Below are 72089 nucleotides of genomic sequence, written 5' to 3'. Positions count from 1 at the left end.
TACATTAGAAAAATTGAAGTACTGTGCATTTAGATACATACACTCAGCGGCGCATGAACGTCTCAAGCACCTCCCCTCCTTGAACACCGAAAGACTTTGCGAACCGCACATATATGCATAGGAACAATTATCGTAACAGCTTTCTAAATGAAATGTGCTTTTACAACTTATGTTCAAGGATGTCCTTCTTTTTCGAAAAAGAAAAGAACACAAATGCACACATGGGCTACTCCGATCTATTTAGCGATTCTTGAAGAAAATGTGATTAACGATAGAAAGGGAGAGGTTTCACACAAGCTGTCAATAATTCTGCGCGGATATAAGGTATCTTGTCTACAACAGACACTCGATGCCGGTTTAATAAGAACGCTTCCCTAACAAATAAAATGTGTTTCTGAGATGCAGCGATAAACTCAACGGCACGAGAAGCTTGATTTTATTCAAATAGCATATAGGCTCCTTAAAAGTGCGTCTATCGGCGTCTGTCTTTTAAACGTTGTCAACTTAAAGTTGCCAAAGCATAGCATACGTCACCCTATTTTAGTGGTCTAATTATCAAAGGACATAGAATTGAAATCCAAAACTTCAATCGACGACTCCATTCTTAGGAATTGGCCAGAAATATACAAAATAGAGCAGTTTCGCATTATTTTTCATAGGGGAATGTCTATTTGGTTGTTTTCTAATGAAAATATGTGCCTACACAAATCAGGTAGCCGTCCTAGAAATAAGCAAGAATTTAAGCCCCCGGCCAGGCCGAAACCATCAAGGAAACCACGGTAAGTGTCCGTCTCTCCAACTCCGTGTCCTGAAATATCCGTATCCAACAACTTTTTTTGGTCAATGCAGATGCCTGTCGTATTTCTTGATTGCATTTTATCACCGTAACAATCACAGTCGTACTTTGTGCTATACAAACAGATGCAGGTGTATTTGCCACGATTCATACCATACTCTCTTAGGCCACCCAATTGAAAACCATCGACTTCCGGTGCATTCGAGAGTGATATCAATGGGTTTTGCCAAATTGAATCGGACTACGGGCATTAGTGTTAGCAGGGAGTCGTTGGGACTCCAGTGAGGTCACTGGAAAATGCTGCTTCACACAGAAATAGGCGCTGGTTTCACATTGCAAGGACAGCTGGCAGGCGCTGGTATGGCCTGAAAACCTGATGGTTATTAGAGGAATTCGCTGGCGTGTACTAGAACCTGCGCTGGCACGTTATTTCCGAGCTAGATGCAGTATGTAAGGAGCTGGAGTCTTTGTATAATAAACGCTTGATTTAATTTCATCAGAAGATACTAACTTACTCTTCTAAAGAACCGTACTTGTTGAGATAACAAATATCACCTCCGTTTCGTACCTAGGAAGAAATGTGCGTAAGCTGCTCCGCTACATTTAAGCATGCCTATGTGGCACTGAATATCACTTTTGTTTCTCGCATTTTTCTTTTGTGTGCGTTATTAGCCATGTTATTCAACGAAAACTTGCAAACGCTGATATTACCTTCTTAAATAGTTTTTTATCGAGGATTTAACGTCGACGAATGATTACTGACGAGCAGCAGCGCGGATTTACATTTGGTGCACGTTTACCGCATTTCTTAGGTCAGTGACACTTCCGCACCCTGTTGCGGTAATGATTCTATCGTAGTGTTTGAGGAATTTGAGGCAATTGCGCGACAGATCACTGCAAGTTGTTGTAATGATGTGCAGTCGACACGAAATAACTGAACCCTTCAGTTTTTTTTTTTTAATGCGTTCGAATGGCCTGATCAAGCCTGCCGCTGATTTATCGCACCGGCAACTGAGCCTAGAGAATTGCTGCGCTTCCACTTGCCGTGGTGTACCAAAAATAAGTAGTTAAAAGTTACTGACATTAAAATTCACCAACTTTAGCCTCCGCCATGCGCACGGCCCGAGATCGTTCACTTCCGCCAATGATCTGGCGGTTTAGTCTGTGTACACGAAACACGAAAGGGAAATTGAATCTAGAGTTAAACTTTGATGTCGGTGATCTTAAATAAATATTTAATTTTGTGTCTGTTGTGTCTGTACAAGAACCGGTGAGCACGGATGCGACGTGTAGTAAGCGTACGTTTATGGGCTGTCGCAGAACGCTGGCCAGCCGCACACTACCACTTCACTGAATGAGATATGGGACTAAATGGACGTGTATATTATTATGCATTGTTGAACTAAGATGATGTTTATTAACTAAGACGTACTGATTTACCTTATGCTAAGCGGACAAGAAGTTGTGGGTTTATCATTCGATAGAGCAGTTTGCCAGTGCTACATATAAAGCACGGCCGCTGTACTGGCATCGGCGCTTTCATGAGAAAACAGTACAGTACGTGAGCACTCACTATGCTGTATTCGTCGAATGCTAATTTATTGAACATAAATGTTCTATGCATCTTGATGAGTGCGTAAAGCAAGCAACGCTGTAAAAATTTGCAGTAACAGCCCGTACGGCATCTGGGGTCGGTGGTTCATTTGATAGGTTCTTGAAGTTTAAAATGCCAATCGCGTAAAGCCGGAACCGCATGGCGCGACTTCAGCCGCGATTGACACGCGGATAGTGGCACGCGCGCGCCATTCTGACGCTTGCCCAGCACGATCCATCAAGAAATCGCGCCGCAGCGTGCTGCTACTCTGAGTAGAAAAAAACGCCGCGCGTGGCGCGTCGCGTGCGCGTCCGCCAATCAGAGTTCAGAGTGCAGTCACGTTACATTTTGGTTTTTGGTTTTGCCACCAGATGGCCCTGCTCTCCGCGCATCTCGGCGGAACCTCTTTGGTGGAACTTTTTTTTTTCTCGGCAGAACTGGCACGCACGTCGAAGGAAACACGTGCTGCACGTGTTCATTCGCGCATCGTGTTAACCCAAAATGGACAAAGCAACCTTCAACGAGGCCCCAAATAGTAGCAATCGCCTCCTCTGCTCGGTAGTAAGCGGCCACCACACCATTTCCTACGTGTAGTTGTAAACAAGCAGCGGCCGCTCAGCATGCGGTAGGTACATAGTCGCAGTTTCGCACACAATCTTGATGAAACTTTATAAGTAAACTTTGGAAGAAATGTTGCTGTCTAAGTACATGAATATTATTTGTATTGTAGTGTTCTGTAAATTTAAGGGCATATTATATATGCGCTAACAGATACAATTAATGTCGTTGGGAGTTGTGTTGTTTGGCAACCCGCAAAACACAGCGCGAAAGCACCGCTCCATTTTTTCGCGCGGGTGCTCGCGCGTCGGTGGCAACGCAGGCGTTCGCCGCGCATCGCGTTTTTCGCTCGCGAGAAACGCGCCATGCGGTTCCAGCTTACGAAAACGAATGTTCTGCCATCTGATGACATAAATTTTGATACCGTCAGCATAATTTTGTGTCTTATAGAGGCGTAAGTTTTCTTTAAATCATGAATGTGCATCTACCTTGTCTCCGCGCGACTTGTAAACACTAACCAAAACTATCTCTGTCTGCTGACCTGGTGAATTGACTGCATTTCACCACGTTCACGTATAACGTAACGGTACAAGCTGCAGGATTTGCACTGTTCACGCATAGATATTCAGAAACTGCACAGCGTGTTTGCAATCAGTGTAAGAAAGGTCCAGCCAAGCCAACTTTTCTCGAAGAGTCCGTGATGGCCCCCTCGGGTTGTCGTGTTTTTTTCTTAGAAAAATTGTAAGCTGTTTCATATTCCTGTGGGATACAATGTATCCCTTTTTTACATACAAATATTCAAGTAAGACTTCGTAGGACTTCACCTTGTTTCGTTGTGGACCCTAATCACATGAGTTCGGCTGTATGATTATTAAAAAAAAACTAGTGGGTGTATGCAATTTTTCGCCGGCACGTTTGTTACGTAGATATTTAGCAGGAGTCAAATGGAAACAGTTACATAAAGACTTTGTTGACCTTGTTTTACCACTTTTATTCTACAGTCGCTTATATCTTTGTTGGCCTGGTCAAAAATCTGTAGGCAAGCGTTAAACTAATGGCTGTATCAACTGGCTCCAAGTTACAGTTCTTCAAGCTTAAAACAGATACACACGCAAGGAAAACATGGATGGAAGAAAGGCGAATATTGATACGGTGGGGATCGCACTGCTTAAAACGTCCAAAACATGAAACCATAGAGGACATTTTCTTGGGTTGCTAGGAAAGAGTGTTCTAATGGGACATTCCTCAGAGAAATCGGAAGAAAAAGAGAACTGTCTCTAGATGCCTGCGGGATCACGTCCTTAAAGGTTATGATCATGATGACGGTGCGCCTTACTATGCTGTAATGTTGTTTGGTTTTCATAGCATGTGGCAAAATATATGGCTTTTTGTGACACCAGCATGAATATAGAGCCCATTCGAAGGGATGTTTGCCAAATGATCATAAATTATCTTGAAGAGTCTAAACTAAGAGGCCCAATTGCCGAGTCACTCGAAGGGCTTCAGCCACTTTAGTGCATTAAATAGTTTTAGTCCTAGGTTAGCATGAATTAGGTTGACACATTTATTACTGTGACCTTTCGGTGTCTCTATCTGGCTCGGTGCATATGCTACTTTGACGGGGGACCTATTAATGCCGGCAATATATAGAAACAAAATTACGTAATGGTACAGTAATGTTTTATTACATACTTTTCCGATATATATTGAAATGAAGGGGTATATCTGGATTTCTTTATTTAAGAAGTTATATACTGTAGCCCCGCACCAGGTTTTTGTCTCTCTATAGCTGATTTCCTTCCATTATTAAGTGCCAGCAAGTAGACAGCGCTAGTCTAGCAGTCCAGTATCCAGCTTGACACATGAGCCCATAATGTGGCATGGCACTGCATACGGGGTCACAGTGGCACTTTACATTACAATAAGGTAAAGAATAAACAGTAAGTGCTCGGTAAGGTACCTGAATTGTAGATCAAAGAGAGAGGCCTTCGTCCTGCAGTGGGCATAAATATAGGCTGATAACGATGATGATGGGGCGAGTGGAGGTGCTTCGTAGGTGTCCAGGACTCCCGGTCTGTACATTCGATGCACAGAAATGTAAAAATCTTTTTCCTGCTTCAGTTCTTACCAGCAATTTCATCGGTGACTTTCTGGATAGAAGGGAGTAGCTGCAAAAAAATTTCAGATCCCACCTTTTTCTGACAAAAATTAAGAAGAGCTTGCTACTGGTATTCCATTTACGGAGTTGCCAAATATTTAGTTGTGAATAATTGATCGTTGGATTACCAAAATACAGGACCAACAACAAAGGGGCTGTTCCGTTCAGGTGATTTCCGTTTACCAAGATTCCACGGAACAGTTAAGCAAATCAGAGGAAGCTCATGAGAATATGAAGATAAAATGATAGATTTGTGTTCAACAAAGGACCCACGCGTCAGCCTTGTTTGAAACCTAAATGATGTTAACCAGGCCGCTAATTCAAGTAGCTGCAATAAGAATGATAATTAACAGTACACCAATGGTTTAAGACTGTCATGGACGATTACGTGCGCGCGTGCGAGTCATCTTACTTAACTATGCGAACACGCATAAGGTTCCCCGCGTCTATGCTTTATAAGCATGCCTGGGTTGTGACGCTGTAACGTACGCGTGTGTTGCCCTGAGTGAAAGCAGCTACACACCTTATGGTAGATGAAGGAGCAGTAGTGCAGGATTTTAATATTTGCTGGGCAAAAAGTGTAATGCTGATTTCTACTGAGCACTCCCAGATTAATGTAGTGTTTGCTTGTCTTCTTAGGTACTTATGAGGCTAAAGTTTAGCGTGAAATGGAATAATGAAAACATTTCAGCCGATATGAGAACATGTAAAGTCACTGTAGTCGATTGCAAGTTGATGTGTAAAAGATACTGTAGCAGACATGAGCATTCCTTTTTGTCAAGTGGATCTCTCCCAATGGGGCAAAATGTTTTGTTTTTGTTAAGCAATTCCTATTAACGCTTCTTCTGTTTATGTAAAAGAGCGCCCAGAACGCATGAAGGGTTACGTTTCGCGGAGTGCACGACAGTTGATAATGCTACATCATGTTGTCTTTCAGGTAAAGGAATATTAAACCGAAGATGCGGACATAAACCACCAAACAGGAGCTGCCCAGGCACTCCAGCATTAAAGATGTGGTTTTTTGATGAGAACACCGGAAGATGCCGACGTCACAATGTTGGAAATTGCAAGCTGAGAACAACTGGCTTTTTGTTATGTGGACAATGTGCCCGTAAATGTATGGGTAAGCAACCTCTCATATTCAGTGGCGGGCAATGGGGATGTATAAACACAACCTCAATATAGCGTTTGTAAGGAATATTACAAGTCAATATATTACTTCCGTATTGAAACTTTGTAACTGACATACGTTCCCTCAGTGCACATGTCATACTCATTTTACGCGCAAGTAGCACGCCTTTTAATTACAATGCTTAAGCTAGACAGATGTTTGTGGTTTACTTGTCATTTTCTTTAGGCTATATGTTACTAAAATTATTCAATAATACTTATTTCTTATGCCCGATTTGTGTACATTTATCATTTCATGAGTGCAATTTCGCAGTACAGCTTTCCTTCCCATATATTTTAGGTTGTGTGTTCACACCTTCATAGATGGAAGAATTTTACTTCGTGTCAAAGTGGAATAAATAGTCCCGGCGTGCCAACTCTGCCGAAGTAGGCTTGCACTCGATTTTAGGCACACAGATGTCCTAAAGCTACTTTTTTTTTACTTTTCGCCTGTTGTCTATGCCATCACTGACTGGAATGGAGCGAACATTCTTTCATTTCTTCACTAATTCATTTATTCGTTGTACTTGCGGCGTATAATAAACGAGACTAGGTCACAAACTAACTCTATTTCTTTATGGTATATACCTAGGCGCAGCAGACCACGTAGCAGAAAGCTTAGCCGTTGTCGTCAATTACGCCGTCAGCGCTGTCGCATTTTCTACGAAGAAATTGTGAAATGTTCTCAGTTGTGCGAGATCCTAGCTATCCGGGGGTAGTAATTTAACTATCCTTCTTCCTTGTGTGGCCTCCATGTCGAGAAACTGTACGGCATTGTGCTGCAGATGTTTCAATGTGCTGACTTCAAGGGCTGTAAGTTGCTTGTTCCTATATATGTGCAGTACCAGCATGAACAGTCAGCAAGAAAGTTAAACTAAATATTTAAACACCTCAGGGCACCGTCAGAGGCCGGAATTTCATGTAACTAGGCAAGCTCCTTCAGGCACTACTTTATTTAAGTTGTTAAACTATGAACCTCAGGCTCAAAATACTGTTTGCCACAGTGATATAAAATCTAGCAGGCTTCGGTAAACATAAGTAAAATCATCACTTTGCTGCCTTTAATGCACCCAAAAATGTCCCTGTCAAGTTTGGCTGAAAATAGGTTCTGAGAATGGGAGCAATGAACTTGCCACTGCACTCCCGCCCTCGAAATATCGATCTTCCTATTCATTTAAACGTGCCTTGACCAGACTTCAAGATATTCATGATTTAAAAAGCATGTCGCACAATATTAAATACAACACCATGGGCGAAAAATTGTAACTGCTCTTCACTGCTGGTCACTAACTTGATCAGTGCCTGTCAACAATTTTACGCATAAAGTTAGGTCGGTATATCTGTCTTGGTTTTTATGTGCGCTGTGTTATATCCAATGTGAATCATTGCCAACTCGTCAAGGTCGTATTTTGATTGCGGTTTGCTTGTTAGTGTCTCTGAGCAGTGTTAAAAATCGTCCAAATATTTCATAACTTTTGCTCACCGTATTTAGTTACACATGTGGAAGTGAATAATGAGCGTGTTTAAAAGCTTCTACAAGGCAGAGATACGCATTCCACTGAATGATCGGAATTGTATTTGACAACTCGTGTAAGATGTCCCGGCTTTGAAAAATCCCCACAGCGTGCGGACGGCGAGGTCGCAAGGTCACAAGAAATGGCACAACACTAGCTCTGTAATTTGCGTATAATGGGTAGTGCAGCAAATCTACCTTGCCTGGGCCCCAAGTGCTGCTTAGTAATAAACGATCCCTTAGCCACTTCTGACATTTATATACCACTCAAACGAACGCGCGCATTGCTCGGAGAATTCTGTGACCATCATTTCTGGCGAATAAGGCAGCGCGTAGTGCTGCCTTATTAGAGGTAAAAGCTGTCCATTGGTTGGTCGTCGAGGAAAGACAGTGCCAATAGGACAAGAGCCGACTGTGTGTTCCTAGAATAGAGGGGGGGGGGGAGGACTCACAACAGGTGCACATTGTAGGCAAGTACACATCCACCACTATGTGAATAATTTTAACCTCAACGTGGTTTCAGGGCCCATTCAGTGCTACTTACTAATAAGTAATACGTTTTGGAACACACCAGGTCTGAAGAATGAGCTCATAGACGATAACACAATGGAAGGGATGGACGGGAAGGTATACTTGATCCACATTGCAGCACGATTGGGTATCGACCACCCTTCCAGGTCGAAAACATATAGTCGAAATATATACAGGGTGTCCGAGCTATCACGCAGCACGATTTTAAAAAAGAGGAACAACGTTACGCGAAGCAAACCTAGTGCGTGTTGTTTCCATTACAGTGGAGTAGCCGCCAGTAATTTTTGTTACCCACGTATAATTAGCTAATTGTAATTAATTATCTAACTTGAGAGGTACTGTCCCAATTGTCAAAGTCTCTATGAGCAAATTGTAATACCCCCTAGAGGGGTCTTTAAGGAAATAAAGTGAAGTGAAGTGAAGTGAAGTAGAGCAGCATGAAAAACTCCGAATACAGCTTTCTGTTGCTCAGTACGTGCTACATAAAAGTGTTTTTCCGAGCGCAAAAGAAGCCCGCGAATACACGCAAAGTGCCTCGAGCGACCAGTCGCGCGGCAATTCTGCGTTTATTCGCGGGCTCCTTTCACACTCAGAAAAACACATTTATGTAGCATGTATTGAGCAACAGAAAGCTGTATCGGGAGTTTTTCGTGTTGCTCTACAATTTTCTCATTGACACTTTGTTAATTAGAACAGTACTTCTCGAGTTAGATAATTAATTACAAGTGGCTAATTAAATCTCAGTAACGAAAAAATTACTGGCGGCTGCTCCATTGCAGTGGAAACAATACGCACTAGGTTTGCTTCGCATAACGCTGTTCCTCTTTTTTTTAATTATGCTACCTGATAGCAGGGACACCCTGTAAAGTCTGGGTCCTCAATAGATCCGTATTCCTTTCCGGATTCTGACAAAGAATGAAGTAATAGTTGTGTGCGTTGTTTAGTGTGTATATAGCGTCATAGTATATAGCTATCTTCCTTGTGTATATGCAGGGTGTATCCGCTATGATGCACGAAGTTTTTGGAATACTCAGAATATAGTCTGCCCAAACGACACCATGTGCATGTTTTTTAGAAGGTTGCTCAGAAACAGCCAGTAACTTCAGTTTCCGACCTCTAATTCCCTCTATAAAAAGCAAATATAAAATTTTATTTCAAGTTCTAACTGTGAATATGTCAATTAGGCGGTTGTCGAGAATTGTATGAAAACTCTAAAGGAGGTGTTTTCCAGCATGGTACACATCGCTGCTTTTTTTCCCCCTGCAAATATAGAAATCTCACGAAATATGAAAAATAACACGTGACTCTGCACTGGTGCGCGTTTCTGAGCAGCTTCATAAAAAAATCCAATTGGGAAATTGAGCGGTTCATCTGTTACGAAGTCATGCGGCAGCGAAAGCCGTACACGTGTTCATTCCGCAATCCGCAAAAAAGCTACCGTTCATTATTGTATATCAAGATTGAAATTTCGATGCCAGAATGCCGAGCCTGGTATCAACAGCTGGCTGTCCCACTGGCAATGCCTGATGGAGCTGCTATTCGGTATGCACTTGTACCCGAGGTATGCAGTCACGTGGTATTATCATAATTGAGGGGTTCAATGTTTGAAGTTTGAAGTTTATTCTGGTCTGGAATTTGCCGGAATAACTAAACACGCAATATGTGTCTTTGAGGAAAATACAAATTTTGACGTGTTGCACGGTTGTCTATAACTACGAAATTTACATCTTCACAAATAGGGCATTAAATGTTAGCTAATTGCTTTTAAGCTAACATTTGTTCTAAAAATTGATGTCGGTTTCTCAACAAGGTTCCTGGTAACAAACGCTTAGTCTTATTTACGTAAACAGATTCGTGTTTTTTTTTCAAGACCCGGTGCAATATAGGTGGGCCCCCCTGTATATATTTATTTAGAATAAAATAAATTATTCTCCTTAGCACAGGCGCCATGCCCATTCTCAGTCGTTGTTTTGGTGGCGTTATTTTCTTGAATATAGTATGCCTACAAGGCCGAATATATCTCATTCTCACGCTTATGTTGATGGTAAGTGTACGCACAGGCTGGACGGTGTTAACAAACCTAGATTATGGTGGCGTCGCGATCTACATGATGATCATTTCATGGTTTTAATGTTGAGCCTCCTCTTTTTTCTAATAAAGTTATGTTCTTCTCTACTAGGTGTTAAATTTGGAGACATGAGGAAGCTCATGAGGATCTGTGGTGCTATACTCTGATTATGGATGTAAGGACATCAGAGAATCACAGTGATGCTGCACCCAGCCTATTATTGCCGATTTCTCGCAAGCACAAATTTGAATAATAAAGAGTAATTTGTGGTATGACGGAACTGCCATGTGCGAATAAACAACACTTTGGCCTGTTTATTATCATTATTCTTCATTTCGGGTAATAAAGTGTTTAGTGTGCCTTACTTGCTGGAACACAAGGCGATATTAAAAAATGAATTGCCTATTATTAGGCAATCTAGGAAACAGAGTAAACTCTGGCTCCTGAATACCGCCAAAAATGCCTGGAGATGTTATGGAAAATGAGTCTCCAAATATTTAGTTTTGGGATAGTATTTGGGTTACTCTTCAAGCAAGCCATTAATTTTACTGGAGCGTTTGCTAATAGCGGTGTTGCCCATAACTAAGAAATTTACGTAAATATTTCCTGTTTTAATTTTATACTAAAGAGCTGTATTAGCATCCTATTGGATTTGATATAAACGCATGGGGAACTCCCGGTGCATCAAACTAGTATTTGCTTCGTCGACTGATTCTAGCCTCTGTAAAAGTGAGGTACGTGATACACCACGTCCGACAAATCAACTCCCTTCCTTATATTGGTCGCTTCTTTCAGCCAGCATTTAGGGAAAAAATTGATTACCCCGGGATGCTAGGTGTCGAGGGCCACATAAAAGCAATATCCTGCCAGGAAGAGGTCTGCAGTTAAAAATTGTACGCTGTTCTTTTTAAACAGCCACACGGAAAGCTGAATCTCGGTTTTCGCACCTTGCGCGAATGCAGTGTGGAAAGATGTATCAATTGTTGGTGTATTCACATGCAAATGTCAGCTACTTTTCGCAGAACGCGCATCTGTGCTTAGCAGCTTTCTTTATGCCTCTAAAGTAGTTTACAGAGTTCACTTGAACTGATAAGTGAGCAGTTATAATAATAGTAAAATAATATATATTATTAAATAGTATTATTATTATCAGCATAGACGGCGATGTCATCAGAATTAGCAATTTATTTCATTGATTCTCGTAATTCATAACTGCACTGCATGAATGCATAGGGTAGCGAGTTTGGAAAATGTTGAAAAGAGGCGGGGATGAACGTGAATAAAATTTCCGCGAGTGTGATGAGAAGTTGAAAAATTTCACACCATAGTATTTTCATTCACTTGCCGGCCACTTAGTAGGCCCTCAGAATGACGTAAATCTATTGAAATATGTGCAGCATTTTATGCAGCAAAAGCTTTTAGCTCCCGTTGTCGGCTACGTTCAAGTGACCTTGAGCGGAAAACCAGAGCCGTTATCCGGGTGCTCAAACGAGAATATCCGAGCTTCGTTGCGAGAACAAAACGAGATCATCCGGGCAACCTGTAAAAGTATAAGCAAATGTGGTTTCTGGCCCCCAACCCTTTGTACAGTACCACATTACATACATTTATTACTGCCCGAACAAGTTACAAAAGATATTGCTTCCGAGTTCTCCCTAATGTTCGTTCATAACCTCACTCAAGGTGTAACTTATAGTGCGCTGAAGTTTTATTGCCATTTCCAATAGCGATGTTCATAATCCAGATAGAGAGCACCACACACTTATTTGTCATCTTTTGGTACTGAGACAGGATTGCCTGTGCTCTTTTCAACGCCAGCGGTCTGTGAAATGCGCTATGGCCTCTAAGATTTGCGCGCCGGCTGGTTAGCCGGCGCACGGAAATCTCGAAGGTCACGGTTCCGTGGCGTGGATTTTGCGTCGCCTCGAAAGCTGGCGCCACGCTGCGTGACGCCTCCTTTAGGCGCAAAATTCTGTCTTTTATATCCACAGGCGACTATAATTCAAGATGTAAATATTGCGACACAGATCCATCCGATCAGCAGCATATTCTATGGGGTTGTAGGAATAATCCACCCCCCGAGAAATCTGCTACGGCAAGCTCCCTCACAAGAGGCTTGGGACTCCGTACTAAAATGTATTAACCCTCAATCCCAAGCCACGCTGGATGGACTGGGTGCCAAAGATGGCGGCCAGCTGGACGCCATCCTAGCCCCCTCCACCGGATTTCGGCTCTCACCTCCCCTCCCCTCGTCTTCAATAAGGTTTATTTCCTCCTTCCAGGTGCTTCTTCTGGCTGGGCTGTGCGCTTTGTCTCCCTGGTGACTTTCGCTGCTTGCTATGCCACCTTCAGCCGCTGTTCTTTGCAGGGCAACGTCCATGCGGACCAGCACACAGTCTGGCGTGCCGCGGTGTGGTCCGTTGTGGTGGGGTGGGTTGTGCCGTTGCGAAGATGCACTACACCCATTTTAAGATTGCGGCCAGTATCATTTCCAACCAATCTGCTCTGCCGGTAGCTATTTCTTGCTTACATCTACTAATCGAATATACTAGTGCAAAAGCATTCCGTCGGGGAGTGCCCCAGCTACGTCACGCGAAAAGTGCAATACCATGTATTTGCACAGAAATGCGTAGTTTGCGAAGTTAGGAAATTTAGTCGTTATAATTGTGTAAATGTAGATTATCAGTAGCTTTATCAGCAATAAGGATCAATTTAAACAAAAAATGAATACAAAGATAATACAATTGAGATACACATAAAGCTCCATAGAAATTGCGCGGGGAAGCTTATAGTAGTAGTAATTGGCCCAATCCCAACTGACATTTGGGATTGGAGCGAATTTGAAGTTAGGGGGTGGGAATGGGAAAACTGCAATTTGGGCACATCCTACCTAAATTTGGGGGTGGGTAAAGCTGAAGTTTGGCCATAGGTAAACCTAAATTTGGTCGGGAGCCAACTTCAAATTTTGCATTGGGCAGACTGAAATTTGTGGATGTTCCGATTTGAAGTCTGCATGCATGCTAACCTAAATTTAGGGGTGCCCCAACTGAATTTCTAGGGTGGGCCAACTTCACATTGGGGGTGGGCCAACATGAAATTCGGGGTTGGCAGAACTGAAATGTTGGGTTGGGCCAACTTGAAATTGGGAGGTGGGCCTACCAAAATTTTGTGGCGGGCCAACTTGAGGTTTGGGTGTGGGCCAACTTGAGATTTCTTGGCTGGCCCAATGTCCAATTGAACACTGCTGAGCATCCCTCGAGTGATGAACTCCTCGCGGGCAAGCGAGCGCGTTGAGACGCTTGGCGCATTTTCATTGGGCCTTACCCAGACGCGGTTAGAATGCAGGCGAGAGCTTGCGCAAACAAGGAGCGCGCGCATAACACAGGCTTACCAGAGCAACAGTGATGGTGACATGGTATCGCGGCGATGCACTCTGCCCTCACGGAACACCTCACGCACTGCTGCGGCAGCTGGTCCCTTTCGCTCGCTCTGCTACGTCGAGGCGTGCTCTTGCCCGGCGTTCCGGCTCGATTGCTACGATCGCTGTGAAGGGGTCGGATGCAGCAAGAAAATATAAGAATTGTGTACAAAAGCCCAAACATTTTTTGTCACCGCAAAGGCCATTGCTAGACGCGCATAAGCTAGGAGAAGCAACTAATCGAAAATAAGCAGAATTGAAATCACAGCTGAGCCCTACAACGCTTACGCATAATTAGACGCTTCTCAGAATTTCTCTAGCTTTTATAGGAGATAGGCGACCGTTTCTCAAGATCTCTTGCAAGAGCTCATTGCATGACGCTTTGCGTGAGCAGCGACAACAAAGTCACGTAACAAATAATTCATAGACCTTACGGGAATAGAGAAAACATATCCTGAAGCATATTTTCCAAGAATTGTTGTAGGCCGCTTCCCATGAGCGATGACAAAAGAGGAACCTGTTGCTCTGGAGAAATATCGTATTTTTGTGCAAGGTGTATAGCATGACTCACCGCTGTGGAACAGTGCATGTGTGTTTGTTTCATGTAATCTTGTTCATTTGCACCCGCTTTTGCCATACACCATTATATGATTCATAAAATGGTGCAGGCTGGCAAGGCTATATCTTCTTTCGAAAAAAAAAACTCTAGTCGGAAGCTAACAGCACAATATCTATATATATAAGCGCATCAGCTACCATCATGACGGCTATTACTGCGAGTAGCGTAGTACAGTAGCTCTCCCCTATACCTGAACAATTAAACTAACCGGCAATTATGCGGTGTGATGCTCAATGAGAGTCAATGATAATGCTCAACCCTCTCAGGAATTATGAACAATGACGCACAACGCCTCATGCAAACACGTCTTCCTGTATGTTCTCTGGACTGCGCAGACAAACAGTAGTGGCGCATGCAAGGTAATGTTTAACATCAACTCTCCACTCTCGTATTGCACTAAACGCTCAAGTAATTACACATTCACCACCAACGTCACCGCTAATTATCGTCATTCAAAGCAAACAGCATGCAAAGTTTCGCTTACATCGATACTCACAGTGCGTGGGATCCGCAGATTTTTACTATTGGGGAAACGCTCAAGAGGCGCAGTGGCGCGGACTGTCCACGGTTTTCAGGTGTTTGATTGCAACCCCAGCAGCCTGATAACATTAGAACTCTGTCTGCCCATAAGCTTAGGTAGTGTTCGTGGTAGTTAAATGTACTAAATGCATTTTTATCTACCTTGCGAGCTGTACCGGATTCATAAGTATGCGTTGTTCGTCCAGCAGAATAAACTCGAACTTCCCCTGTCACCATTCAGATTTTATGACAATGCGATATCTAATAATGGTCAAAAAGGTCATGATTTAGAGATAGAACTAATCCTGCATCAGCTCCCCAGTGGTTTAATAGACCCTAACAGTTGCGACCTCTGACCTCGGCCGTTAAAGTTTTAGAAAAGGGACGGTCTCGTTTGATTCGAAGTTCCGAAAAACATCTGGCCAAATTGTAGCTGTTATAGGGGATGGTTCTTACCACCCTTTTTGTTTTTATCATTCAAGGACCATAACCATAGCTGGAAGGGTTCATTGAAACATCAAAATTACAAAGTGACCAAGTCACTGTCAGAAATATATAGTAATTTAAATTGTTCTATCATAACTAGCAAAACATACCACCACAATTAAATAAATAGAGAAAAACAAAGCGAATAAAAAAACTGCAGAGTAACTGCTGGAAATTGCGAAGCAAAAGAGAATGAATGAAATTAGTACGACCGAGTAGTAAAAAAAAAGGAAAAATGTTATTGGTGAATTTGCAATACTGAATGAGATACGACATTAAGTGAGCAATACTTCAAGAATAGCATAGCAAAATGTTATCTTCGTTGCAGCAACGCTTATTCCACAATTCTGCTCACTACATTTTGCCGTCTAAAATTGCTCTATTGAGTTGTACACATAGCGTACTTTTCTGTACTTCATTTATTATTTCTACCCTTGTAATGTAGTTTTTGCAGTGTGCTGTTTGTAGTAAGTCCGCTCATTCCTACTATGCGCTGCTGGTCTTCAAAGAAGTTTTCTGACGTAGACTTTGTGCGAAAACCAAGAAAACATCCTAGTGCCCCATTAAATGCAGGACCCTACAGCGGACATCTAGCAAAGCATTGTTTGAAAAATTGATAGACGATGCTTTGAGCCATAAAACATTATTCTATCGTGATGCTGCTTTCGAAAACATGCGCAGGTATTTCTGCGAACAAGACCAACTGTAGCTGCTTGATACAATCGTAAAAGTTATACATAGAAACGGACAGGAAGCACAATCGGACACATCAAAGGGATGCAGGAAAAAGCTGTACCCTTCCAACGCGCATTTTGGCATTTATGGAAACCAAGCTATAGTTTTTCGGAGTGTAATAAATGCCGTTTAACCAACGGCATTGTGTAAATTTGTGTTTAGTTTACTGATACTCAACGCTATTATCTAGCAAGGTTTGTACGTGTTAACACCAGAAAAGTCATAACAAAGGCAACCGTAAGGGACACATGCAATTTTTATGTAACGAACAGAACTATGCTTAAATAGAAACTAACAAGCCGGTAGATGCACATTGGTACGTGTTTGTGTTGGGATGTCAAGAAGTCACATGTGGTATATGAAGCCTGGAAGAATGGCCATGACAGTTTGTGCCCTGGAAGAACTCATATCAAGTGGCAATTTGGGATTTTGTACCTCTTGTGTCTAAGTCTCGCTCACACGTTATGGGAATTAGGCAAAAATAGGCAAACAGCCAGTCAAAAAGATTTTGGGGTTTTACGTGCCAAAACCACGATCTGATTATGCGGCACGCCGTAGTGGGGGACTCCGGAAATTTGGACCATCTGGGATTATTTAACATGCACCTAAATCTAAGTCAACGGGTGTTTTCGAACTTCGCCGCCATCGAAATGCGTCCGCCGTGGCCGGGATTCGATCCCGCGACTTCGTGCTTAGCAGCCCAACACCATAGCCACTAAGCAACCACCACGCCAAGAAAACAGCCAGTCGCATATACAGAATTAATATTTGGAACACAATAAACTGATCCAAGGAATCTATGAATACAAATGTGCTGTCCTAAGTAGGTCGGTGTTCTTTATTGAGGCCTTCAATAAAGGTGCACCGCAGTTCTGAGAGTTAGAATAAGCAATCTACAGTTATAACTGTACATTATATTCTCCATACTTGCATTTAGTGCTTACATAACCTACCTGCGTGTGCATATATATATATATATATATATAGTGTTGCCAACAGCATCGACTCTTCATTTCCATACAAAATCCAAGGGGGTTATACTCGCGACACTTGCAACGGCGGATATCTCCTCGAATGCACCATTTGCCGCTCGCAAAGCATCGGACAAACGGAAACCCCTATCAGGCTGAGATTTAATAATCACAAATCACATGTAAAATCTATGCCGCAGCTGCCCCTCTCCAAACGAACATTCCGCATCGCCGTCGCCTTCGCGGTGGCACAATTGATAGTGCAACGAATGCGTAATGCCGAGATTGTGGGTACGACTCCCACCGGCGACAAGTTATATTTTCGTCCACTTTCACTTCTATTTTCGTTGTTATTTCTACATTCCAATTTCAACTGCACCTAATTTTCCCGATGCTTTCCTTGGATTCTTTGTCTGTTGGCTTTATGTGGCCATGATTAACAACGGTCGAGCCCCTCGGTTCGCCTTCTTCTCTTGTTTACCTGCAAGAAGAAAGCAATGACAAGGCTGAATGCACTTTTGATTTTTGACGTGAGATGGCGCTAACATGCGCGGCCGCGAATTAAGTGACGCTATACAACCTTCATGCGCACGTCTACGCTCATGAGCGCTTCAGCACGTGTGTGTATGAATGCTTCCTACGTTCCCGCGGCTTCATGCTTTGTTTACTTCAGTGTTTCGTGTGACATAGAGGGAGACATGTTTTTATTAGAAGGCAGCGATTTTTGCGGGCGTGCACGCTACAGCGAAAATGCTATTCTGCACAGTGAGGGGGAAAGGAAATAAAAGTGCCCAGAGGAGAGAGAAAAATGAAACATGAAAATAAATATAAAATTTAGCGAGTGGAATAGCGAGGTGGCTGACTGGTCGAGGGAACTTAAATATGATATTCACAGGTGAGAGGATGGCCGAATTCAGCTTTGCTTTATTATGAAGTGAATCGTGTGTGAAGCTGTGCGGGAAGGTCGATTTATGAATGGTATCGCAAGAATGAATGCAATGTCTGCAGGTCTTTTGAAGAGCAAGGTATAGTCGTTTTTATCAAGGAGAGTGAGAACCATCTCTCCATGCCGTAGCGCAGGATTAGGAAGGCGCACCTTCTTCAATGCCTTGCGAGGGGGTTCAAGACAGCTCAGAGGCCATTGTGGTGATGCCTAGGCCATTCTCGTTGGAAAGGTCTATATTCCCTAAGATGCCACTTAGCGTTACAGGAGCGTGGGACATAAAGTTTTAAACGTTATATTTGCTCTGCGCAAATAAAGGAAGAGTTTAATAACGTTATTGGCGAATGCGTGAGTTAATTCCTGTACACATTACAATTAAATTACCTTAAACGTTTTTAATTACTCTCGTGCCAACAACAGCGCATGCAAGCGAGTACGAACTAATGAAGAATTCACCGCGACTCCTAGCCAAAATAGAGGTCCGTTAAAATTAAGAACAGTTGTCGCTGCAATTAGTCAATATTAGCCTGAGATATCGTGCCCATTGTGTCTTGAACCGATAAAAGGGGATCAATCAATAGCTTTTTTTGCGCAGGAGGTCAACGGGAACTGACAAGGGAGGAAAATGTTGTAAGTACATTTTATCACAACATGAAAATTATACGAAATCGCACGCGTATAAGGCTCCCTAATTCATCGCGGGGACGCCCTTTTACTTTTCCACTCGCTGGGTTTCTTCACCGTATATAACACCTGAGCTGTCGTCACTATTTTGCCACGTCACGTTAATTTATCACAGAGGAGAGCCGCAACCGACGGCCCACCGGGGGAGAAGATACTATGGGCATATACTGGACTGTATCCGTTGGCCCGAGGTACTGCACTGATGCATGCAGCCGCAGGAGGTTCTCCCCAAGCATTCCTGCGCCCGGTAAACGGTCAGACGAGTTCTCTCGGGAGGCATTTCGTTGCTCGTCGAATGCACTGCAGAATTGCTTTCTGAGATCATGCAGGAATTTCTGGTTCACGTCAAGCGTCAGTCAGAACGATAGTAAAAGTGTAATCGCTCAGCTGGAAACCTCGCGACATTTTTATTAACTCCACCAGGCTTACGCCGCCATTTTAATGTCAAGATAATTCCGTAAAATCATAAAGCGGCATTAAAGCCACAATTGTAAATTATGCGCATATCTGACAACACCGTCAAAGCGATCTCAAAATGTACTCTTCCAAATGCATTTCGATGGGGGCGAAATGCAAGAAACACCCGTGCACTTAGATTTAAGTGCACGTTAAAGAAGCTCAGGTGTTCCAAATAATTCCGGAGTCCACCACAATGGCGTGGCTCATAATCAGATGGTGGTTTGTCACGTAAACGCCCATATTTTTTACTCTTTGAAATAAATAGATTGCAATATCAGTGACGTGGTTCATGCGTTCCACACAGCTCCTTTCGTTTTGCCTTTCTTTAAGAAGAGCAAAATCTGCGAACAAGCCAATTGCTAAAGCATTTTGCCATTGGTACGTGGCCACAGGGGCAGGCAGACAAATTAAGTAGGTAATTTTTACAACAATGACGGAGTTTCAATTAAGTGTGCCGCACGGTTCCAATGATAAGAGAATTCCACATTCGTAGTCAGGACAGGAACTGGTGTCATTACGGCGCTCTTCGTTCTGCTGGAGCCATCGCATATTTTGCCACATAAAAATGGGAAATCAAATTCAATTTCCAGTTACTCAGGCGACTGCGAAACTTATGCTTTTGAACTTTTTAGTTGCCGATAACATTAGAAGACGTGAGATCGGTAATGTACGATTGTCACTGATTATTCAGTTCCAGGAAGAATTGCACTGTATCATGTGCGCTTATTTCGTCTCTAAAGCGCGCATATTACAATGCAATCCTCTAAACGTGTGTCACGTAAAATTTCATAAATTAGTGCATTAAGCTACAGAAGGGATGTTGAGTTCCCAAACGATAGATTAAAAAGTTAACGTGGCCAATACTGTGACATGCCAGTGGAGCTGTAGCCGTTAACTATGGTAGTGAAACGATCGTGTTCTGCACATGGCATAGTATCGGCTCGAGTGGAGTTTCAACCATTTCCCATACTCCTAACTAGTGAGGTCTCGGAGATAGACTGAAGCACTGTTAGACTGTGCAAATAAATTATCCCTTCTGTCTATTGTAGTTCGCAGGAGATGGGTACGAAAGTATGCGTCATTTTTTTATTGCATTTGCAATGAAATTGATAAATAAATACATACTATCAAGAACAATAAATTATATCAATCTACTTTCGAGGCATGCAGTCAGCACTGAAGAGCAGGAATTTAGCCTGCATTGTCTTGTCATAGTCGCTGGTGACTCACAAATCTTGTCCTCCGTAGAAGAAATATTACAAGCACTCACCATAAACATCTTGTGAAGGGCAAGCAGAAGATCGCTGTAAATACTTGCGCGAAAGGTCAGCCGGAAAATGAAAGAAAAGAAAGAGCTCCACTGTCCAACTAGTTTTACTTCGCCAGAAACACGCGCATATATGGTCTGCTTGCATGCGCAGATCCTAAATGAGCAAGCAACGGCATAAATATACAAAACCCTACACATTATCGTGCCGCCAAATCGGGAAACTGAAAGTCGCTCTTGTAAAGTGAAGCACATTGACAGCTAATGCATAAGTCACCCCTTGTCTTGATATGCGTCCATTAGCTCTGGTGTCATCCCCCCTCAGTGCGCTGTTCCATACGAGAACGCCAATGTTATCAAATCACGTTACATCGGTGTAGATGTGAGCAAGTCCCTATCATAAGCGCGAAGATATGTTCCGTGGCTCCGTCTTGTGCATTCCATTAAGAACAAAACAGGCTTCCACTTGTTCCACTGTGGATCCTGTGGCTGTTTGCCGAGGTTTGAGGGAACTCGAATATTTGCCTAAAGCCTTGTGACGACAATACGAGAACTCGCATAGAGATAATTTTATAGTCCATGTGCCGGCAACGTTTCAAGAGCCAATAGTTCAAATGGAGGGTGGGTGAGCCTAAAATGTAGCGTGTGGTGAAGCTTTAGCGTTTGTGGCTGCATGGTGAGCTTTGCAAATAATAACTTAATTCTTGTTTTCCCCTTATTTATTTCAAAACATAAGGCTTCTGTGGTGTCCTCAGCGAACTATACGAGTAGTATCATTTGTATACTGTGCGACAACGCGGTTGGTTATGGCTAACATATGGCGAAGTTGAAAGCCGGTCTACGTGGTGCGGGCCATGGCAGTCAATTGCTTATTCAAACGCTTCACAGCTATGTATATTTAATTAAACAAATGCGCGTAGAACTTCAATTACTGCAGCAAAAAACTATCAAAGCCAGAAAGATTAAATTTGGTAAAAACATTGTGGGGAAGTCGGGAGGAAACATTATGTCTGATGACATGTGCACACAAAGTAAACGTGCGTAGGTGATATAGGGCTTTTGGTAAGCATTTGTTTTGCAAGTACTCCACAGGTTTATGCTTAAAAAATGTTGTATAGTGCATAGGGTAAATAGAGCCAAGTAAAATGGGTATAGCAACTGCTCCACAAAAACTACTTTGCAGGAAACCGACTGTGATTCTGCAATGTCGCACAAGTCTGCTGTCTGTTTTTTTTTCTTAATATCCATTCCTAGTCTGGTTTCAAGAATATGCTGCTTGTGATGACTAACCACTGTTCAGGTTTCAAGTACTTCCTTGACGTAGATGTTGCGCGAAGATCGATAGGCAGGTACTCAATGCAAGGGGCAATAGTGCACACGTGACGCCACATAGCCAACCAAGTGGGTTCAGAATGCTTTGTGTGCAAAAAAGAAACATATCCGTGTTTGCCTTCCGACGTGTCTTTTTGAGACAGCAAACTATTTTTTTCTTATGCAAATCGGAGTAAGACACGTGTGTGATTTATTTTTCTATGCCGTCGAAATTATGTGAAAACCTAAAAAAGCGAACGTTATATAGAAATTGATATGAAAAAGATAGATGGGAAAACTAGCGCTAGAAGTTGCGCTTATCTACGACTCAAATAAAATGCATTTTCATGTGTGTGCTGGCGGCTAATGCCTACTCTACTTAAGTTGCACATTTCGTGCCATATCATTTTGGGCAAGTTTTGAAGTATAGACAACATTAACGTAGATGCTATTGGGACACATGGCCAAATATGCCTGTTTGATCGGGATTGGTGTAATAACTTTCTATTTATTGTTATCTCGAATGATCTATGCAACAAAGGTAAATAAGTGTAAGGAAGCAAACTATCGTCTTATATTGCAAATTGTCCAGTTAACAGCTACTCAACAAGCTTTGTTAAACATTATCAGCTTCCTTAGGTTCTGTCATCAACAACGCATATGTGGCGTGATATGTCTAGCGTTAAAGGATTATTCTGGGATTTTCATATCACGTGTAATTAATTGCATGATGGGTCTACGAAGGAATGAAGAGGTATATGAAGAGGTATATCAAATGAAGAGGTATATCAAAAGCTGTAATGCTATGTGTACCTGTCTTTCCTGCACCGGAATCACCACATAAGATGTTTTTTTCCCTTCATATCAGAATTAGAAGGCCGCATGACAAGGAACACATAACCACAGCACCCTGCACAGCGGAACTTCATAGATCCTAAACCGCACAGGAAAGTTATTTGCTGTTGTCGTTCTGTACAAATGTGTAGCTTTGTCGCTCCCTTCCTCATCTCCCATGAAGAGTATCTTAGCTTGAGACGAAAGAAACACTCAAGCACTATACTGAATCATTTTAGGTTGTTAAAGCATTTCAAAAGTGCATTTTCGTTCATGGAGGAAATGAAGACGATAGTTTACATTTGTTTTTGCTTTAGCGCTGAATTATCGGAGTTGGTTGGTCATATTGACATCACAGGTTTCAATGTGTAGTCTTTTAGCAGCGCCTTTATCGCGACTCAAAATAAGGCTCATTTTTCTTGCGTACAGATCTTGCTGCATTCAGCATATGTTCTTTCATATTCACTCATCTATATTGGTTCGCATGGACCAGTGTGGATGCTTTGAAAATCTATGACAATACTGACACCTGGTGCTAGAACATCAAAACGGTCATCAGCTGCCCTTCACTTTTGTCTTCTGTGACTTTAGAAGGCTCCTTTTATTGCATCAGACACGGTGCCGCTATCGACGAAGCGTAATTCACTAATGGAGCCTAACCTGTTGTTCGAATAAGAAATCGCCATGTTGTAGCAGAAACCAAAATAAAGAGAGGGTATTGACTTTGAGACCTTTGATACCATAGGTAGCGTACGAGGGTTTGAAAGGCCCGTCATTCTCCTGATCATCATCAACAGCAGCCTATTTTACAACGAACCTGTTAGTCTCTAGTTGCATGGTCGGAAGTTTTTGTGGCGTGCTCACTAAAAAAACCGGCAGCTGGAGAGTGGTTCGTGTTTGAGTTTCCGCGTAACATAATTTCGTTTTCTCGAATAACCTACGGCATGCCCTACCTCGCGCCTGAGGAATGCGCAGGTGGAAACACTTAACATTCTAATACGCAATGTCATTAAAATGTCATATGTAATGAATAAAAACGCAATAAATGGGTGCGATACCTGAAGGAGTGGTTCTCATAAGCTCTGTTTGTAGCCTCTGCGCTCCAACTATCCGGACACAGTCTGAACTGCATGCCTTCCAGTTTTGAAAAGACCCCGAATGGTCCGTGGAAGTGGCGATGGTTTTCTATACTTTATAGCAATGCTACAGTTATAGCCAATTAATGGTGTTTTAAACGCTAACGCTAATTAGGGTAGATTGACTCGAAAGCATCGTGGATTGGACAGTCCTCACAATCTTGATTGGCTACTATCCGATTTTTGCTCTACCAAAAGCATACTGCCAGCACCGATGTTGTTCAAAAGTCAATGAATCAAAACTTTTTGAGCCCAATATCTTTTACTTTTGCAAATGCAGTGTCAAGTTATCTCGTGACTCCAAGTAAGCTCTAGGATTATGTGATTTCTACGTAAGAACTGAATTCTAGAAAAGTAGATGTGGCCCGTACGTATGCAGTGGCGATCAGAAATTTTATGTAGGAGAAGCTAGCGCCTGATCTTAAGAACGTGAGTCATTATGTACATACATGTAAAAGCATGCAAAAAAAGATGCGTGTGAAACTCGCTTTTCAGTCCCTTCAGCCAATGAATTTACCACGTTACTGACCTGGACAACTATCTCGTTTCCTTGAGCCCACTCAGTAATACACGTGTGTCATTGACATTAACAAGGTAATTTTTAAAGAACTACTCAAAAGAAATTATCGTACGTAAGCTGACAACATCCTAGATGTGACGTATATCGCCAAGATCAATACTTAGGTTCAAATTATTAGAACGTACTCCTTCAAAGGAAAACCTTCTGATATGAGTGACATGGTTAAGACGTCATTGAAGCTCTTTTTACTGCGTCTTCCTTTAGGAAGCGCAAAATCTGTGCATATGGGTACTGGCAAATAATTGTGTCAATGTACATGGCTGCAGTGATAGGCACACAAATGAAGTACATCATTTTTATCTGAAAGACGGAGGCTCACTTAAGTGTACCACGCTGTGCTAAGGAGAAGATAATTAAACATTCGTAGGCCGAACACCAAATGACGACTTCACGTCCCTCTTCATTCTAATGAAGCCGTCGCGTTGGTCTTGCCCACCATAAAATATGATAGGAAATTCGATTACTATTTACTGACCCGGTGACAAAATTCATGCTTTATGAACTTCTTTGTTCCAGCAAAAATTTGATGATGTGATAGTGTTAGTCTTTCGGCATACCATGGTAACATTTCACGGAGCTATGCATTCAGTAGACATGAATTATTGAGCACACAAGGACTGATAACAAAGTGAAGATGTCCAATAGTTCAATGTGCTAGCTGAGCTCTAACAGTTAAGTGTGGTGGGGAAACGATCATGTTATATACATGACATAGTGGAGTTTCAACCATTTTAAGCACTTCTAGCATCAGGTCTCAGGAATAGCTATGAGCTATTATCAGTGGTTGAAGTAGAGTTAGACTGCGCCAAGAAATCCTTCCTGCTTGCTTTGGCATTTCGCGTATGAGGGATACAAAAGAATGCGTCATTTGTTCACTGCCTTTCGAATAAAATTAGTAAAAAAATACTTAGTACCAAGAAAAATAAAAGAAATCAGTCTGCCATAGAGGCATTGCAGCCGCGCTGAAGAGCAATATTGAGCCTACATTGTCCTGTCAATGTAGACGGTGACTCACAAATCCCGTCGTGCCTAGAAGATATATTACAAGGACGCTACACAAACACGTCTTGCAAAAGGCAAGCATAAAATCACTGTAATAGTTTGTGGCACGAAAAGTAAGCGGAATTAAGAAGACACGAGCAGAAGGAGCGCCTCTTCCTAATTTTATTTCGTTAGCAACGCGCGCATATATCGACTGCTTGGATACGCAGGTCCAAATGAGCAAGTAAACCGATAAATATGCGAAACCCTACACATTATCGCCCAGCCAAATCAAGAAACTAAATGGCGCTCTCGTCAAGTGAAACACATCGAACGCTAATGTTTAAGTTACCCTGCTTCTAGATAACCTTTCATTAGCTCTCATGTCATCCCCGATCAGTGTTTCTTGGGAAAACGCGAATGCTGTCAAAACGCGCTACGCTGCCACATGAGTCAGAGCGGAACGGTATATTTGTGAGCCAGTCCGAATCCTAAGCGAGAAGACATGTTCGCTTGTTACGTCCTTTGCACTTGTTGTTCTAATATTGCTCGTGTGGTTGTTTGCCCAAATTTGAGGGCACTCACATATTTGATAATACATTCATATAATAACACCAGAAATGGCATAGAGATCTATTTAATGTTATTGTGCGGGCAACGTTTCATGAAAGTCAAGACATTTTTGACTTGGCAAAAATTTCCTACACAAGTGGACCAAAGAGACATACAGCCGGTATAGGAATTTTTTGTTTTTCTTGTAAAACATTTGTAGCTAACACCGAGTTCAGAATTGTTGAGGCTATAGGTAATGTGCAGGCAAAGTTCAAATTGCTAAATTATTAACTGTCGCCTAAGGGGTACTTTGCGAAAGGTATAACTCCACAGCAATATGACTTTGTCGAACAAACGGTGCACAGTAGCCCACTCTTTATGTGGCATTGTGACTACCATTGAGATGCAACTTAGTGGAAATGGAGGTAATAATACAGCCATTCGATTTGCGGAGGTAAATGCATGTGGATGATTTGTAGCTTTTGGTAAATATTCCCTGAACAGTGATTGAAAGCGCTATACGGATTTTATCTGCTATCTTTCGTAGTGTTCTGAGAGAACTCTACGTCACCCTGAGCTTACAATAGCCTAAATAAAGGGAGGGGGACATCAAAATGTACCCTGTGATGAAACTTGACGTTTCTGGCTGTATTGTAAGCTTTGCGAATAATTGCTATAAACTCGTTTTCACTGTATTCATTTCATTACTCAAGGCTCCCACGATGACCTAGGTGAACTAAACGAGTGGCCTTGTATATGAGCAATTACACGGCTTGTTATAGGTAACATCTGGCAAAGCATAAAGCGTGAATAAGGTAATAATGGTCAAGGCAGTAAATTCCTTATTGAACTGATCCAGAGCTTTGTAAATGCGTCTTAGGAACGGTGTAGAATTTTTCTTGCTGCAAATAAAGAACTACAAGAGCCAACAGGACCAAATTTTATAAAATGGGGTGGGGGAGGAGGGACAAAATGTTATGTCTATTAAGCACACAAAGTTAAGTGTATGTGGGTGAGATGCGACTTTTCCTAAACATTTCTTTAGCAAGCATTTAAAAGCGTTATATATTGGCGACGTTGTAAACCGATGAATAAGTTTAACATAGTGGTTAAATAGAGTCCAATGGAATTCCTAATGCAACTGTTCCAAAGAAGCAATGTTACTTGAACTGCGACTATGATTCTGGAAAGTAGCGAAAGTCTGCTTTCTGATTTTGTTTTCGGATATATATTCATCGTCGGGTTTCAAGAATATGTTGCTTGTGATGACTAACACCTCTTCAGGTTCCAAGTACTTTTTTGACGTAGATGCTGCGCGAAGATCGACAGGCATCTATTCAATGCAAGGCGCTATTGTCGACCATAGCCGACCAAGTTGGTGCAAGATGCTTCGTGGTGAAAAATAAAAAAAACATTGCCATGGTCGCCTTGCGACGCTTCTTTTTGAGACAGCAAAGCAATTTTTTCAAGTCAATTGTGATACAACACACGCGTGATTTATCTTTCTCTACCTTTCAAATATGCTACATGTTTAAAAACAGAATGTTTAAAAGAAATAGATTCAAATAGGCGGATTGGAAAAATATAGCGGTAGAAGTTGGACCTATTTAGAATTCAAGTAAAATCCATTTAGGTATTTGCGCCTTGTGGGTAATACATATTCTGCTTTAGTTGTAAATTTTATGCCATAGCAGTTTCGCGAAATTTTGTAGCCTGGATAACTTTTGGGTAGATGCTAATGAGACACTTGCTAAATGTGCCCGCTTTATCGTGATTTCTGCAATCACCTCTTATTTATTCTTATCCCGGAACGACGTAAGCAAGAAATATAAATCAATCTTACATAGAAAAATATCGCATTTTATTGCTAAGACTGTTATCACAGTCAACACTCAGCTTTTGTTAACCATTATCTCCTTCTAACGTCCTGCGACCCGCAACAAATATGTGGCGGTATATTTCGAGCGTTCAAGTATTCCGGGATTTGCTTGTGATGTCTCATTGTCTGTTGGGGCTACGAAGGCACCGCAAGGATGTATGCCAAACATTTAGGACTGTTTGTAATTCTCTAGCCTGAACCGGAAGCAGCAGATATGAGCCTTTGCGTTTCGCTCAGTCAACATCAGAAGCCGCACGACAAAGCACACATTCCCGCTGCCCGTTGCTCAGTAGATTCTCATAGATCCTGAAGCGCTGCTGAGAGCAAACGAGAAACTTTATCGCTACCTTCCACATCTCGCATAATAAGCTTCCTAGCCGTAAACAGAAGGAAGAATAAAACACAATACCTAATCAGTACACTATGCTAAATTGTTTTTAAATGGCATCTTCATTCCGAAAATGAAGACAAAACTTAACATTTTCAATTTTTCCCGAATATCCCGATAACCAATGGACCATTGGAGTTACGGAATAGGTGAGAAGGGAAGGAAAACGCAGTCGAGGACGGCAGAAAGTTACGTGGGGATATAGATGAAGATAGCCATAATTTGGAAAGCATGTTTGCCCAGCCATATGGGCGAACTGCGGCAGCTAATATTTTAATCTTCATTGCGGCAAGTATAACAAAGCGCGAAGAGTGCTTTCTACTTTCCTCAGCCTGTCGAGTAGCTACGAGTAGGCTAAGAGCCATCGTCGGAATATTTCTTACGAGTGGAACATGTACGGTCGGCCGGCAGCGTATAAATGCTTAAAACGCTAAGCATGCTTCCTAATTCCATGTACTGTGTAGATCAACAGAGTATGCACCTTTATTTTTTATTTTTGCAAGAAACACAAAACGTGTGGTGGAGTTCGGGAAGGGTGGTTAGTACGCGCACAGCAGTTTGACAAGTCGTCCTATTGCCCACCTCATTAATGCATTTTGACTGTCTGTTTCAGATCCCACCTCCATGTACAGCTTTTTAGCATACATCGCAGATACAGCATCTAATCTGTTATTCTAAGGACAACGAAAGGTCACCCATTGTGATAATATAAATTGCGGCACGCAACGTTACATAGCCGGGGCGCGATGGGAGATCTTTGTTCCAAACGCATTCTGTTCAGCTGCTGCGACGTCACAAAGTTGCAGTATGCAAACATTTTTGAGAACGGGAGGGAGAGAGCAACCAATCTGCAAGCGGTGAACCATTCCGTAACCGCAGCCGCCGTTTGTACCTAATCCAATCCACCAGACGTACCATGCGAAGCCGGTCTCCTAGCGAGCGCATGACCGCTCTAACGTCACCTCTCACGTCGCGTTCTGCTCCTTGCAGACGGCGTGCTCGTAATCAAAATGATTGACAATAGCGGGTTGTCATTTTAACATCATGAAAAACGACAAACTCCCCGGACGTTTGTTGTCTGGGGAGTTCACCGTTTGCCGATTGGCTGCTCTCTCCCTCCCGTTGTCACAAATTTTGCAAACTGCCACTTTGTGACGAGGCAGCACCTGAACAGAACACTAATCTCCGATCGCGCACCTGATCTGCGCTCGCTGGTTAGACGCGTTGGACAAAATTTGCTAGCAACATGACAGAGTTACTTGAGCAGTGGTGGTAGTAAGTAGGCTTTCTCGTGAAGGCGGCTGAGTAGTAGTGACATGGGTAACAACTGCGTGATCACGCCTTGTATTTGGATCAACAACGGCGCATGCCAGAGACACAACGTTTTATTTTTCAAACAATAGTGACGCCTCAAGAATTTCTACGAATAGCGAGTGCCGACTCGAGCAACACGGAGCGGAAGCAAGAACGTATAACTTGGTGGCGTGTCTTTTTCAGTTCGAAAGTGACGATGAATGCGAAAACACCAGTCTCGCTGCATTGTTTCACATAAACTGAGCCTACAGATGCTCCTCAGCCTCGACAAAAACGCGACACATCATTGCACTACCACAGATATTGTATTCGCACGGGAAGCGCAAGTGACATCTACGCAGGCTCCACAATGTATCTTGCAATTATAGATCCAAAAGTTCAAAGAGCTTTACATGAACACGGCACGAGGCGAAATAATAGATTCTCTGAGACTGGAATTATGTTATCTAAAGGAGCAAGTAATCTCACACTCTACGAACTCCTGGTACCTGACTGTTGTTACCCAGACATGTAATTTCTAGTCTAGCGAAAATCCTTTTTTTTTCGCCATAAGCGACCGACGTTGGGTTAGTTGTTATTGCACTTGGACGGGGAAAAAACGTGTAAGACGGGGACAATGAAATGTCGACAACACATGCGCTAACAACATTGTCTTCATTGCCACAAGGCAATCTATAGAGCCAGCACAGCCTCTCGCATGCGTCGATCATACTGTCAAGGATAAAAAAAATTATTGATAACTAGTTTTGTCTAGAAGTGTGAATCATCGATTTAAAAAAAAAAAGTGACTTTCCCTCAGGAGCGATCTACGGCGCACTTTCTAAGAATGCGATTTCTTTTTTGCTTAGAGCTATATCGAAGCCGTGCTCACACATGCATTGCCTCCTTCGTGAATCGCGTGTGCTTCGGATATTAAACCCGCATAAAATTGTCGATATCTGCCGATTCTTATTAGCGAGTGCATTCAGGATTGGCGCTTTTATAATCTTGCGCTAAAAAATACAATATGCGTTTCTTAGCGCTTCAATTGGCGTGAGTTTTCTTGGCATTGTCCAATGCCTGCAGTCATCATCACTTGATTCTTTAATCTTAATAACGAAAGTATTGGCAGTCCTTTCAGTCAAGCCGACTAGGAAGTGCTGGCACTATCACCACCTGTAATCTCTCCCTAAAATGATGGGCATGAATGTTATAAAAATATACTAGCGGAGACATGGCGTGTCAGTAGCCAGAAGGGTGCTTTAATGCTCAGAACGAGATGCCGAATAAAAATGCACAAATTATATTTTAGTGAGATGCGAAGCAATGTTCAATAACATATCCCAACCGAATGTGCAATTTTTATTCCAAGTTCCTCAATCAAGTTTGTTCTTCTTTTCCAATATAAGTTAGGCGTCGGCATAGCGTCTTAAAAAAGATGGCAAAAAACGCATTACGTAGAAAATTCCGCGGCCCCGTGAGCTACACTTGCAGTTTTTGATAGAAGCTGAATGCTATGCACTCTGAACGAATGTCTTGTCGTGTTTCACTAATCATGTTTTATTTCACCAAGATAATGTGAAGTGGCAGCGGTACCATTATGAAGTTCAATAGTTGTTTCCTTAAATTACTAAACACAAATAAATATAGATGCTATCCAATATATCAATTAATTTCCATTGTGCAGAGTAGAGTACAAACAGGCATTTAAACGTGGGACCCCTGAATCTCAAGACCTAGTGGTGCATCTAGCAATCGGCCGAACAAAACTTACATAAATTTCTTAGGCGGAGGTAGATCTGCACAATTTCAAGCTACTCTTTTTTCGCCTGCTCCTAACACTTTTTTCCGGCTGCTGGCGCTGCTGACTGGCTACTGTCTCGCCGAATAGCTTATATACAGTGCGGCACGCCTATTTTTATACCCCTGCATGCGATCATTCCAGCGGTGACATTTGCCGCGGTCATTTCCATTTCGTCGTAATAATATCACTGTCATCATTACATTCTCCTCATATCTTTGTCGTCACGCCTTCGTCTTTACACATTCGTCGTCATTACAAACATCGGCAAACCGTCGTCGACATAAGACTAATTGAATAAAACTGCTCAGTTTCGTGTTTGTGTTATCAGACACCGCACGGACTATGGTAAAAGCATTCAAGATTTCCACACCACACGCTGTGTTCTACAGCAAAAAATTGTTCCATGGTCCATTAAGATCTCTTCACTGGTTGCGAAAAGTGGTCTAGGTATCACTGCACCTGAACTTAGATTCTTTAATATACCTTAGGCAGTACTAAGTTAGAGGAAGAAGTAAAATGCCAGATAGTGCTGCCTTTTCTTCCTTGTTAAACAACTATGTAAACATTGCCCGGAAGTAAAAAATTAAAAAAACGTTTACGCAGAACTCCATTGGTGACAAGATCAGGTCGTTCGTGCCACAAATTTCTGCCTAAGCCATGTTCTTTTTAGTAATCTTGTAGGTTAGTTGCAAAAATCGGTGCCACTTTTCGGGATAACATATTTCAATACCAATATTCTTCCAATAAATGCTACATGTAAGTCTTAACAGCACACTTTTAAATTTATGCAACATTTAGACTAGGCTCAATAAACAAGCGCTACATCGAACTTCTTCTATCTCCTTTTCTGTGGCCGCTAGCATCACAATCTGAGTGGTTGTACAATGCAGAACAGGCAAAAAAGAAAGAAATCAGTTTTTCTTCCAGGAAATAAAAACATCTTCACTTTGTATTTTGTTTGAAAGCGTTGGCATGAAGCATCAACACCTGCTTCTGAAAGCTACAGGTGCACACCCGTCTTTATTTAGCGCTGACAAACACTTTCTATATGCAGAAAAATTCAAATAGTGGTGACGTAACGTCAAAATATGTGAAAACGAGGCTGGAAGCGCTATATATAAATACGAACTTAAGAAAGGTTGATCAGCTTGTTAGGGGACGTTCAAACAAGAAAGAACTGCAATGAAGGTTTCTCTTAAATTTTTCGTACTGTGTTTTCTGGTATGCCAACCACTCGTCCACGGTAAGCTATTTGTGTGCGTTTTCGTGCTTCGGAAAATTGCGGACTTAACACTGCGCTGAACAGAAAGGTTTGCAGGCAAATTAAGAGCGGCAAGGAAGACAGAACATGCCGTCACTAGCGCAGTCTACCGTCCATAGCCATAATTAAAAGCGTTTAAATACATAAATATCACTGCATTACGAATGCATCAAAAAATCTGACACATTCATGTAGGAGGGAATTGTGGCAGAAGTAAGTTGAGGCGCTGACGAGGGCTCATGAACGAGAACATCGGGATTGTGAATGCTGTTTAGAGTCGAGAAAGTGATGAGGTATGCTTCTCCTCACAAGTGACGTCTGAAAAGCTTAACGACAACTGCAGCATTGGATACGAATGTATAGAAAGACACGATAATAAAACGGAGCCTTCACCACAATTTGACGCCACTCTCCGAGAACAGAAGTACCGCGAGTTCATATGGCCTCCGGCTGCTGCAGGCAAGATGTACGCATCTGGAGATGGATGGGGAGCCCCCAGCGTTGTCTAGGAGTTTCTTAACAACGCCGCTGCAATGTTCTACAAGTGCCAATGTTATTTTCTAATGTCTTTACCATAGCTCAGACAACCCGAGCATTAAGCACAAGTGGGACTCCAGCACCCATGTGGATCAATAATCAGTACAGACCAGGGTGGGCCAGGGATTACCGCGTAGTGCTTGCCACTCGGCTGCGCTGATCGTACTAAATGCAACGCGCGCTGTTGGCGTTTCATAGGGTTCGTATTGTCATAACCCCCTATTATCTTTTTCTGCCTGCATAATTGCTCCGGGGGTGACACTTGACCTTTCTGTCTGGCCTTCTCGCATTTCACGTATTCTGTGTTGACAACCCGCTCTAAGAACGCTATCAAAGCGTGTCGGACCAGTTATGGGTGCACGGAAAAGTCACCAAGCTAACGTGTGCACGTAGGGAAGTCTGCTAAAACGTGACATAAGCTGTTTACCTGGATAAACAAGCAGCTGAGAATAAAGAATAAAGTAAATAGCAGCTGCTGTACTTAAACGAAAACGCGCTTTCTTCGGCGAAGCTGACTACAGGTATATCCTTCCCAGAAAAAGTACAGATGACCGTATCCTAGGGAATCCGTTGTGGTGCTTCATGCTAAGAGACTCTTAGTTCAGAAACATACTATTATAAACGCACCTGCATTGGTCGAGAGCTCAGACTGCTAGTTATTCTTGACGTTCGATCAGGTTCTTTTGATCATGAACATGAGATCGCTGTTTTTGTTGCCTAATCTCGTCAAAAACAGCGCTCAAGTGCGGCGACAGTCTGAAGTCTTCACGCATTCGTGCTCCAATCATCACGAGAAATTATTCGGGACAATCCTAAGTTTCTTTGCCGTCTGGTTATTTGCCATGAAGTTAAGGCACAAAAGCTGTACGCTAAAATTTTTCCGCAGAAGCCACTATCACGGATGGTCTACAAGCCGTATACCTGGAAATGGCGACAATATTTGCGATTGTTTTCAATTTTTTAAACGTAATATTACTTTTTTAACTAGACTATAGCGTGTGATATAACTTCGATAGGTACAAGTGTGTGGAACATCTAAGTATAAATAGGGACAACTTGTTATGCTACAGCTTGTTTCACCTACGTATATTTTTTTCCGGCATACTATTTGTTCATACATTGTAGTCCTGGCGATCCTGTCGCTTACATTCAGTAAACCGACAGAAGTACGTCAAAACATGGCTGCGAACGCGAGCACTATGTGCGTCGGCCGGGGCCCTGCACTCTTCATGCTGATGGGCAAGCACGAAATTACATAGGAGGTTATCGCACAGTGCGTGTGCATAGAAGATAAGGGCGGATCGTAAAGTTTCATACGAATATGTTTCCCAGGTGGCTCAAGGCTTCTCGGCGGTGTGGGTTATACTTAGAACAGATGTGAGAAATAGAGATTTGTATAGACGCGAAGAGAGGAAAATAAGCGAAATAGTGAGTAGGGATTGGCGATTACATAAGCATCGCGCGAGTATGCCATTATCTTCTTCGATCGCTTATTTGCACCGGTTGCGTCACCGGATGCGTCTCCTTAACAAAGGGTCATGTAGACGGATCTTGAATTAGACGAGTTCGTAAGGTTCCATGGAGAAACCGAAAGAGGCAAACACAACAGATACAGAAATAAAAGATGACGAAACCATTGACATAAGCGATCTCGTACTCTTCCTTTCCTTATTGCTTTGTCCGTTCTCGCTTTATTTTGGTATTGACAGTCACGTAGGAAGGTAAAGCGCGAGTCACAGCTACGCGGAGATGGCGTCGTCATATCGACTCGGCGCCAGAATATTGGGCCGCTCGACCAAGCAACGAGCTTCTTGCTTGAAAGTCGGTTACTTAGGCACTGCACGCCAGTCGTTGTGCATATGTGGCAATACAATAAATCGGTCATGCTTCGCGTGAGCCTGACGAAGACATTTGTCGTGTAGAAACTCCAAAAGAGCAAGTCTGAATAGAAGATTTGCGGACCTAGGTGATGCGTTATAAGACCAGTCGCCAAAGAATTCTCAGAAGAATGGGATCTCTCGGAATTCCTTACTCAGTTTACGCAAAAAATGTCACATAGTACGATTCATGTCACTGTTAACACTTTAAAAATTATTATGTTATCCTCGTGATTATCCACTGATATTATCATCCAAATGCTATTGCATTACATCTCGCTCAGGCGATAAGTTTCAGAGTCTGTAGATCTTTTTTTTCTATCTCTGCAATACAGCACTTATACAGCACTAATTTCTATTTATCTTGAACAGTGACTCCGATAGCATTGGTTACTACATGTAGTTTTCAGCTGACGATCTGAAATTGAAAAAAAAAACTAGTTTAATATTTCTTCCCTTGTAAACGTTTGAAAATGTGACCAGCGACAAATAATCAATCATATGTCATAACCATACAGGCATCAAGCTTTTTTTTCTCTCGTTAGCATTTACGTACATAACGTGACGCCGAAGTTTCTGTAACATATCTAACATGTAATTTCCACTTACATGTTCTCCTGTTAGTAAGCGCTTTATCTATGATAAAAGTCTAAGGCATCTTGTGCTTATTTTTGTTTTCTAAATATAGCGGAGGAAGACGCAGGCGCGTCTACGGATGCAGGATCGTCAGGTAGTTCTGATGGTGAGTATATTGACTGATTATTATTGACTGACTTATTATTGCGGTGACTACCCAAGGGCGCTTATTATTTATTTCTATACTTCACAAGCTCTGATTGGTGTCAATATTGCACTCCCTTTCCTCACGAAAAAAGCTCAGTTTAGCGCACATAGCGCTTATTTAAGTTTTATGTAAACTCTTGCAAGATACTGAACTAGAAAAAATGCGAAGTGTGCATTCGTTTGTCCAATCTACTTCACTTCACTTAGTGATTTACAAGACCGTGCACAAACAAAAAATAAGTTTACTCAACCACAAAGTTCACAAAAGGCTGATGAAGTATGATTTTTCGTCGTAGGAAAGTATACTTCATGTGCACATGTATAAAACACTAATAATTTTTAAATCTATATATCTAATAAAATTTCCTCTAGCTATACGATAATTCGGATTGAATGTATGAAAACGAGAAAAATTCTTCAGAAATCTGTCTTACAAACACGTATGGCTAACGAAACAACCAACAAATCAAAAGGGACACTAAAGAAAAAATCTTTTCAGCCGTATTCTTTATTAGCCTTCTACAGTCCCAAATACGGTACTGTTAACCTGACAATAAGCTTGTTAAGCCGAATTAAGCGCAAGATCAAAAAACAGGGTGTTCACATATTCTTGAAGTTCCGTTAACCGCTTTCCTGACTGCTGACTCCTTGAACATTTGAACCAACATGACAGTTCCTTCGGAAATTGTCTTTCCTCTAGCGCAAGAAAATGCATGAATTTTTGCGAGCATCACTACCCAATTTAAAAATAAGCAACTGTGTAAATTATTTTCCTTGTGCTGCCAAACGTGTGAAATCACACGCCCTTGTCGAAATTGTCTTTCCTCTAGCGCAAGAAAATGCATGAATTTTTGCGAGCATCACTACCCAATTTAAAAATAAGCAACTGTGTTAATTATTTTCCTTGTGCTGCCAAACGTGCGAAATCACAAGCCCTTGTGATGAAAAAAAGTTGGTAGATGTATAGCGAAATCAACTAGATTGATAACCATGCTGGTGGGCCAGCTGAAACTGAGCGCTCGCAAGACGCGACTACGGCTGCTCCTGCGTCCGTAGGCGAGGGTGGTAAGTTATTCTGACATCATCCCACTTAACAATGACATCTATGCTAGAGAATTTATTTTACTACCGCTATTTTAGCATTCGCTCTACAGTCGCTGGAGTAATACGCCCCGTTCTTTTTGCTTAGTACAAGACTGCCAGAGGTGTTACATAGGTGCTTACTGACACACGTGTCAGAGTCTTAGAAAACAGCGCAAAGCAACAAAATAAAAGTAAAGATAAACTGTGGCTCTAATTCACGCTGTTAAGGTGGTTGGACAGTAAAGCTGTAAACGACACCCTCAACGATTACCCATTGTGGCGTAACTTCAATTCACACACGGGCTCCACAAAGAGTGAAACCAGAGACAAGTGAAATTACCTAACCACATACTTTATTACTTCACGACGACATTATGTTCACGCTGTTCTTCAGGCGTCTTTACTTTCCGTTGTCTACCCATGGTAGCCTGGAATGAAGTGAATGAGCTTCTAGTCCGTGGTGACGTCACTACGTGATTTCTATGCTGCTGGGTACCTTTCCCCTCGGAGTAGCTTACGCAACCGTAATCTTTACCGGGAAACACACGCGGGAGAAAGAACGCTGTAAACGATGCCCACAACGATTACCCATTCTGACGTCACTTGAATTTACACACGTGGCTCTACAATGAGTGAAACCAGAGACACTGATTTCACGAGGGTTTTGAATGACGTCAACCCCTTTCGAAGCAGCTGCAAACCTAATCTTTACCGGAAGGCGTCGGAGGATGTTCCCATTGTTCACACGAGCCTTATAATCCATGATGTGGTTTTGGTGCTTGTTTTGTGGTTTCTCTTTTGAAAACGAGTGCTGAGCTGTATGCTGTATTCCTGATTTGAAGGAGATAAGCTGTTTGCATTCAATTTTTAGCCTGGCGTTGTTTGCTTTCGCCGACACGAACATTTCCTTGGCTGGTAGAGGTGCACAGCTTCGCAGTAAAAAGAAAGAAAAAAAGACACCAGGTAGACAATAGGCCGGACAAGACTGGATGTTGACAGGAGTAAACCATGTCGTCATACAAGCTCCACATATATTCATTCCTTGAATGAAGGGCGTAGAAGTGTTAGATAGGATAAAGCGTAGTGATTATAGGTTATTGAAGTATACGACTGCTGTTAACTTGAAGAGAGAAAGAGCAAAGTTAGACAAGGGAACCAGGCCAACTTAGAAGCTGCTGGTAAAAGCATATGATTTCAAGCTGATGCTCGCAAAAAATGCAGTTTTAGAGTACGACGATGAAATAGGATAGAGAATTTGAATGAAACGGTAACTTGGCTTGTATAAGAAGCAGCAATTGAAGTAAGACGGAAAGCACCCAGGAAACGAGAAGGTAACCTCGCCCGAGTAACAAAGCGCGCCATAAAAAAACGACAAAGCATGAAAGTGTCTAACTAAGAGATCAGGTACAATTATCTCTATTATCAAATCTGATCTATAGGATGAAATTTACTGATATTACAATTTATGGCGTTGGAAAGGTTGAGAAAGCCGTAAAAAACATGCGCAGCGTGAATTCAGGTGGAAAGAAATTTGTAATTCGAAAGATCAAGAGGTAATCAGTGAAATAAAAGCAAGCTCATGTCATCAATCAGCCATTTCAATAATATTGTAAACACAGCAGACGGCTTCTATGCTGACATATACAGTTCCAAGAGAAGCGACGCTACGTTGGTTGGAAGCAGTGACGAACGGGATACAGAAGCTGCATGTGTAACACGCGATGAGGTAACAAGGAACTCACATGACATGTTCCGGGGACAAGCGGCTGGAGAATATAAAATAACAGCTCACTCAATCAACGATGAAGGTGATTTTATGCTTAAAAAGCTTGCGCACTTTTATGCGCAATGAATCGCTGTGTATACAACCTCCGTAGTGTAATTATACAAACAGACCACTACTCGCTTCGTCCGTCCATAAAAGACCGCCTCTTTACCCACCCGCCTCGTAAAGAACACAACACAAGCCTTGCATGCATTCATTTGATCTTTGTCCATACCGAGCAAATGAATATTTCTTGAATGTGTGCCATACTACTAATGAATCAGGCTTCGTCCTCTTTCCGGCTGGAGCCACACGGTGTGAAAAATCATATTTCGGCCAAACAATTGGAATGAGCAGCTGTGTTAATTTGGCTAGAGATATCTGTTAAAACTGTTCCTCAATCCAAGAAGCTCATTTTAACTCCTGAACTGAGTTGAACATGTAAGATTAAAAAGGAAATAAATATTTATACATGCTCTTTGTCGGTTGAACAGAGCTGAACGCCTCAATTAGCCTTGCTTCGAATTGCCACTGCTTAAAAATAACTGCTGCAGAACGACCCACTTTTGAGAAGCAATAAGAAAGCAAACAGTGCGGGCACAATCTAAACAGCAGAGTTCAGTTCTTGTGTGGTAAATAGAGGTAGTTGGGCAAACGCTTTATACCTTAAAGAATACTGACAAATGTCAAATCGCCCTACCTACATTTCTAAAAATATTTTTAAAACGAACCTGCTTCGGTATTGGCACACGTGATGTATACGTATCATGACTTCATAAAATATTAGCTTTCTCCGTTCCTGCGATGGCTGCTGCTGCCACACGCAAGTGAATCTGAGAAACGCGCAGCACAGTTCTCTATTTTAATGAAGAATGTAATCATATCTTCACTAACGACTACCCAACACTATCAAATTTTGCTGTGTTTAATCAGGTCAGGATAATGTCCTCTACACCATGCCCGCAATTTCAGAACCAACTTTAGCATCAAATAAATATTTTCTACGAACAGCACACCAAGACAAGGCGTTTAACTCGTCTTTTCTGCGGAATCAATCTGCTGGCCATGTGCGTGCTCCGACACGCTCCCTGAATCATTCACTGTTATTCTCTTGGTACGCTTATGCCCACTAATTCTGGGCGTCTCCTTAGCCTGGTCGAAAAGGGCACTACAGAGCCCTCCACCCTTACTACCCCATGAACAGGACGTGAAACTCGGCGAGCCTATTCTCAAAGGGGGAACTCGGGACGAGCGTGAGAATGCCGGTGGCTGCGACATGACAGAGCATGCTTGAGAGAGAGGCGAGTCACGCTGCCGATAAGGTAATGACGTCGTCACACGGTAACGTCTAAGTTGTAGTGTGAAAGGCATTCAGATCCAATGACGAGATGGACAGCGTCGGGTATGAGGAACACCCACTGAAAACGTACGACACAAGCTCAAGTGTATAGTCAATCAACTGAGTTCGTACATGGCTAATAACAGAAAACTAGAGGTATGTAAAATTCGTCTTGCTAACCTGGACCAGAGAGGCACGTTGGTAGGTGGTAGCCTGCTTACTTCCGCTGTCATATGAACAAGGAACCTCGTCTTGAGGATTCGGTTTATAATCATGGAGACGCGGCAGGGTCGAACAGCGAGGTCACAAACCGCCGCCAGCGATTCCACTGGCCGTTTTGCGATCCGCTGCAACGCAAAGTTCATTTCCTGGCGTTGTGGTGGAACATTCTGTCCTATCAGAAGATCTGAGAGGTACGCAAATGACGCGACGAGTCATTGCCCGGACATGAACAACACCGTTGGCACGGAGAGTGCTGGTGACGTTACGGCGCTTGGACAGCGGCTGTGGCAGCAGGGAGTTGATGTGTGCATGTATATTTCAAACAAGAGAATTTTCTGAGATCACGGAGGCAGCGGTGACCATTGGAGTGTTAACCTTGTAGGCTTTGTCAGCCAACGCGGCTAGGCGATTGCGGGGCAAATCGGCCTCAGGACATTGCGGATGGCCTTAAGCATGTACTAGAGTAACAGCTTAATGAACAGGGTGTCATGGCTGCTGTCAGTCCCTCTCGCCCAAAAGCCGCCGCATGCGGCTGAGTAGCCGTCGGTCACCGAGATGTTCACCGATGAGGACCTACTGGAGGGGCACGTGATTGGGTGGCATTGTTCAACCCATAGTCTTATATTTGTGGCGTTGGCAAGGCATGTCTCCCAATGGCTCGATGACAACATCGACCACGTATTCAGCCACGTCCTATGGCAGAAATGACAAAAGGTTGTACGACCATGTGGCAATGCGGTCAAGATGGAACTGCACCTTCTGCTGAGTGCGCCGAACTTGCGCAGTGTTGCGGCAGAACGGCGGCACGCGGAGTTGGACCATCGTCACGTCTGGCTGGGTTCTGTCTAGGTCGATCACAAGGTTGCCTGCTGTGGAAAGGTTCTGTGAACTCACGTCTACATCTGGCGTGAACACTGTAGGAACGGCACACCCGGAGAAGATGTTTAACTTGCTTGTTCTCTGCAAACAATCTGCTAGCTATTTCGTGCGCGCGCACGTGCCAAGAAGCATGCATCGTAATTCGGTTTGTCCTCTTAAGCTGGCTAAATGTGGACGCTTCCTTAACCTGGCGGAGGAGGACGCTACGATATTATGTTGGACTAGCCACAAGCTTGCTAAAATGCCATACTTTTGTGTGCGAGAAGCATTTCGAAGAGTTTGTACAAAAATGTGGCAGTATACGCTTTTAAAGAAAAAATGTACTCATGCTTCTTTAAAATACATGTTGGGCTTACTACTCGCCCATACTTTTGTACTCACGCCCATCGGCACAACTCCCGCTTCCACTCATACACATATATAAACTCTCCACCAATCACTTGCGCTCGTACTGGCGTTCAATAACGCGGCACCCACTAGTAGTCATCCTCGTGTCCACTCCCGCTCACCAGGACTTGCTCACATTATTCTTCACACAGACACACACACACACACGCGCGCGCACACACACACACACACACAAACGTTTATACTCACCTACACTGAAACTTACTCTCGCTTATTTACTAGAATGTACTAGATTGGGGCAGTGAGTACAACGCAGGCTCCCTGCTAAGGCTTTTTTTATTGAGAAGTTGGTGCGCCACAGTCGCTTTCTGCCGAATGAGCGGCCCCGCGCGCCGGCCGGATGCTTGTCGCGTCGGAGACCCTACCGCAGCTGCATGGAGCTTTGACAGGCCGATCCTCGGTGGCAGTAACACCGATATTATACCCAGCAGATCTATTGTAAATAAAATGGAAAAAAAAAGAGCAGCGGAAAGAATGCAAACGACGCAACGACGACGGTGCATCGAGCAGACGACAGCTACTCAGCTCGTGAGCTGGCCTCAGCCAATGAGCGCTGCCGAAACAGCCAGAGCCAACGTTTATTGGCCGGAGATACGGAATAAGGCGACGGCAGGGCCGCCACAATTTCAACTTTTTTGCTTCACCCTCGGCGCTTGCCAAGGCGTCCGCTGGACCCACTCCCCCGTTCTAGTACACTCTAACGATACTGCACGCTCATAATATTCCGACATCTGCCTGGCACAATATATGAACCACACAGTTCCTTCACCAATCACTAAGCTCACTCTTTGAACAGTATTGATTTAATGTATACTGCTGGTGTATACACTGGCTTTGTATATATACTATTTTTGTGGTGCTGCCTTCACACACACATCAAAAAAGGTAAATACATGAACATATTTGCATAGGACTGTGAAAATGTGCTTTCTGCCGAGACTTCAATTTTGTTGCATGTGTTTAAATATATTACAAAGTAAAAGGTTACTATCATATGGTATACAAAACAGCTCTAAATAAATACGCAGCTGTCATTGGTGCTACTGCTCGCGATACCCTGATTTCTTGACTTTCTTTGACTTATACCACCCATCTAAATACCGTAAAATGATGTCTTATTACATAAACATAAACAAACTCTGTCTAAATTATTAGCATTTTCTCATACGTGAAATGCATTATTTATTCTATTCCAGTGATATTAATTATTTAGAAATGCTGAAAATTAGTTCCGTTATTCGATGTGCGCCTTTAATGGGTGGTAATATTTTATTAAAAATTTACAATCAAGAATCCAATTTTTTATTCAGTGTGTTGTATCACGCAGGGGGCGGAGGAGGCGAAGGAGAGGGAGGAAGTGCAGCTGGTGGTTCAGGGGGGGAGGCTAAGACACCCGAGGGCGGGTCAGAAAAAGGTGGTAAGTGCTTTTGACAATCACTACAGCTAAACATTGTGCTTACACTTCTGAATTTATTACAGTGCTATACTTGCTCATGCCGCACTAAAATAATTTCATCATCTATGATTCTGTCTGACATATCTGAAATTGCGCATTTGTAAGGTTAGAAGTTTATGTAGGAAGTCGCAGTACAAGAGAACTCTAAGTACTCCCTTGAATACCTTATTTCTTATCAGGGTATTCTATTCTACTATTGAAATGTAATAAGCACAGCCAAAGATAAGGGTAAATTGTAGTAAAAATTACATCCTAACAACTTACTGCGCCAGCATATATTATGTCTTGCGCTGTACGGCGGCACATTGTATCCAACGAACACCCATAAAAGCGAACGAACACATGAACCTGGCAGTAAAGTCTTTTGCATGTCTGGCTTAAAGTACTGATGCAGCAGTTGCAGATTGCGTGATGCATCGCAGCAATAATATATTTTAAAGAAGTACGTTATTGTCCCTATTTGCTGTCTCTTCTCGAAGTAAGAAGGCAGAACTACCGTAACTGATTTTTAAAAATCTGTGTTATTTTGCTATTTAAATTATTCTCGTAAGGCTGAAATAAAGACTGAGCAGTCATAGACGAACATCGGTATATGTTCTTTGAATCAGAGCGGTAAATGATGGCAACCAAAGAGGAAGGACTAGGACGAGCGCTGTCAATGCGTTGTAGTCGTTTTCGGCGCTGACTCAATGAGTGCATAAATTCCGATGTATATTAATGGGTGTCAGCTATTCGAGATGGGATAATTTTGCTAACATGCGAAATTTTAAACAATGCTAAGGCGGTGTCATTACATTACTGAAAAAAAAACACCACTTTATTCAGCAGTTCATATAGTTATGGTTGAGCAAGGTCAAAATTTGTAGCTCAGGAGACTAAAAAGATTCTACGATTTATTGTGTGGTTCTCTGCAGCCCATTATTTGACTGCAAAAATATTGATTCTTCTTTATAATCTCAACGTCGTGAATTAGATGAAACCCAACCAAAAGGGCCAGTAATGTGCTGTTAGTGTCGTTGTGCGGTGTCTTTCTGTGCGCAACCGCAACTTGGTTGTGCCTGTCTTTGTACCAGGTCATTCGTATTTGTACATGAATGAATAAAAAAATATATATGTATATGTTGAATAGCCACATTGGCTGTAGCGCAACGTGAGCTTCAGCACAGGCACACACACATAAAAAATCAACACACACAGAAGGCACCACCTTCTTTACCTATTTTAGGTTTATTCATTTAGAGGTACTATTAGCCTAAAGCTCGGTACAGTGTGCAATAGTAATTAGGGTAACTTACAAAAATTACCTAAAAACACGAACACACCATAACCCAAACAATGAGAACGATCTCTGGGTAAACAAAGAAATTTATTTCTGTTTGCTTAACCGAGGGTCCCGTTTTCAGTATTAATACTGTGGGACCCTCTTCAATATATTAGATTTATGTAACTATGTTTTGCGTATGAATAAACTTCAACTTCAACTCCACAGTCCACATTCACTTTCATCACCACGCCAGCGGCTCTGCGAACACCGATGAAGAAAGTTTTTTAGCTGTACAACAAAAGGTCGAGGCAACTTCACGAACTGCAGTCTATGTATTGTGACACCACTGTTGTATTTACATTTAAAGTGAACATTAGAACAGTAGTGATTTCGCGCATAAGATGGACGCCATGGTGAGCTGATGCTGCGGAACACTAGTACAAATTGCTATATTTCTGCCTTTAGTTTCTGTATAATGGTAAATCAACAAAACTTGCAAATTCTAGTAAAAAGAGAATACCATAGATTTCGGTTTTTCCACCTAATAGGTGCGGTACTTTCTTCCTCAGTATTGTAGATTGGAGGCATGGTTAAAAGCTGATGTTTATGTCTTCAAAACGTGCTGCAACCAAAATATCCGAGAAGCGATGCCAGATAATTCGCCGTGACGATAATTGAATTCATGAATGAAACTTCGGGCACTCTCCAATTGCAAATGAAGATTTCTTTGTTCATAGTATACATACCAGAACTACCAAAAAATATAAATGAAAACTTGCGGGAGTGCTGGCTACAGTCATTACTCTTTGCTGATAGTAGATACTATCAGTACCCTCCCAACAACTTACTGAGTTGGTGTTGCTATATTCAAGTACTCATGGCCCATGCAGCGGAATTGTTTCCTATTTCCCTAAGACAACTGTTTTCTCCCGTATAGCATCCCCAATTTTTCGCATTAGTGTGCACAGGAGTTCCATGGTGCCCTGTCTATCATGTCCACACCGGCACGGTTTTATTGGGTAAGGTGTAAGAACATTTCAAATGTGGGCACATTCAGATGGCAGATTTGATGGCTCCTGTGCACACCTGGTGGTGAGTGAACGTATTCTAAATGATTCAAAATCTCGTAGATCTAGAAAGAAAATGACTGAATTCACAATACTGCAGGTGGGGCCGGAGAAAGCCCGGCACCGGCCGCACCTCCAGCAGCGGCAACTGGATCTGCCCCGTCTAAGGCAGCATCTGGCGGTGAGCTTTTCTAACTATCAGCACCCATAACATTTATATCTGAGCTAGCGTAATTACTTTCCGACGGACTGTCTTGCAGTAGCTGGATAATTACATGAAATTTGTTTGTTCACTGCAAAGATTTCGCATATAAGACATTACTGCGACCATGAATTTTTGTAGCTGTAGTTGCAGCTGAATAAATAAAGAAAAATTAGGCAGCATAACCCCGAAAACTCGCAGTTTCGCTATTGAATTCTGAACAGAGAACAAAACTTTAGGAAAAAGGAAAGGTGGCTTTGAGAAATTCACGGGTGTAAGCTATACATTGGCTTGCTGTCTAAGTAAAGCAAGCACAAATTGCAGACAATGTGCTACTTTAATTTCTGCTGCTAAAGGGATAGTGTGCCTTGGGCGCATTTGAACAGAAATTTGAATTACCGTTAAAGACATTCTCTCAATTGCCTGAAGATGCACCGTTGCCTACAAGTATAAATGCGAAAAATAAAGAGTAAAGGTTTTATGATCACGCTTGAGACAGTGTATTGGGCTTAATATATTCCCTGTGCACATGCAGCAATTTTTCTTCCCATATGACGCAAATATGTTCAAGCAAATATTTGCAAAATGAGAAAGTACAAAATTATTGACAGCATAGCAGTGCGCTGTACTCTAATTGAAGAAAGCATTTTGTGATAAGGAATTTAGGCCCGTAAATAAATCACTGGGGAAATGAGGAAGCGCCTGATTTTATCTTTAGCATAATAGTATAAAGGGCCGACATTCCTTGCAGTCGACGTTAGGAGAACAAGTTGCCACGTGTAGTGTGTCCAGTAGCTGTGCAATGGAAAACTCAAAATTGAGCTCGATCAAGTTCTGTAGTGAATTTTCTCTACCTTTTTATATGTACGCTCGTCCATCAGTGAAAACGTCTGAAATAAATTTGCCCAATGTATTTATCAAATAGCAGTAACACAAGTATGACAGCGTAAAATAGCGACAACAGAGTGAAAGTTGATACATATAAAAGGCAAGTAAAATATGGTCCTCCGCAAAAACAAACTGTCCACGCAACACCCAGATCAAACGCTTGATCCCAGGAGCGAAGAAACTTAACTAGTTGACTAAAACAGGAACATAATAAAGAAGAAATATGTAAGCTAACTGCAGCATAATAGCAGCATCACGCATGTACTCTGATTTGTTGCCGTGGCCAGGGAGAGGATCTATGATTGAAACATTTTATTGACACATGTATAATCAAAGTGGAAACAATATTAGGCGTCGCAGAGTGCTAATGAAAATGCGCCCATCACATCTTTAGATAGAGGTTATCAGCATACACGCGCATGTAATGACTGTTTGAGTGATAGCACTGAAAGTCCGTAACTGCAGTCGATGTCTCTGGCGGCGGCTCGGCAGGTATCTACCAGAGAACTGGACACTCGTCGAGTATATATAACGTCGGAAGTCGCTGCCTCTTGTCGCCTCTCCACGTTTCAATATAAGTTCGTGTTGGAGATCTGTGTTTTCCTTGTGTTGACGCAATTGCATCTCGTGCAACACATGCACATGTAACACTCGTAACACTCGGTGTAACTAACACACCTCCGCTGTTCGAGCACCTTCACGGAGTGGAAAGGGCGGTGATTTTTTTATTATTGGTTAATCATTTTTTTCTATGCGGCAGTTTCTCTCAAGTGGCGCAAACCTTAACGGCACTTAAATCTGATCATCGCAAATGAGAGAAAGCAGCACGTCCTCACGGCCGCTCATTGCAGTGTCTTATCATCCGTATAGATACATTTCTCGCGCTGTTTCTACACTGCGTTTATTCCGCAGTTTCAAGCATGAGATGCTTTTATCTCCCGTTGACGGCGACCTTCAAGTGACCTTGAACGAAAAATGCAGAGCTGCTATCGTGCACTCAAACGAGAATATCCGGGCACTCAAAACGAGAAGATGCCGGCAGGTTGCAACAACAAAACTAAATCATCCGGGCACCCAATCAAAACTAAACAGAATGCGGTTTCTGGCCCTCAACCCTGTGTAGAGGGCCGCATTACATACGCTAGTTACTCTCCAAACAAGTTACAAAAAATGTTGCTTCCGAGTTCTTCCTAATATCACAATATCACTGATGGTGTAACTTCTAGTACGCTGAAGTATTATTTGTAATTTTCAATAGCGACGTTAAAAAGGCAGATAGAGGCGACCCAGGGCCGCGAATTTGCAGCCCACCACTTCGATAGAACAAGAAAAAGAAGTGGCGGCAGACGCTGAGCGCGTTGGACTGTTAAAAGAAGAAACGCGGTGGAGTGTGATGGCACCACAGGCAGCAAAAGACGCTATGTGGTAGCCAATTCATGTTTACATCTACTCTCGATTACGGGAGAGCCAGTAATTTTTGCATCTGCTCGGTAGCGTATGTAAGAACGGCACGATAAAATGAATGATAAGGCGTGACCGGATGGTATCATGCAGTCCAGCAGCAACAAGGGCGCACTGCTTTTTGTCATCTTGCCTTTTGAGTCTGCGCGTCATCTTGCCAAGTAAGTGGGCGAAACGTTTCGCAAAGTCAGGTGAACTGTCGCAGAAAAAAAATGAGCGCCGATTTAGTACCAAATGCGGCAGAAATGCGTTAGGATTACGTGGCACTTCTTTGAGGTACCGGAATCATCATTTATACCTCCTTTAACAATGTAAGTGTTGCTCATGAGCTCACTCGGCACTCGAGGAGTGCAGTGCAACTGACAGTCCAGAGCAAACCACTGTCAGTTGCACTGTGCACACACAGATATATATATATATATATATATATATATATATATCATGAGAAAGAAATTTATAGCAACATAATATTGGGCTTGAGTGCATACGGTAGGCATTACAAAATCCTGACTGGGAGATAACCGCTGTCGTTGACAAGAAAAGTGTATAATAGTTGCATTTTATCGGTGCTAACATATAGGGCAGAAACTTGGAGGTTAACAAAGAAGCTCGAGAAGAAGTTAAGGACCGCACAAAGAGCGATAGAACGAAAAATGTCACAGTTTCGCCCTAAGGGCGAAGCAATGAATGCGATAGCAACAGAGCAATGTCATACGAAGTAAGGTGAGCGGCTCTGGTAGCAACAACACGCAGAACTGTTGTCGACGCCATCGGCGTTTTGCCCGCGTTAGCTCAAAATGCGTGCGGCGTTGGTGACTGTTGCTGGAGCCTCTGATATAAATAGGCACTTGGTGCCGCAGCTAAACGTCGGCTCCCTTCCCTCCCCCTCCCCCACGGACTCTCGCGCGTCTGAAGAAGGCGCGTTTGCTCTACATATATGGTCATTGTAAAGGAGAAAAGAGACGCCTACTTCTGCAGCCCTTAAGCGAGCATGGCGCAGAACGCGCGTTTGTTCTCCGCCGTGCGTTCCCTCCCTGTGAAAGCGCGCGTCCCTCGCGCCCTTTCACTCGCACATACAGCGTTCGGCGGCGCGCGGCGACGATTTCATCTCCAAATGACGTCATACGGAACCTCACGGCGACGGCGACGGCGACGGCGACGGCGACGCCGACGGCGACGGCGACGCCGACGGCAGAAATCTGCTTTTGAGTGTCCATATAATTGCTATCGCAATAAAATGTTAGGCCTAACGTTAAGAGACAGGAAGATAGCTTTGTGGATCAGAGAACAAACGGGGATAGGCGATATTCTAGTTGACATTGAGCGGAAAAAGTGGAGCTGGGCAGGCCATATAATGCGTAGGATGGATAACCGGTGGACCATTAGACTTACAGAATGGATACGATGAGAAAGGAAGCGCAGTCGATGATGGCAGAAAACTAGGTGGAGTGATGAAGTTAGGAAATTCGCAGGCGCAAGCTGGAATCAGCTAGCGCAAGACAGGGGTAATTGGAGATCGCAGGGAGAGGCCTTCGTCCTGCAGTTGACATAAATATAGGCTGATGATGAGCATGATGAGGATATATATATATATATATATATATATCCTCATCATGCTCATCATCAGCCTATATATATATATATATATATAGAGAGAGAGAGAGAAGTATACGTATGCGCGTATGAAGCGGTTTATTGACGTTTTGGCCGGGTCCGGCCTTCATCAGCATACAATGCATGGCGTCAGTGCAGTTAATAGACATGCGCATATCAAACGAATGAACATATGTTTACATGAAAACGATTAAAATGGGCGAACAGAATGCATGGCACTCGTTCAAAGGACAGCTGATACGTGTACAAACAGATGGCGTTTGCAAACACATCATTTAAAATACAAGGCATAAAAACGCACAGAAATCAAGTACAAAAACAATCGTCAGGTGACAACACAAAAAGTAATTCCCAATATGTGCTATGTTACCAAGCAAACACAGACACAAAAAAAGTAATAGTGGCGTACTAGTAGAAAGGACGAACAAGTGCCGGGCTACGAAGACAGGCAACTCAATTTTCCTACAATTTCATTCAAACCACACGCGACGGTATCAAACTTATAGATAAGGAAGGATTCACCGGGCTTCTCTATCATAATTTCAATGAAATCCAGATTCAAGCAACGTGAATTGAAGGTGTTTTACGCTGCGAAGTAGACAAAAGAATGGTTGAAGCAGAGTGGGAAATTTTTTTCATGCTGTGTGCGCAGTTTAAACGTATGAAAGGTGATGCCTTACGTCTCCGTCTAATATGGCACCAAATCCACGAAGGAAGTGTAAAAGAGATGCGATTGATCTTCCAGGGCTACGATTTCTTGACTCCATGAGAATCACCTGCCAAGAACAACGTCCAATTTCTTTCTGGTCAGATAGGCTGCAGATTTCTGCAATTTAAAAAGATCGCGAACATGTTCAAGCATGTTGTGGTGTACAGTTTCAAACTTTTTCTTGGTTTGATTATGCGTGCGACTCGTTATTAAGCAGCATTTCTTTCGTTACAATTGACGTGTCTTAACCTTAGTCCTTGAGAACTGAGACATATTGGTAACTAGTAACTACAGATGTGACGCAGTGAAATTATCACAAGCAGAAAACAGCAATTTACTTCGTTGACTAAGTTATGACAGCATACATATAACGTACTATTTCCTGAAATTTTTATTAGGTCATTTGCACGCTAATGCCACTATAAAACACACAGGATGCTGCGCAAAGTTTACCCATTATAACACATAATAAAAGTGCCCGGGCAATTTTCATCATAGTTTGGGAATAATGAAACAATAACGCAAATATCACGCCTTTAAAGAATAACGAATTATTGTTCATTTGTTCTCAATTTAAATTGTGTACTACATCTAGTACAGCGGGTGCATGGGGTTTCAATGGCCAAGCTACTAGTCAATGCGACCGGGACGGTGAGTTGTACCTGCCAGTCCCGACGTGGGACTAGCCGGGTGCGCGACGAGTTCGCTTCCTCGCTGAACCTCCAGTAAAATGATATCACTCACTCACTAGTCAATGCGCCCCTAACTCCTTGTATGAAATTATTTGAAGTACTCTTTTTCAAGGTATAAAGTGGCCGTCCACTTCTCACGTCTCCATAATGTTCCGGCAAGACAAAGTCGGCGTCGCAGCTGCTTTTCTGGTTTTTTTTTTTCGGGGAAGTGGGCGTGACCAACGGCTATGAGCGTCTAACGCATATAAAGCGAGTGGGACAACGCATCCTCAATAATACTATTGTAATGAAAGCATTTCGGTGAAATATTGTTGCAGGGTTTGCCAACCCACAATAACCGCAGACGTCGTTCACGGTGAAAGTATGGCTGTTGCTATCATCGCATTCCTCCTCATCCGTTTCTTCAGCAGGTTCTGGCAGCGCAATCGCTTTATTAATGAGCTCTTTTATGTTTTCTGCACTGTGAACGGCAGCCACAGCATCACGAAAGCGACAAAACGGCTTCCTTCGGAGGAAAAACTGTATCGGTGCTGCGAAACCACTGAAAGAAAAAGAGTGCCGATTTGTAACTGCTAAAGCCGAGTCTACTATATCAAGTACACCAAACTTTCAGTGCGTGTCGCCTTCTTGGCAATAAAGCCGCAGAATCTGCAGTTTGTGTCAAGCAAGCTAAGCTTCATGTACTAAACACCGTAAAAAGCACAACGAAAATCTATAAAGCAGGCGAACAAAAACAAATGAAAAGCGAGCACTTACCCAATTCGTCGCTATTTCGCAGCTTTGCTGGAATTCGTGCGAAAGTTTTAGATATAGATGAAACAGTAAATTCTACCCTGTGTTAGGGAGTGTGTGCACACCTTCTGGGTACGAGAAACGGAAATGGCCAAAAGGAAATATTCAGCTGTATAAGAGGTAGGGATGCAGAACTAAGTGTACTAGTTCTACTATAGTGAGCATTCATGGGTAAATAGCAAAAGCGAGATAAGAAATGGGGCACGTGAGCTACAATACTATCGAAAAGTGATGGAATGCACGCATTCTTGTGGAAGCAATTCTAAAACTTGGCCCCTAGACCTTTCTTCCGTGATTTTTGTCTACAATATTGTGCAGCGCCAAATAACTACACAACCCACCTTACTGTCATCCCAAATATAGTCAGCTGAACCAGGTCATGAATGGCATAAATGTGGCTTCTGTGCAAAACGTCTTCAATGTCCAAAACGTAGTATTAGTCAATATGGCATGCCTGAGCTCGCGCTTCACTTATAAAATCAAGAACACACCTGCCACTGCGGAAGCTTGTCATGTTAGAGAATATTACTTGAGTGTGGACAGATGATTTGTGCTTTCTAGTAACGATTACTATTATATTAACTGGCATTTCCAAAGATAGCACGTAAGGTCCACAAACTAAATCGAAGGAAAGCAGTCTAGTGCCACGTTTAAGCTCGCGGGTTAATTTTGGAACTCTCCAGGATGAAAAAAAATCATTTTTAGATATATGCATCCCTAAAACCATTCAACTAAAGTTTAGTGCGTGAAGGATCAAATTTTTGAACGCAAGATATTTCAGCCCGTACATTCCTACTGCAATCTCCTGGTGGTAAATGTAACAGTTCTGTTTGGGTAAAAAAGTAATGCATATGCGAATTTGTCTTATTGGTGTATGTATCAGTGGTCTTTCATATTCATTGGAGATTTATTTTTCACTTTGATATCATACTAATTTACACCACTGTAAATATGATCGTTACCATGTATTTTGAGAAGGCGATATTGTTACGGGGAGTTGACAATAAGCGTTTATCTACAATATTTACACAGTGACAGAGAGTGGCACCACAACAACAAAGATGGCGGGCCGGGACACAGGTCATCCTCTTTGTCATCTGCTATGCAACGTTTTAGTGGTTATGCGCCAGCGTTTGGAAACCAAACGAAAGGTTTTCTTCGTGCGCAGGATAGGTGGCTCGTAACATTACCCTCCACCCTGTGCAGACTTCCGTGGGAGCAGAATCGCCAAAGTGAGCCAGCACAGATGGCGTAGTGAGTAGTGCGATGAGCTTAGTAAGGCAGACGCTTTGTCAGGATCCCAGGTAAAAGGCACGTTTTTCTTGAGCAGGCATGTGAGAGGCCGTGCTATCTCTGCAAAGTCGTTCACAAAGCACCACAAGTAAGAGCATAGGCCAAAAAAAAAAAAAACGACCGGACGTCTTGCGAAGAACGGGGTGTTGGAAAGTTGATAACAACGCGTATATTGGCAGGGTCAGGTCGGATACCGGCCGCATCAACAAGACGGCCAAACACAGTGATCTCTTGGCGGCTGAAACGGTATTTGGAGAAGTTTAGTTGAAGCCAAGCGTTGCAAAAGAGCTGCAATATAGCCGATAGTCGTTGGAGATGACTGGGGAACGTAGGCGAAAAAACGACGACGTCGTCAGGGTAACATAAACAATTACTCCACTTGAAACCGCGAAAGAGGGAGTCCATCATTCTTTCAAATGTTGCGGGGGCATTACACAACCCAAATGGCATGACTTTAAACTGGTAGAGCCCATCGGGTGTAACCAAGGTGGGCTTTTCGCGAACCTGCTCCTCAACAGCAATTTGCCAATAGCCGGACCGAAGATCTATGGAAGAAAAATACCTTGCGTCATGAAGAGAATCTAGTGCATCGTCTTTTTTGAATCTTGTTCAGGTGCCGATAGTCGATGAACAACCGCCAGGTGCTGTCTTTTTTTCTAACAAGCACCACAGGGGACGCCCAAGGACTCGCATATATCTCCAACGATGGCCTTAGTCAGCATTTTTTCAATTTATGTTTGAATGACACGGAATTCGGGAGCGGACACTCGGTAAGGGCACCCATGGATGGGTCTGGCGTCCCCAATATCGATGCAATGGGTTAAGAGTGATGTCTCGCTAAGATGCGGCGAAGATAAATAAAAAACCTCGTGGTAAGACGCTAATAAGCTTTAATGCTTTTGTGTCCCCCGAGTAGAAAAAGAAACAAAAAATGTCACAGTTTCGCCCTAAGGGCGAAGCAATGAATGCGATAGCAACACAGCAATGTCATACGAAGTAAAGTGAGCGGCTTTGGTAGCAACAACACGCAGAACTGTTGTCGACGCCATCGGCGTTTTGCCCGCGTTAGCTCAAAATGCGCGCGGCGTTGGTGACTGTTGCTGGAGCCTCTCATATAAATAGGCACTTGGTGCCGCAGCTAAACGTCGCGTCCCTTCCTTCCCCCTCCCCCACGGCCTCTCGCGCGTCTCAAGAAGGCGCGTTTGCTCTACATATATGGTGATTGTAAAGGAGAAACGAGACGCCTAATTCTGCAGCCCTTAAGCGAGCGCGGCGCAGAACGCGCGTTTGTTCTCCGCCGTGCGTTCACTCCCCGTGAAAGACGCGCCCCTCGCGCCCTTTCACTCGCACATACAGCGTTCGGCGCGCGGCGATTGGTTTGGCGCTGAGCCGTGCTCCCTCAAGGGCTGCAGAAGATAGCGCCAACCTTTCCCTTTCCCTCAAGAACCACTTACCTACCGGCGATTGGCGCTGAGCCGTGCTGGCGCTGAGCCGTGCTCCCTCAAGGGCTGCAGAAGATAGCGCCAACCTTTCCCTTTCCCTCAAGAACCACTTACCACTTACCAAGCCGTGCTCCCTCAAGGGCTGCAGAAGATAGCGCCAACCTTTCCCTTTCCCTCAAGAACCACTTATCATCGCGCGGCGACGATTTCATCTCCAAATGACGTCATACGGAACCTCATGGCGACGGTGACGGCGACGGCGACGGCAGAAATCTGCTTTTGAGTGTCCATATAATTGCTATCGCAAAAAAAACGAGGGAAGCCTGCACCACCGGATGACATAACGGGCATAAGGCCAATGATAAAATAAATGAATAGGACTTGCTATAGCAACTCAATGGAAATTGCAGAAGAAAAGCCAATTAAAAAATAAAGGCGGAGGCAAAGCCTGTTGGATGAAGCAAAATGAACTCGTTTAGATACGGAGTCTGTGATTTGAATGGAAGAACCAGAACATGTATATTACACTAAGCTCCTGAGCTTTAAGTTGTACGAAGCTTCGGCAGCGATACGAAGTTATAGCGGCTGCCAATTTATGTCATTATGAGCTTGAACAAGATGCTCCAAAAAGAAGCCATGTGCATATAAGCAGCTTGCAGGTGCCGGCTGGCCGATAATTTGGCGATGCCCTGCTTGCGAGGAAAAGGGTGACGACGACGCCTACCTCTTCGCGAGCAGGGCACACCAGGGTAATTGTCATCCTGGAGGGTCACTTCATGAGTGGCTTATACATGGTGTTAAGATTAGAAAACTATTACAAAAGGGAGTGGAAAGCATGTGAAATACTGTGGAAGGTAACGAGAAAACGAAATGAAGGCAGAGGATATAAAAAGTTGTCGCAGTTTCACCTGAAAGGCGAAGCATCAATTGCGATAGCAAATTTCAAGAGAGCTATACGGAGTAATGATAGCAGCTTTATCAGCTGTATAAACTTGGACATGCAGCAGCACCGGCAACACGCAGAACTGTTGTCGACGCCGCCGGCGTTTTGCCCGCGTTCGCTCAAAATGCGTGCGGCGTTGGTGACTGTTGCCGGAGCCTCTGATATAAATAGGCACTTGGTGCCGCAGCTAAACGTCGCCTCCCTTCCCTTCCCCTCCCCCCCCCCCTCCCCCACACCCTTTCGCGCGTCGGAAGAAGGTACGTTTACTCTATATATATGGTGATTGTAGAGGAGGAAAGAGACGCCTACTTCTGCAGCCCTTAAGGGAGCACAGCGCAGAACGCGCGTTTCTTCGCCGTGCGTTCACTCCCCGTGAAAGCGCGCGTCCCTAGCGCTCTTTCACTCGCACATACAGCGTTAGGCGGCGCGCGGCGACGATTTCATCTCCATTGACGTCATACGGAACCTCACGGCGACGGTGACGGCGACGCCGACGGCATGAATCTGCTTTTGAGTGTCCATATAATTGCTATCGCAATAAAAGAATAGGGGGACAATGAGGATGAAGCATGCAGTTAGATACATCTATGACGGGGAAGCCCCGCCATAGTTGGCTTAAACAGCGTAGATGTCATGCAATAAACATGCAAAAAACGTGAAAACGAAATAAAATAATGTGTCTCATCGCTGCAAATTGCACCGAGAGCGCATATGGAAGAAGTACTCAGATTAAATCTGTGTAAGTAAAATTGGCACAGGGGTAATTGGAGATCGCAGGGAGAGGCCTTCCTTCTGCAGTGGACATTACCATAGGCTGATGATGATTATTATGATGATGATGATGACGATGACGATAACGACGACGATGATGATAATGTAAAATGGAAACTGGCCCAGCTCCGTATATGGGTGTGTCAAGAGTCGGTTTGGGGGGAACGAGCGTCTGTGCTGTAGCCCAAATGTTAGTGCATCGCACGCGTAATGGGAAGGTTGCGGGTATGGTTTTCCACCGACGCGAAGTTATTTCGCCCATGTTCCTTTCTCTTTTTCTTCACTGTTTGCCGCATTTCAATTTCAACCACAGCTAATTACCCGTATGCTCTCCTCAGTTTGATTACCTGCTAGGTTTATACGGTCGTGTTTAACAAAAATTGAGGCCCTCTGTTCCCTTGCTCATCGTGCGTATCTATAACGCAGTGGTTTCCTTAAAGCCTTGTGTCTAGCCTCGTAATCTGCAAAACGTCCAGAGCAGCCTTTGTAGCTGTTGTGACATTCCGGTCACAATGTGGACGAAATAGCATTTTGAAATAGTGTTTGCCGGCGAATGCGTGCTAGTGCTGAAGCGAGCGCCTCTGTTGCGACGCGTAGAGAGGGAATTCACGAAAAAAATGTGGTTGATCCCTCTTATATAGGAATCGGTATAGAACACGAAAGTGAAACGTGTCTTCACAGAAGTAGTGTAATGTTTATTGCACATTGATATATAATGTCTATTGGTGTTTTGTGGCTAAAGCGCCCTTAGGCGTTGATGCGCCCACGCTGACGCCTGGTGGCACGTCTCCTCCATCACGACTACCAACGTCGATGACCATGAGCAACCGTCGTGCATATGGAAGCTGCACTACGCTGCACACGCTAGCACAACGCGAAAGACGAAGCACGTAACTGACACACTAATACAACGCGCAAGACAAAGCACGTAACTGAATCGTCACCGAGTCAAATCAGCGCGTACAGCGCGTCGTAATTGCCGCCTCCGCGATCAACTTCAGAAACATTTTCAGAGCTAATTGCGGAGGCCACGCTCCGCTGTGCTGAGTACGGTGAACGCCACCTAGGTGGCGTTGGTAGTGCTTCTTGATGCCAGCGTCCCTTCGAATGCTGGCATCGAGGCGTCGTAGTGCTGAGACCACCGAAGCGTTCACTGTCGGTGCGCGTTAGTGTCATAATGCAGTACTTCTCTTTTCTGCTCGTAGGCGGCGGCACCGCCCCGAGCAAGAGCGCGGGTACACGGAGGAGTGTTAGATATATAAGGCGCGTCTGTGTAGCTCTCTGCAAATACGTTTGTGGCGCAATGGGTTAAACGCTAGGCGATCTATCGTCGCGGACCGAGAGGTCGTGGGTTAGATTTCCAAATTTTGCATGTTTGTGGAACTTTTTCTTCTGGTTTCTTTCTTTGTATTATGTTCTATGACGTATTTCCGTGACGGAAATACGTCAGTGAAGTCTTGGTGGACCCCGGCATAAAACACTTTCGTGTTAAAATTATGTTGGAGATTTTCAGACACCTGGCAGCGTTCGCAGTTCGGGCTGCCCACATGGTCAAAAAGATGCGCATAGCGTCGAGTGAAGGCAGGGCCCAGGCGAATCCGGCGAAGGGTGCTTACTGTCCCTTGCTTGACTTTAGCTGGCAGATCAAAAGTCCTGCCTGAGTCTGTCTCCCGCAGGTGCCTGCACCGATGGTCGGATTGAGCCCAGTAAGCCTCTGTGGAATCTAGGATGAGCGCAGTCAACAAGCAATAGATATTCCATGGCAAGTATGGAATCTTCACGTCGCCCGAGGAATGGCAAATCATATACGGAGACCTCCATCCGTTTGAGACGTTAGATGGTTCCCTCTAAGCTGCAGAACGGCCCCGAAGGGCCCAAGAAGAGTGTAAATTTCGTTACTTGATAAGTTCATTGAGTTTATTAACCAAAATTATTGAACGCGACTCTACAAGAAGTTTCAACTAATTCATCAGACGCGTAGCAAAATCAACGAGTGCGTTACGAGAATACAACCAACGTTGTTCGCGAGCAACTCAGGAAATGTTTTACTATTTGCTTAAAGAAATAATAGAAAAAATTATTTCACAAAACTTTAATGTATCGCTTTGAACAAAATTTCGGTACTGGCAAGCTGTAGAGCTATTGGCAAATATCGAAATAATCTTCTTCCGTTAAAAACACCATAGTAAATATGAATTCTTCAGATGCAAAAATGTTTGCAGTACTTAAAACACTGCCTCGTGACTTGGAGCAGAGGCGATGTGATATTAATGCCCCCGATGATACTGATAACGAAAGATCGACGTTGTCCGCAACCCGAAGGCATGAGCAGGATTTGAGCAACGGAGATGAATTAAATATGGTCGTGGGTTGTAGCAACCGGCGTATTTAGCCTAGCGATCGAGGCCACCAATTTATCTGCCCGAGTATCTCACCACGTGTCCATGAAACTCCTAAGAATGTAATAAGAAGACATGAAGCTTCCTTGCGGGCTATAACAGATCCTTCTGGGAACGCAAGGTACTGCAGGCATGAATGCGGACAGCGCTTAGTTTGCAGGTTCTCGAGAAGAGCTTCCCTTTCATCTCAGTATTGTGGGCACGACGACAGAAATGGATCAATTTCTCCTGTCCCGTCGCATGCTACACAGTTCGAAGAACCTGTACGTCCCTTGTGAAATAACCATGCGGATGTATGAGCAGATCCTATTCTTATTCGACATAGAAGTGATGCTTCCTCTCGACGAAATCTCTTGGTTACACAGAGCATATGTGGTGGAATTCTAAGCGACCGAAAGTGATGACGAATGTCAGATTTTATAACTTGATTATTGTGTGGGGACATCAATTTAGGAGGATGATGGAGCGCTGCGCATGCTAGAGCATCAGCTTTTTCTTTGCCAGTAGTACGAATGTGGGAGAGAATTCACTGAAATTTTACTGTGAAGCCTTTCTTGCCGAGTACTTTCACGAGGGCTAGTTATTTGATGGACGATAGAACTTGATAGCCGATAGACCACGAGAAAGTTGTTGCAACTCAGCCTTTTACTCCATAGGAAGAACCACATTTTTTTCAAGAAAGCTGTTTAGCTTGCGTAGAGCACCAGCAATTCCCGTGCCTTCCACAAATGTCGACGAGGATACGTAGTCCAGACTGCCAGACCAGGTGTATCTCTGAGAGGGAATATATAATGCCGCTGCGCAACGGTGTTCGTCTACTTTGACAGACCCATCTGTGTAGACGTGTAGGTGATTTGGCCAAATGCTCCAGAGATAATGACTTCGCGTCTACAGATGAAATGCAACTCCTTTACTACAATCGTAGCACACCTAAATAGCATGTATTAGTCTCGAAAGTCGAGGGCGGGTCTACCTTCCCCCTGTGCCTATGGCCACGCAATCCTAGCACTCAAAGCATGTTCAGTGCTCGATCAAAATGTGAGCGCGGCCTGTTACCTATAATTATTAAGAGGGCATTGCGAAGCAAAGTATACAATGCCATGATCTTGGCTTCCGGTTTTGCTGAGATGCCTTGTCCGTTGTCGACAAATTATGCCCGACAATTCCGGGAGCTCTGTCACCGTTCTTGCTGTTGACTGACTACCAGGGCGAGGAGGTTTTAGTGGTGTATATATCAGAGATGAGGAGTGTGGTTATGGCCTATTATATATTCTTGTGGTGAATTTATGTCTTCGATCTGCGTGCAGTGAGCATTAGGCCTAAGCTAGTAATAAAGAAAAATTCAGTAGCTCAAGGCGAATGTGAAGAATAGTAAGTTGTTTACTTTCTCGTAGCGCAAACGTAAACTTTTAAGGCTTGACACGAATTTCCTGAAACACTTTGTATACGTGCCTTCGACAAATTGGAAATTACAGAATAAATCAGCGTCGACGAAAAAAGTAAGTTAAGCTGCCCATAACGCAGATAAGGTTCTGAATATTGCAAAGTACATGCACCTTGGCTGGCCTGTTTCTGCAGTAGGTTTATATACGCTAAGGAACGCATGGCTCGTTGCTTTTATTATATATTCCTTGTATACGTCACCGTTATCCCCCCCCCCCCTCCTCCCATCGCTTGCTAACAGGCAGCGACGTTAGGACGCTACGCGGGACAAGTAAGTAATGTCTGAAGCGCTGGGAAAATATAATGCTTACCGCCGGCATGCTGTATGGTATCGTAGTCTTTAGTTGGAAATGAATGCGCCTACTGGAGAAAGGAACGGTTCCTGAAAGAAAACACGTTGCGTTGGTTTTGAGCTTGCGTTTACCATAATCTATTGCTTCCATCTGGCGCAGTCTTGCTTCTCTCCCGTGCCTCACGCGTTTAGTCTACGCACGCTCTCATATTATCATGCATGTTCTTTTTTTAGTTGCGGAGATCCTTGTCAGAGCTATTCCGCACAAATTGACATGTAAAATTTGAGCTGCAAGTGCATATTTTCATTATTTTCCAGGTAAAGGGAGCACGAGCGGAAAGTGCGCTACTGTAGCTGAGAGTTGCAAAGGAAATCTGCCGAGATGGATTTTTGATCAGTCGAACGGCACTTGCGTTCATCGGAAAGTCGGTCCATGCGCAGGAACAAAGGGTTTTCTTTTATGTTCAATGTGCGTAAACACGTGCATAGGTAAGCCAATTTTTCTTTTATACAAGAATTTACCAGAATTAATTTGGAAATAATATGATTTAGCCATTCACTGAGCCTTACATGCAAGCAATGCAGAAGAATTAAGTATTCGAAATATTTGTGCTATATACAGAGGTCAATGTATTTCGCTGTTTTTTTTCGAGCTGTTTACGCAGGAAATCTGCCATTAGAAGTGCAACTCTCGCCGCATCCATGCGCCACGAACACCTTGTCAAGAACACGTGCCAGAATTAGGTCATTTGTGTTTTTATCGGTATGTACGAAGTTTTACATGCACCAGTCTGCCATTAATGTCTTTGCAGGCTAACGAAGGTACGAAGCACAATTGTGGAACATGTTTTGTGATTACTGACAGAGGACGCGGCATTCTTCAGATGTATGTGTGGTTTCTATGCAGCACTGCGGCAAACGTATTATTATTGCTTCACAAATATCAATGCATAAATTTTTCAACCCTTAAGCTACAAACTTCGTACCTTCCGCATGAAAAAGTAAAAGGCAATGATGTTGGGGGTAGTTAAAGAAATAAAAAACAAAAAAAAACAAAAACGAGGACATAACTGAGACGTCAGGGCTTATTTATTTCAACACACGAAGGCGTCTGTGCCATTAGAAACATTTTTCTCGTAACAAATGTTCGCATGAGTAAGTGTGCTTACGTGCCATTACTACACGAATGCTCCGATTTGTGAAGTTAAAGTGATTCGCAAGAAGAGAAACCCGAGCCTGGAGACTATCCTTCCAAAAAAGAAAAAAGAGAACAGCTGCATTCCTTAGCAGTACTCCTGTCTGTAGACAACAGCATAGACGGGTACGAAATATATAGTCATGTGAATCCTAGGTATCTAATAACCGTGATAAAAATCAGAATCTTCTTTCGGCTATCTTTCCGCTTGCGGAAAAGGCGATATCTATTTTTTGTCCATGAAGGCGTAGCCTCGTGCGCAGCCCATCAAGACAAAACGGTTGTCAAGACAGTTTGTAAATTATTGCCTACTGAAATCCTTCTTACAGCGGTCCCGCACTGAACATTTATTGTGGCCATACCTCCAAATGCGCGCAACTGGCTCTGTCGCAGATGTCGTCATCGTCCAATCACCATACTCGCTTCAGGCAGCTTCGTATGCATGTTTTCCCGGTCATCTAGTTTTGTCGGCGCAGTACTACACTAAACTAATATAGATTATACGGGCAGTTTCCCAACCGGCGCACGCCACGCGTCATCGCACGTGCCACGCGAAGTGGTGTTTGAAGCCGTGGTGCTGTCATTGATAACTATTGAACGCGCCTGTTGACCCGTAGCTCTACAGATTGCTGGTCTAGAGCACGCGTCTGGGTCAGACAGCTGACGTGCGCTCAAGACTGATCACGCTCAAGCGCTATGCCAGCTCTAGCAGCCAACTCGCTCATGTCGCATTGCTGTTCAACGAAGTTTTACAGCGAAGCTGTTTATGCGGACCCTGTGCCGTCGTTGTCAGACTTCGCTAAAACGGGGCCACGTGACCTGGCCGGAGAGGAGAGAAAAAGAAGAGCTCCACATGTGGAAAGAGATTGGATGAACCCCTTTCCTGCTGTGAGAATGCTGTGAGAGGGTGCACATGCAAAGGAGAACGGGGAGGGGTTGACGTAAGTCACGCTATCCAATACTCACGTCTAACGAGGCGCGCCAAGCAATGGCGGCGTAGGAAAAAATTGTCGCAGTTTCACCCGAAAGGCGAATTCGGTAACCATCAATTGGGATAGCGAATTAGTAGAAAACTATACGGAGTAACGATAGTAGTTTTATCAGCGGTATAAACTTGGACATGCAGCAGCACCAGCAACGCGCAGAACTGTTGTCGACACCGTCGGCGTTTTGCCCGCGTTCGCACTGAACGCGCGCCGCGTTGGTGACTGTTGCCGGTGCCTCTGGGGGCGGCTCGGAGGTTTCCGACGAGATCAGAATGGGGACACTCGTCGAGCAGCGTCGGAAAACTTACCCACCTCCTCGCCTCGCAACGTTTTAGGGGCGAAGCTCCTTATAGCGGCACCCGTTCGTCCCCGTCGTAGTAGGTAGCCACGTCTAGTTTTATGAATTGCTCAATAGATGGCGTTGTGTGTCCGTATATGTATGTATACCCATATATACATATATATGTATACTTATAGTATAACCGGAAGCCGACTTCCGCTTCCGGTTCCGCTTCCGGAGAACGCTTCCGGCGTTTTATGAAAAAAAAAATTCCGAAAGTTGTGTCCGTAACGCGGAATCGAACCAGGGACCCCTCGCTTCCGTACGCGTGGCGCTAACCACTACGGCACGAAGCGGACATAGACACACGCACCACGATGGCAATAAATACCCAACATTAACGAAAGGCCGCGTTTCTAGCGCGTTTATAACGCCTTTGTGCTAGCGCGTTACGGCCCGTGTAAGAAGCTGGTGTAAGACGCTGTGGCCTCTCCGCCTTACCTTCAACGCGTTTCGAACGCGCTGCCCAAGGCGGTGGCAAGTCAAGTTCAAGTCGAGGAGCGTTTATGAATACGGGGGGTATACTCTCTCAGCAGTCATGTGATGGCGTCGGCAAACGCGGTGCACGTTCCGGCATGTGTAAATGGCTGCGTAAGACGCTGTGGCCGCTCCCCCTTACTAGAGAGTACTGCACGTTTCTAACGCGTTTGTGCTAGCGTCCCCTTAAGCGGGAGATCCGATGATTCCCTCCGGAGCTTCGCCCACTCATCATCATTCACCCCGTGGATATGCTGTGATTTTTTTAATATAAATACGCATTTTGTGCCGCATTTAAACCTCGCCTCCCCTCCCTCCCGTTCCCCCACGGCCTTTCGCGCGACGGAAGAAGTCGCGTTAGCTCTATATATATGGTGATTGTAAAGGAGGAAAGAGACGCTTAATTCTGCAGCCCTTCAGGGAGCACGACGCAGAACGCGCGTTTGATCTCCGACGTGCGTTCGCTCCCCGTGAAAGCGTGCGTCCCTCGCGCCCTTTCACTCCCACATACAGCATCCGGAGTGCGGCGACGATTTCATCGCCGTTGACGTCATACGGAACCTCACGGCGACGGCGACGCCGACGGCAGAAATCCGCTTTGGAGTGTCCATATAATTGCTATCGCAATAATAATAAAAAAGTTGTCGCAGTTTCACCTGAAAGGCGAAGCATCAATTGCGATAGCAAATTTGTAGAGAGCTATACGGAGTAATGATATTAGCTTTATCAGCTGTATAAACTTGGACATGCAGCAGCACCGGCAACACGCAGAACTATTGTCGACGCCTTCGGCGTTTTGCCCGCGTTCGCTCAAAATGCGTGTGGCGTTGGTGACTGTTGCCGGAGCCTCTGATATAAATAGGCACTTGGTGCCGCAGCTAAACGTCGCCTCCCTTCCCTCCCCCTCCCCCTCCCCCTCCCCCACGGCCTCTCGCGCGTCGGATGAAGGTGCGTTTGCTCTACCTATATGGTGATTGTAAAGGAGGAAAGAGACGCTTACTTCTGCAGCCCTTAAGCGAGCACGGCGCAGAACGCGCGTTTGTTCTCCGCCGTGCGTTCACTCCCCGTGAAAGCGCGCGCCCCTCGCGCCCTTTCACTCGCACATACAGCGTTCGAAGTTGGCGCTGAGCCGTGCTCCCTCAAGGGCTGCAGAAGATAGCGCCAACCTTTCCCTTTCCCTCAAGAACCACTTATCATCGGCGACGATTTCATCTCCATTGACGTCATACGGAACCTCACGGCGACGGCGACGGCTACGGCGACGGCGACGGCAAAAATCTGCTTTTGAGTGTCCATATAATTGCTATCGCAATAAAAAGTAGGTCAATGGAGAAGTGGGGAGCGAGAGGAGTTCGAGTTAGCGTTGGTTGTATATATGGAGCTTTGGATTAGTTATTGCGGCTCTCCTGAGACCCTGGAACACATCGTATGCCACTGTACAGCACTTGCTACTCCAAGACAGGCGGTGGCAGCCGCATATCACGGCCTCGAGCTTCCAGCCAACTCAGTGGAAGGCCTGCTCTTCACCCAACCATCCCAAGTCGCAGCATTGCAAGCCTTCCTCGAGTTTGCCGCTACGGCTGGACTTACCACCGTGTAGCCGATCCCCCATCTGTCTGCTCCTTGTGGTCCCCTGCCATGAAACGTTGCTGCGGCTGAACCTTTCCACATCCTACCTACCTCTCTTCACTCCTATCTTACCTCTCTTTATTCTCCCTGCTCCCCCAACCCCTGATGCTGAGCCGTGCTCCCATCTGGGTTGCAGAAAAGAGCATCTTAGTCCTCTCTCTTATCCACTATATATATATACCATAAGAAGCCAATATGATTAATCAAAATCAGGCCCCTCGGTTCCCTTTCCTCGCGTATAGATACATATGTATATATATATATATATATATACCGCACCTTCCATCCGAGCTACAACTGTGGTACGCACACGAGTAGAGCCTACTCCTGGGGAAGAAACTGCCTACCGCGAGCGTGAGCGAGAGTTGGTTCGTGAACGCGATCGTCGTCGTAGGGCCAACCCCGAGCTGCGCGCCAGAGATCCCGACTTTAAACGGCAGCGCCGGCAGGCCGATCCCGGAGTACACGCCCGAGCCGCGGAAATACATCGCCAGCGCCGGGAGGCCACTTCACTGTTCGACCATGTTTACGGTGTAGAAGGGGCGGTGATTTGTTTTGTTACTAACAAAAATACCACACTGATAATAACCAATACGCGAATTATGATGCCACGGCAGGCCTTTTATGGATCATGTTACCTTCTTCTTTTGCATCGACCAGCTGCACAATTTCTAAGCGTTTTGTCAGTTTCCGTTTAAAGAAACAACGCCTTCTATTTTTCTGGGGTGCTTTCTGCAAAAATAATATATAGGAGAGTGGGCCGTACTTTGTGTCACTAGGGAAACTCACTTTCGGAAGGGGTCCTCCAGTACAAACAAAGGGGTTTACTTCAAAGGACTTTGGTTAATTCATGCGTAAAGGTTATAAGCTAGAAATGTCTAAACTGACGAAATAATATTGCTAGGAGGGGCGGTAGTGTTTGAAGTACTTATTTAGGTGGGACTCTAGGTCGGAAAAAAACATTGCCCAAAGCAGAGCTGGTGGGCTTCGAATTCGCAGAAGACAACTTATGGCCTGATTAACAGTGGATATGTGAAAACCTGCCCTCGAAAATTAAGCCCTCCTGATTTACAGCCCCCGCATTCGCGTGAAGGGTTCTTGTACTCGCTTGCGTTTCTTTATTTACCAGACCAATTAAAGAATAACCTGAAGCTCCCGTTCCCACCACTATCTAACGAGTACTTTTTGTTCACTGTTACATCCACTATTATAGCTCACACATTACCCTTTTCTCCGACACATTCGTGGCCCTTGAGATGTGCACAGTAAAAGGGAGACTAATATAAGTGCTGCCATTAAACGCACTTGTTTTCCTAACATAGACGCGCCGCCTAGTCTGAAGTATGGCTGTAAGTAGAGGCTTGTCCTTTTCGCTCGCTATTTATTACATGAAGGCGACACGTTCTGCAGCCCCATTATTCCATTCTAGGAGCGAAAATACGGCACATACACAAAAGACTTCTATGTCATTTTTTTAAATTCATAAATTTGACGTTATCCCCGCCATTCTATTATAGACAGTTACTTTCACACAAATATTGGTGATGTGCGATAAGTTCACAGCGCAGTAAGCAACATTAGTTAGTAGAAACGATTCTCTTGTTGGTATCTATCATGTGCGATTCCACAAGTCACGCTGACCTGGACGCTCGTGAGCGGCGGGGAGTGCGGACGTGTGAAGACCGGCTCCCGCTTCTGAAATGCTTTCGGTGATTTAATTTGTGCCTAGTTCGACGATTTTGATGCCTACGGACACGTAGAGTTGTGGCGATCACGTCGATACCGAATTTTTGTAGGTGGGTGGCCTTTTTGCGATTTTATCGCCCTTTTTCGCCCGGACCACGCCGCTGCGAAGCCAACGCTAACCGCGTTTGAGCTAGCGCGGCGAGGTGCTGCTGCGACGCCCGCCGCGTTTCTCGCCTGTGCGGACACTAAGACTGTGCAATCATGGACACTGAAGTGGAAGGGGAGCTTCTGACTCCCGAAGAGTTTTCCAAGGATTCCGGATGGCAAACAGTTGCTGTCAGGCGCTCCGGAGCCAAATCGGCGCCCGTTGAGCGAGTTGGTGGCATTTCAACCGGCGCTAAGCCAAACGACAACTTGTCCGCCAAGGGTCGTCGAGACCGTGGCAGGGCGAAAGCCAAGATTATTCGGGGTGGGAGGATGCCCCCGCTGCCCAAAGAAGACGCGAAGATCATCGTCAGGCCAATGGGAGGTCTGAACATCAGCAAGGTGGGCCCGATAGTTGTGGCCGAGGCCATATGGAACGCGGTCGGCATCGACCCGGCGAAGCGGGACTCGGACACGATGTGCCCGAATTTTCAACAAAACATCATGGTCGTCAGTACCCCCTGCAGAGAGAACGCGACCCGATACGTCAGGGTCGAGTGCATCGCCGTTGGCGGTCAGCAGCACGACGTCAACGCGTATGAAGCGGCGCCCCACTCTACGTGCAAGGGCGTCATCCGCGGCATCGCTCCGTGTGACGGCCCGGAGGAGCTCGACCGCAAGATTGTTAACTCGAAGAACCCGCTGGCCTTGGGGGCCAAACGAATCAAGAGCACGGGCACCGTGGTTGTGGTCTTCGACGGCTACAAGGTGCCAAACTACGTCTCGTATGGCGGTACGCTCGTCAAGTGTACCTTATATCGAAAGCGAGTGGAGGTGTGCTACGCCTGTGGCCGCCTCGGGCATCGAGCAGACGTCTGCCCCTCTCCAGATGAAGCCGTGTGTAAAGGATGCGGCGTCGCCAACCCCGACGAGCAACACAAGTGCGACCCCAAGTGCAGGCTGTGCGGTGGCCGACACTTCACCGCCGCCAAGGAGTGCAACCAGAGGTACCAGATGCCGTACCTCGTCAGACGCAGGCGCCGGGAGCGATCCCGAGTCAATAGAAGCAAGTCTCCGGCCTTCGCCAAGGGCGAGCGACAGCTCCCGGATATCGCCGATCGCTCCGGGGCCCGCGGAAGCTCCAGAACCAGGAACCCCTCTCCGTCGGTTACCCCTGGGCGTTCCAGGTCCCCGTCCAGAGAGAGATCCAGGTCCAGGGGCAGATCCAGGCGCCGCTCCAGGCGCCGCTCCGGGAGCCGCTCCGTCTCAAGGGCCCGGTCCGGTTCCAGCGTCGGCCAGCAGATGAAGAGGAAGTCGACCCTATCCTGGGCCGATAGGGTTCGTGGCGGCGGCGAAACGGGACCCTCCCGGGGCCCACGCGACCCGCTCCCAGAGCAAGCTAGGGACGCCGAGATAGCGCGCCTTCAGAAGGAAAACGCAGACTTAAAAGAAATGGTGAGAAAGATGGCTAGCGAAATGACGGAGATTAAGAAATTGGTAATCAGTCAGAGTGCTTTGGTCAAAGCGTCGGCCCCGACCGCCGTCGAAGTACCAGTTCCGGTCAGCGACTCGGCCGGGGCCTCCAAGCGCAGGGCAGTTTCCAGTAAGGAAGAATCAGTTTCGCAAACGAATGAGATCAAGGGCATGTTGGCCACGCTCACTACGAGCGTGCAGCAGTTACATCAAGGCTTAGCACAGGTGCAGGTCGCCCTAGGAGACCCGAAGAGAGGCCTAGGCGCGCTGGGCGATCGAATCGACGCTCTCGAGCGTCTGGTGATCCCAAGTACTACGTCCACAACTCCGATGCAGGTCGTTGATCCGAACGCGTCGTCGACTATAATCGGGGCTACGAGCACATCGACGCATCAGACTGGGGGGAACTTTTTACGTGCGGCTTTGCTTACAGCAGGTAGTACGGAAAACGTGTCTATTCATGGATAGTTCGAAAGAAGCGTTCAGAATTTGGCAATGGAACTGCAGGGGATACTCCAATAAGAGGGCTCCATTGCAGCAATATTTTAGATCGCTAGCTAACAAACCACAGGTAATAGCATTACAGGAAACCCTAGTGTCCGCCGCATCCCTTCCCGGTTATCGGGCCGTCTCCGGTCAACCTGGTGGTCGGGGAGTATGCACGTTAGTTGACAAGAAGCTTACGCACTTGTCTCACGACTTGAAGCTGGCGAGTTGCAAGGTCGAATACGTCATGGCGGAGGTTCTGCTCAACACGAGACAACGCAACCAGCGGAGAAACAGCGTGTTTATACTCAACATCTACAGCAATCCCAGGGACTCTCGAGAACAGTTCAAGACGATATTTAAGAAGTCCGTCGACCTGGCTGGCACCCATCCCCTGGTAGTCGTCGGGGACTTCAACGCCCCGTACGGACTGTGGGGCTACATCTACGACACGAGCAAGGGCCGGGGTCTGTGGCAGAACGCCAACGAAATGGACCTCACGCTCATCACGGACAAGGCGTTCCCGACCCGAATCGGCAACTCGGTGTGCCGGGACACCACCCCCGATCTGGCGTTCGTGAAGAACATCGCGGGAGCCGAGTGGAGTAACACCGCAATGGAGTTTGGTAGCGACCATTACGTGCTCGAGACCCGCTTCGACGTCGCCCGAAGTAAATCTAGAGAGTTCACCATCACAGACTGGGACCATTTTCGCAAGCTCCGCGGCAACGAAAGCGCACCCGTCCCCGAAGACCTGGAAGACTGGTGCAAGAGAATCAAGAGTGACGCGGAGTCGTCCACCAAGAAGATCGTCACCGACCTGGAGGTAGAGAAGATGGACAGCAGGCTAGCCCACCTAATCGAGGCCAAGCAGGCACTGCTCCTCCGATGGAAGGGACAAAGGTTAAACCGAAGATTGAGGAAAAAGATCTCCGAGCTCAACAAAGCCATCGAAGATCACTGTCGGACCCTCGGCAAGCAGCAATGGGACGAGGTCTGCGACTCGATCGACGGGCAGATGCGCAACGGCAAGACGTGGGGCATGCTCAAACATCTCCTCGACGAGGGCAGCACCAGATCCAACCAGAGACACACGCTCGCCAGAGCCCTGCACGAAGGTACCAGATCCTGTTCCGGGGACGAGCTGGTAACCAAGCTCATGGGGAAGTACCTGCCCGTAAAGCACGGAGACGAGGAAGTCCGGTTTCCCGACTACCTCGGCCCGGCCCGTCCGGAGTTGGACGAAGACTTCACCGTGGCGGAAATCAGGCAAGCCATTTTTGCACTCAACGGCAAGTCTGCCCCGGGTCCCGACGGCATCACCAACAAGATGCTGCGGAACCTTGACGACCGTTCAATCGGATACCTCACCGAGAAGATCAACGGGACGTGGAGAAACGGCAGTGTCCCAGAGAACTGGAGGACCGCCAACACCGTCCTGATCCCCAAACCCGGCAAGGCTCCGAACGTGGACAATCTCCGACCCATCTCTCTAACGTCCTGCGTCGGGAAGGTGGCGGAGCATGTCGTCCTCAACAGGCTAAGCAGATATCTCGAAGACAACGTCTATACTCACAACATGATTGGTTTCCGCGCCGGCCTCTCGACGCAGGATGCCATGAAGATGATCAAACATCACATCATCGACGGCAGTACCAGGGACACCAGGGCCCTGCTCGGACTCGACCTCGAGAAAGCGTTTGACAACGTTCTCCACGAATACATCCTGGCTGCCATCGCGGACCTCGAGCTGGGCCCCAGGCTGTACAACTACGTCCGTTCGTTCCTGACGGGGAGGAAAGCGAAGCTGCGGATCGGCGAATTTGTCTCCGACGAGGTGCTCTTGGGCCCACGGGGCACGCCGCAAGGCTCGGTCATTTCGCCCGCGCTCTTCAACATCTGCATGGTCGGCCTCTCGAGGAAGCTGGCCCAAGTTGAAGGTATCAAACACACCATCTACGCCGACGACATCACGATCTGGTGCACCGGTGGCAGCGAAGGGCAAGTGGAAAGCGCCATGCAAGAGGCTGTAGACGTCACAGAGCAGTACCTGCTACCCACCGGACTCAGGTGTTCCCCGACAAAATCCGAGCTTCTGCTTTACAGAAAAGAAAGAGGGGGTAGACCCAAGGGCTGGAAACCGGTCTCCGAAAGTGACATTCACCTGTTCTCTCGGAGCGGCGACCCGATACCCAGGGTCGACACCATCAGAGTTCTGGGTATGTTCATCGAATCGGGTGGCGGCAACGGTACTGCGTTGCGCAAAATCATTGCGAAGACCGACAACGCTTTTCGCCTCGTGCGAAGGGTGACGAACAGACGTCGTGGCCTCAAGGAGGACAACCTGCTCCGGCTCATCAATGCCTTTGTGCTGTGTCACTTCACCTACACGGTGGCCATGCACAACTGGCTCAGAGCCGAGCGGGACAAGCTCAATGCCCTCATTAGAAAAATTGTCAAGAAAGCCCTCGGGCTGCCCGTCAGAACGCATACAGAGGACCTCCTCCGGCTCGGCATACACAACACCATGGAGGAGATAGCCGAGGCTCAGGAACGGGCCCAGCTAACTCGGCTATCCACCACGCCGGCCGGCAGGCGGATCCTTGAGGAGATCGGACTCACCCCCACCAAGAACTTGGCTAGCAACGCCCAGATCCCCAGAGAAATAGGGGAGAAGCTCGTCGTCGCCCCGTTGCCCCGCAACGTTCATCCCGTGCACAACGCAGGTCGTCGCAAGGCAAGAGCGTCCACGATATTAAAGCAAATCTGCAAGGACAAGATTGAAGCAAGCTTCGTTGACGCCGCCGCGTACCGAGACGGCAAGGCTTTTGCGGTTTCCGTCGTGGACACCTTGGGCAAAGTCATCAACTGTGCCTCAGTTCGGACGACGGAACCCGAGGTGGCCGAGCAGGTTGCCATTGCACTCGCCATGCAAGACGGTCGGAGAGACAGGGTGTATAGCGATTCGAAAGTGGCCGTCAGGGCATTCCAGAAAGGCCGGGTAGCCCGGCAGGTAGTTCAAATTCTGAAATGCGCCAAACAAGGCGACAGCTCCACACACTCCATCCTTTGGTTCCCTGCCCACGTCGGGGTGGTCGAGGGGGTTCCTCTGAACCTCAACGAGTCTGCCCACGAGGCTGCGCGTGGCTTTACCGACCGCGCTGCCCTCGGATCGGACGACTCTCCCCCCGACCACAGGGACTCGCCTATCACGCACAATGAAGTCACTAAATTCTTTTACTTAGCGAGAAGGGTCTTCCCGCCGCCTCATCCTAAGCTAAGCAGGCCGCAGGCGGTCACGCTCAGACTCCTGCAAACTAACTCCTACCCAAATCCGGTGTCTCTTAACAGCATATATCCTGATATTTATCCGAATTGTTGTTGCGCGGCCTGTGGTGAGGCTGCTACTTTGGCTCACATGCTCTGGGAGTGCGAGTCGTTGGGCCCGAAGTTCAGCAAGGAAGAGTGGGACGCACTCTTGCGAAGTCCCCTCTTTGAAGACCAAATCCTGGCCGTCCAGCGCGCCCGTGATCGGGCTGGCAGG

At 44.9% G+C, this 72089-nt stretch overlaps 1 protein-coding gene and 1 long non-coding RNA gene across 2 annotated transcripts in view; one reads left to right on the top strand and one right to left on the bottom strand.

Moving 5' to 3' along the window:
• Nucleotides 1–17488: 17488 nt before the first annotated feature.
• LOC125946697 (uncharacterized) lies at nt 17489–17799 on the bottom strand. Its single transcript, XR_007467788.1, has 2 exons — nt 17729–17799; nt 17489–17617 (listed from the first exon to the last, which is right to left on the bottom strand). It is a non-coding gene; the product is annotated as an uncharacterized LOC125946697 (long non-coding RNA).
• A 50993-nt stretch (nt 17800–68792) lies between these two features.
• Nucleotides 68793–72089, top strand: part of LOC119458801 (uncharacterized) — an 8532-nt gene continuing 5235 nt past the window's right edge. The window contains exons 1-3 of the mRNA XM_037720663.1: nt 68793–69539; nt 69612–70451; nt 70824–71558. Of these exons, the coding sequence (XP_037576591.1) occupies nt 68793–69539; nt 69612–70451; nt 70824–71558 (2322 nt within the window). The remainder of the gene's footprint in view (nt 69540–69611; nt 70452–70823; nt 71559–72089) is intronic.

The sequence above is a fragment of the Dermacentor silvarum genome, chromosome 7 (assembly GCF_013339745.2).
Source record: "Dermacentor silvarum isolate Dsil-2018 chromosome 7, BIME_Dsil_1.4, whole genome shotgun sequence".
NCBI lineage: Eukaryota > Metazoa > Arthropoda > Arachnida > Ixodida > Ixodidae > Dermacentor > Dermacentor silvarum.
The sequence above is the reverse complement of the archived record's forward strand: the minus strand, read 5'-3'. Positions and strand labels throughout refer to the sequence as shown.